The sequence below is a fragment of the Condylura cristata genome, unplaced genomic scaffold, assembly GCF_000260355.1.
Source record: "Condylura cristata isolate star-nosed mole 26May11 unplaced genomic scaffold, ConCri1.0 scaffold00008, whole genome shotgun sequence".
NCBI classification, from domain to species: domain Eukaryota; kingdom Metazoa; phylum Chordata; class Mammalia; order Eulipotyphla; family Talpidae; genus Condylura; species Condylura cristata.
The window spans coordinates 36,228,295-36,291,376 of record NW_004567109.1 but is presented as its reverse complement, the minus strand read 5'-3'; the positions used below and the strand labels follow the sequence as shown (position 1 = coordinate 36,291,376).

At 33.5% G+C, this 63,082-nt stretch overlaps 1 protein-coding gene across 5 annotated transcripts; it reads right to left on the bottom strand.

The window, feature by feature from the left end:
- Positions 1-3,811: 3,811 nt before the first annotated feature.
- Positions 3,812-58,260, bottom strand: ATG4C (autophagy related 4C, cysteine peptidase). Of its 5 annotated transcripts, none has more exons than XM_012721991.1 (12): positions 58,111-58,260; positions 43,651-43,885; positions 43,234-43,377; positions 41,380-41,463; positions 35,856-36,089; positions 33,696-34,026; positions 31,374-31,444; positions 26,839-26,975; positions 20,170-20,248; positions 19,434-19,510; positions 13,347-13,466; positions 4,520-5,075 (listed from the first exon to the last, which is right to left on the bottom strand). In XM_012721991.1, exons 3-12 carry the CDS (start codon positions 43,307-43,309, stop codon positions 4,908-4,910), a joined length of 1,377 nt encoding a protein of 458 aa, XP_012577445.1. In that variant the 5' UTR covers positions 43,310-43,377; positions 43,651-43,885; positions 58,111-58,260; the 3' UTR covers positions 4,520-4,907. The 5 variants fall into 5 exon arrangements, with proteins under 5 accessions (XP_004679128.1, XP_012577445.1, XP_012577443.1 ...); XM_012721989.1 differs by lacking the exon at positions 58,111-58,260 and adding an exon at positions 57,970-58,035; XM_004679071.1 differs by lacking the exons at positions 43,651-43,885; positions 58,111-58,260 and adding an exon at positions 57,970-58,086 and having other exon boundaries at positions 3,812-5,075.
- Positions 58,261-63,082: the final 4,822 nt, after the last annotated feature.

The window sequence follows — 63,082 nt, the reverse complement described above, 5'->3', positions numbered from 1 at the left end:
GGTACATATACACAATGGAATATTACTCAGCAATCAAAAAATATAAACACATGCCTTTTGCAGCAACATGAATGGAGCTGGAAGGGATCATGGTTAGTGAAATATGTCAGAAAGAAAAGGAAAAATACTGGATGGTTTCACTTATAGCAGGAGTATAAAGGACCAGGGGAGAAAAAATAATAATTTATAACTATATACAGAGACATTTTATGAGGATGGAGTGGGGAATGGGATCAAAAATGGGGTTGGGGATAAATGCACTGGGCTATGGTGATAGCACATGGGTAATTTAGTGATGGGAAGCCCATGAGGATTACAACTGAGATGGAAAAGGGCACAAAATGATGTAAAAATAAATTATTATATTATTTAAAATATATCTATGGTGGGGATCTAGGGGTTAAGCCTCAGCATTATCACCACATAGGCCCAACACTGCAGCCTGAGTTTGACCCTTGGCCAGGGAGCTGACCCACATAGCACAGCAGACCTCTCTTGTCTCACCCACTGCTCTCCTCAGCAGTGTATGTCAGTAGATCCACCTGTGTATCTGTCTGTCAAAACCCTGCTTGCTAACTAGAGTTCTGACAGTGGACTGTCCTGGCCTGTTCCATTATATGATCATCCAAGTCCCAGGACTCAAATTCATTGTCTCCGTAATCCCAGACCTAACTCCTCATCTTTGGGTCATTAGCCATGATTTACCTCAAGTGGTCAAAACAATACTGAATAACTTGCTGTGTGTAAATGTTAGCATTTGCACAGCTCCAAGGGGTGCTAGGGACAAGCTACACTATAGGAGTGCCCCCTGAAGTCTGGAACATGGTAGGTAGCCCCATCTTTACTTTCTGCTGCCGTCTTTACTTTCTGCTGTTGGGCAGCAGTATTTACTTTCTTGCCTACATCTGCCTACATCCAATCTTAAATCATCCCAGTAAGCCTTTTTAATCATACATTCTGTGCTGGTTTACTATGGTGCAATCACCTAGATACACTCAAAACTTACTATCTATTCTTACATTCTTTTATTACCAGACTTCCACTGAGTTTTTCTTTTGTTTACCTTTTCTGCTTATAACTTCTTTGAAACCCATGAATTCCCAATTCTTACTAATTTACATTACCTTAGTATAAAGTATGTTATTATGTTGATTACTAATTTAAATCTCAATAGTTAATATGAAAGATAATTTTCTGTGGAATTGTTTTATGCTTCACTCATGGAGGACATCTGGAATCTGGGCTGTTGACCTACAATAAGGGAAGATTGAGTTTCTAAATTTCTGGAGGAATTGGTTGAGTGTAGCACAATCATTTTTTCACCTAATAACAAATATGCATTCTCTCCATTTTTAACATATTTTTTTCTTATTGTGAGAGAATAAGTGAAATTTTATAACTCTAGTTGCAAATGTTTTGGGCCATTGCTTGCCACCAATAATGTCAAGAAAGACTGTAAAAGAAAAAGGAAAATGCTAATTCAAAAATGTGTCTGCAATACTGACTCTAAATACAATATTTTTCAAAGTTTATAGGCAAGAAGAAAGCCTTTATATAACCATGAAAACCACTCAAAATGCTTAAGATTCTAAACTGACTTAAGATTTGAACTGTAAAATGATATAAAATTTATATTTTTAGAATTAATAGGATGTTACCAATTTTTCCTGGTCTGATATTTCACCTTTTCAATTCAGTCTTTCAAGATACTGAGTCTAAATGCTCAATTGAATATAGTACTTTGAAATGTAGTTGACTGTCAATATTAAGGCTATAATAAATACCACACAATAAATATTTATTCTCCTAATTTTTTTGAAAGACATTTGCTCTTTTTATAGAAAATAATCCTTTATCCTTTCCAAGAAACTGTCTCCATCAATGTATTCCAAAGATTTTGTGTCTATTTCACTATTAAATTCTTAGTTTCCTCCTTACTTTACATCTGTCTCAGTAGAAATTCAGATAGCTCTTTTAATATTTTTTCAAGTTTTTTTTTTTCATTATCTTTTCTTCATCTGTTACCTGTTTTTGGAAAATCCTTTATAGTATTTTAATGGTTATATACAAATATATAGTCAATAAGATAGATGTACATTGCAAACAACTGAGGGTGAAAAGCCATGAAAATGAAACTTTTTCCTAATAGCAAAAAACTCAGCAAATAAAAGAAAAACAAAGGTTGGATGAGTATTATTTGACCAAAACATAGTGCTTTCTGGAAAAGAGTAACAGAGAAGTAGAGAGCTCTATAAAAAGAGATTTCTGACCTGATATTTGATAAATTCTACAGACTAGGTAATTTTTGCTATTTTGTTTCTCTAATTGTTCTAAAAACAAAATAGTTTAACACATGTACTTTGAGATGTTTGTTCTTAGACATCATTAAATCCTAAGGTTAACAGAACACAAAACTAAACTCCATTTTTAATCCTCAAAAGTTGCCTTGTCACTAGTATGGATATAATGGGGTTGGTTTAATATAAAAATGGGAAAATGGATACCTTTGGGGAAATTTTTTTGGATATACTTATACTATAAAGAACCTTTTCATTCACGCATTCAGCAAATAATGACTCTCAAAATTGCCTGCTGGTGGTTACTACATTGACAAAAGGGGATTCAAAGTGTCAAATCTTATGAATTAGACAGAAACTAAACCTCTACCATCTAAAAGTCACATCAAGAATTTTAAAAATTCATTTCTGAAATGTTAATGGTAAAATCTAGTATCTTAATATTGATATCCAAAAGGAGGATCCTCTTATCATAATTCTAACAGAAAACCCATCTTCAAATCCTGTCCCTTTTCACCTTCCTTTATTCCAGGCTGAAAGAGATCATCCATAAGCTTTATTGACTGAGTTAACTGGCTATTAGACTCGAAATCTATGTTAAAAACAAAGTCTGAAACCAGAATACACAGGACCTCTATTCTAAATCTAATGATGTCCTGCTTTTGAGACCTTTCCAATAAAAAATTAACACAGCTTTCAGTTGTCCTCAGTTGAAGTTGAATTAACATGCAACATAAATAGTTCAACCTTTCTCTCAATTTTCATGAATGCATGTATTCATTCTTATATGTTACTGAATACTTTTTATGTGCATATTATGCTGATAATTTGAGATTTCTAAACATTTGTTCTCAGGGGGGATGATTGTATTCTAAGATTTGTTTGTTTCACCTGTACAGGTTTCAGTATTTTCAACATACTTCAATGTAAAGGAAGTTTCTGCCTCCTCTCATGTCAGTCCAAGTGTAATTGTGTCTCTCTCCAAAATCTGAAAAGTGATCCCCAAATATGTCAAAATCATAGAAGGCTATCCTATAATGCTAGCCTGTTACATAGTTCACGTAAGAGAAACTTAACAATGAATTCACTTGAAGATACATGTATTCTTGTTATATGTATTTTTCATAGGAATCTGTGAAAATGCAGGTATGTAAGAACCACCAGTTGCAATAATTTAAATGTAAGAACTATAGTATAGAAAATCAGGCTCCTTGTTCATGTAGTGCTCTGACATTCTAGTACTGGGCTTCTACAAATTTATCTAAGGTAAAGAAAAATTTGAGATTTCAAACTATTTCAGTTTAATAAACTACCTTTACCAAGAAATGCCAAACAGATTTCTCTTTTTAGGCACTAACTAAAGCAACCCACATCCTCTGTTTCAGTTTTATAAGCAACTCTAAACCTACCAAATAGACTTTCTGATGGAAGAGATCAATGACTTTAATTTTATGTACTTATAAGTCACCTTTGCACACAAAACATAGAAGCTACAATAACATAATATTGGGCTCTCAGAACAACAATATTATTTTCCTTCATTAGAAATAAGAAGAATTCATTTGAGATCATATTTTTTCCCCAAATGATAGGATTAAAATAATCTCATTAAAACCCAAACAGACATTTTATGTTCTCACATCTTTATTAAAGTATTCATTTTATTAACCTGGCTCAATAATAACACCTGCGCTTTTATATCACAAATTTGCCTCTAAGTAACACACAACACACTTAGGACAAAATATCGATGGCCACGGCTTCTAAACACCACTGCACTGATGTAGACGAGAAGCTAAATCACACAGAGAAGCATCTATTAATACATTCCTTGGTACTTAACTTTAAATTTTAAAACTGCATTATAAGTCAAGGTGCCATAAAATTTCATTTTTGAGATAGGAAATAAACACTACTCCTATCTTATAATTCCCTTATCTGATTTGGTTGGATGTAGCTATTATTAAAAACCTTTAAATTAGTGGGGAAAAAACAATACTTTGTATTCATTCCTCAAAACGGTCCAACTGCAAGCAAAATGAGGAGCCATTATAAAATCATATTGCTAAGTAGTACCTTAACTCACAATTCAGCTTATATAGTTGTATGCTTTTCACACTAACAATTACTATTTAATATATCAAGATACATCCAAAAATACCCTTGGTTGCATTAATATCAGGCTAGGCAGCACTGAAGATTTGTTCTCTGGTTTTCTGGTCATTAGTATTAAAAAAAAAAAAAAAAGGTACCAGGCTATATGTAATTCCAATTTTAGGGCCTATATCACAAAGCCTTCAGAAAACTAGTGGCCTCAATGGAAGGATTTGAAGACTCGAAGGCTTGCAGTTAAGACAGAGTTACCATTAGCAGATCTTAGGGAAATAGGAATGCAGCCAGAATCACCTGACTCTTTATTAGAACAAAATTCATTAAATCATTTCTTTCAGAAAAATATCTTTTACTTGTATATTTTCAAATGTTCTTTTTTTAAAAGAACATATAAAATCAAGGTATTTGTGAAAATAAACCAGTTTCAAGTGTACTTGTTTCTCTTCATCTTTTCCCCTTCAGAAGAGTTCTTCTTGCCAAGAACAAATGTACAGATTTTTAAAGTAAAACAAACTCTTCTGTGCTAAATCTTTTTAATCTTTTCTTCTCATCTTCTGAGAATAGGTCTTCTTCTTTGGTTGTAGTAGATGTAAAATCATAGTCTCTCGAATGACCATTTACAAAAGTAAATAAGGGATATTTCTCCTTAGAAGAAATTTTCAGCATCTGTAACAGAAAGTGTAGAAAGTCCCTTATTAAATGCAATAAAGCACAACAGGGCCACAGGGCAAAATCTAAAGCTTTCGCCCTGAATTTCTCACTAGCTTCTCTCATTTATCCAGTGCTGTTGTTACCTTTTTTCTGGTTAAAAACCAAAAGTTGATCAACATTGTATAGCTTATTTATAGCTAAATAACTGCTCCATTAGGACAACACCATCAAAAATTAGGTACATTATCATTCCAACACTCCTACTCACCAGTAAGTCTTCTGGTCACAGTTTGAAGACTTACTAAAAAGTTAAGATTTATCTTCATTTGGTAGTGATAGAAGTAACAGAATGAAACAAAATGGTATTATAACCATAGTTATATATTGTGGTACCTTAGTATAGAAAAAAGAACTATTAAACTGAATCAAAAGATCTATTCTAATCTCAGCTCTTCAACCCAGCTAGACATGCTCTTGGACAAATCACTGTACCAAAGTATCATCTACAAAACAAGTAGAAGGTATCCAATCGCCTTATTGCAGAGAATTATTAAGGTGATGAAAGCAATAATAAAGTTGTTTTTAAAAATTAAGTTTAGACTTTTCAAAGATTTCTATATTGGAAAAAATATTTTTGCAATAATCTTGTCAATATGAAGAATAGTAGTTTTACATACAGTAATCACTCATTCTTTACATATGTTCTAAAGTTATATAATGTGGAAGCCAAAAAAAAGCAAAACCTACAATTTTTTTGGACACCAACAACCTTTATAACTTCCGTCAGCTGGAATTCATTGACAAGCCAACAATCCATTCTACATTATTTAAATCCTCCTGTTAAACAAGTTCTATTTAAAAGCAACTTTTAAAACAACAAGTTTTGAATGTGGATGTTTTGACAGACATAAACTTTTCTATAGGTAACCAGAACCCATAAAGAGGACTCTGAGGAGTTCTCTATATCTTACAGAGACTGCTGGGAAAAAGTATCAACAATACTCAAACATCATTAATCATGACCAGTTAGGTATAGTTTGTTTTTACAGAATAATTCAGGGGTAAAAACTAAATTCTAGCAAATATCAATATTCAAGAGAAGGACCATCAAATTCTCCCCAGGCCAAACCTTTTCTATTTGTCTCTGCCACCACACCCTAGTTGAGTCTGTAATTATGTGGCCCGTATTCACTGCAGTGGAGCAAAATTTTATGTGAGATTAGAGATTCTAGAATCGGTCTATAATGTGAAAACCAAATGTAGTCAAAGTAAATACAGTCAAAGTTAACTTCAAAAAACTTCTGAATTGTTTAAAGGGTGGTAGCTATAATTCTGTGTATAATCTATTCAAAAACATAAATACAATATAGAGTTCACATGGAAAAATACATTCCTGCTGTTTTATTACAAGAGCTCATGTTTGGACTAGTAAATTAAATATGCACTGATGTTACCGCAACTCTTCCCCTCACTACTCACTCTTAATTCCCTGTGACCCAACATTTACCCCTCATGGTACTAAAAATACTACCTTCTAGTCTTCAAATAAAGTGGTCTTTTATTAGTTCCTATTATCTTGATATTTCTACAGCAATAAAAACTGCTGATTCTTTCTTAAAATAGTCAACTCCCCTTGATTTCTATACTTTGTTTTCCTGTTTCTCCTCTTACTTGCTGGACTCTTTCTTCTCTATCTCCTTCACTGACTCTGGCATTCCAAAATGCAGGGTTTTTACTTTTAGAATATGCATCTTGAGGTAGTGTTGTTTTACAATGTTGCATACATGTTCTAGGGGTACAGGTCACATCCTTCACTAAAGTCCCCAAAAGACTCCATTGTAGTTCTCACTGTCCACTTTCTGCTTTGCTCACACCCTCCCCTCTCCCCTTCTGGTAGCTTCAGTTCTGCCAGCAGATTTCAAGGGTTTGTTTTGGTAAGTTCTATTGTTTTGTTTCTTTATATTCCACTAATGAGTGAAATAATTCAGTATTTGCCTTTCCCCTCCTTATTTTGGTTAGCATTATCCCCTTCAGTTCCATCCATGTCACAAATGGCAAGATTTTATCATTTTTAATAGCTGAGTGATGTTCCACTGTGTAAGCAAACTGCATCTCCTTTATCCACCTACATTAACTGCAGCACTATTTACAATAAATAGCAAAGCTATGGAAACCACCTCAGTGCCCAATGACAAAATGCACATGCTAATAAATTTTTATTCTTCTCTATATATTCTCTCTTAAAAATATTGTCTACTTACAGTGTCAAACATTTCTGTTAGACTTCATTATCATCCAGATCTTACAGATGAGGAAACGGGTGGTGCCAGTGGTTCTGTTACAGCCACTTTACTCTACCTCCAAACACTAACAGGAGGCAAGCTGCAATATCAACTCCAATTGATCAACTTAAAATAAACCTATTTCTTTCCAAAATTAGCTTCTCTCCAGACTTCGCTATTTCTATCATTGATAACATCATTCTTGTTGATTAGTGTTTTATGTTGGCTGAATAATCTAAAAAGGAGTCAGACATGAAAATCCAGGGGGAGGAGAGCAGTGGAGTCAGCTTATAATGTGAAAACCAAAGGTAGTCGGAGTGCAGCTGACAGACTACAGCTAGTCCAGAGGCATATCCGCCAGCACACGAGGCTTGTCCCAAGAAAGGAGGCCAGAGTGGCTCCAGTGGGAAAGACAGCAAGAGTGCTACACATGATTTAGGTTCCACTGTCCCTTCCAACAATCTGTCTCCTATGCTTAAGAGATAACATTCTCTCAGTACTTTTACTCGTGATGTTGTTGTCATCTAACCATCCTTTATACTTTTTTTCTGATTGTTATCAACTCTCAGTCCTTAAAACCCCCACCCAAGTCCCACTGACAAATATCTCAGTCTGCATTGATTACTCCTTTTTCCAAAGTCCTATAGATTTGTCTACTGTAATGTAAGAATTATACACACAAACTCACAAACTATGGATCTCAGCTCCAGTTCAAGACTTGATTGATACTTACAAACTGTGTGACCTTGGACAAGTTATTTAACACAATGTCTCACTTTTCTTAGCTGTAAAATGTCAGTATTGATAACATCTATCTCACAGAGTTGTTGTGAGGATTAAATCAGTTAATATATATGTAAAGTATGTAGAAGACTGCCTGGTATCTAACAGGCTGGCTGTTATTTTTACTGCCATTATTATTATGCCATCAGTCTTCTAGCATTTGCTAATTTATTAATATATTCTTGCAAGTCATTTATCTTCAATATCCACTTCATGTCTTCCCAACTTGGCTGAAGACCCAAAGGTCTTATTAGAAATCAAAATTCAAGAAGGTGATGGAGGTAAGAGCATAAGAAATATGGTGATGGGCTATGGGTTCTCTGGTGGTGGGAAACCCACAGTGACTATACCTGCAGGGAGAAATCATATAATGTCCAAAAATTTGCAATGTAAGAGAAAATTACTACATTTAAAAATCTGAAAGCATTTAAATAAAGAAATCAGAGTTCCTGTTATTAAATCCCATCAGTAAAAAGAGCCTGTGAAAGAAAAATATTACTCTAATTTTACATGGAGAACAGTTACTAGAAGGAAGGGAAATCTAATCATGAACATAAACCGGAAACACCAAAGTGTTTTCAAAAAGACATTTTCCAAAATGATGATGGGTATGGGAAATTGTGTACAACTGAGTAAAATGGGAATATCCACTCTAGAAGAGAAAGCACTTACTTTTTTACTCTATGAGATGGATAAATAAACATTACATGAGGCTAATTCCAACTCAATATAAGAAAAGCCTTTTTAACAATAAAGCTTAGTCCAAAATGAAAAAAGACTTTCAAGGAAAGTAGTTAGTTCTCTGTAAGCCTGAAATAAAGATTCAGTAGTCACTAGCTGTACTATGGATTGATGTATAAATAGCAGATTGTGTAGTATAGTGTTTATGAACACACTTTCATTGTATTTTTTTATTGATGAAAATTATATTACAACATTATACAAGTTTCACATGTGTACTATTGGGATCAACATGACAAATACACACTCTTTAGCAGTCTATGGTATGAATTCCAGCACTACCATTTGTTGTTGTGACCTTTGTGAAAGTAACATTTGAAAGTATAAGATTCTCATTCTGTCAATGGGGATAACTGTACATTTGTGTAGACTTCTCTGAGAGCGCCTCTTTACTTGCACCCCTAAATTCAAGCAGCTACATGGCTTTATTATTCTTTCACAAATTTCCTTCAGAACAGTTCCTTATTTTCTCCTATAGCTCTATCCTATACCATTAGGATATACCTATACCTATTTCATTAGAAATAATGAAAAACAGACTTCTAATAATGATACTAATACAACCAGTTATCCAGGTTAAAAAAGAAAAGAAATGCCAACCAGAGACATACAGAAGCTCTAAATGTGAAACTTACACTTCCAAAAGATGAAGGAGAATGTAGGTCACACTTTATGATTTGGTTACTAAAAATTCCTTTAATACAAAATTCAAATCCCATAAAGAAAAATATTTACTAATTTGACTAAAATTAAAGACACCATTACAGTGAAAATAGTAGATTAAAAGAACAAATATATTTACAAGACGTAGAGCCAACAAGTGGTAGTATCCGAAATTACAACTTTGAGGTGATTTCCTTCCATTCGAATAGCCCAATAGAAAAAAATTGAGAAAGGAAGGGAATAAGAAATTTCAGAAGAGGAACTGAATGGGCCTGTAAGCCTTGAAGAGATGTTCAATCTGACTAGCATCAGGGAAAGACACATTAAAAGCACAGAAAAATACTGTTCATATCCATTAGATTGGCTAAAAATGTCAAAGTCTGGCAAATCATGTACTGTAAAGCACTGGAAATTCTCATACCTTGCTTCATATGATCACTTTGCAGAAATGTGACAACAGTTAGTAAACTGACCCAACAATTCCATCCTAGTAGCTAGTGTAGCTTATATGTTATATACTCTTAAGTGCTGCAGATGCACAGAGAGACATGAACCAAAATGTCCTTCTTACTTGCAATTAAAAAATAAAACAAGTCAGCTGGCCATTAACAAAAGAAAATTTAAAAATAAGTATACGGTTGAGCAGTTTAAATGAATAAGCTACATCAATGTGTTTATAATCTGTTACAAGTGAACAAAAAGGAAGTTGCAAAACAATACGCATATTTATATATAAATGTCATTAGTGAAAAATTTAGCATGCAAACAACATGTGTTGTTTATGAATATACAAGATATATTAATTTAGGGTAGTGGCCACACATCCCAGGGTTATATTACAGTGAGTGGGAGGGAAGACCCTTCCACTATACCTATTTTTTTCTTATGCCCAGTGGTTAGCATATGGATATTTATCGTAACATCTTTTTCTGCAGCCTCAAGTCAAAAATCTAACTTAATAAAATTAACATATTGCTCAAGTACGAAGTTCTTCAGCCTAGTAGCTAACTCTTCACAATATTATTCCAACTCCCTTTTCTTTGTATCAAAGAAATCTTTAATTATTCCAACTCCCTTTCCTCTAGCAGTGTCTCCTAAGCCTTGACCATTTACATACCTCGCTCATTACTGTTTCTCTGTATGCCATCTCTCCCTTTTCATTTCTTGATGATTAATTAATATCTTCCTTTTCATTGTTTTTAACTTAAATAGCTTTGTACAAATCTATAATAAACAGAACTACATGTTGAAAATTTTCCTACCAGGAATATGAATAAGAACATCAGTATTAAAACATGGGTCTTTGTGCCACCTAAAAATATCAAGTATCACACCTTACCTTACAACAGTGGTTCTCAAATTTGGTTAAGAGGTCCTTAAGAGAACTGTTAGAAATGGAGACTCCCAAGCTGTGCCCCTCGAGATTCTGATGTAGGCACTCAAAAACACTGCCCAATATACAGGCTATATATAACTTAAATGCAACCTAATTGCACCTAACAAATTGGACTATTTGCCATTCTCTAGACAAGTTCTACATTTTCCTTTTCCACTGTCTTTACTTTTGTTGTTTCCTGTACTTGAACCATTCCTTCTCCCTAAGCCAACAGAAATTAAGCCTGCTCTTTAAGGTTCATATTAAAAATCACCATCACAATAAAGAACTTTGACTTGGATATGACATCTCTCTCATTTCAACATTCTTCCTTCCCTTATCAATTTGTTTCTATTTCTGTATGGATGCTTATCATATTCAATGTAATATGTCTACTTGTCTCATTTCCCCTCCTGGACTATAAATGTTACTTAGGGCAGAAGCCTTATACATTGTTCAAAAGTAGGAATTGTGGCTCTCAATGTGACAGTTAATCAGAACTTGCTAGACTGAGCACTGCTAAACACTGGATTAATTTAACAACAGCTATTAACAATTTTAAAATCATAGAGCATAAGGCTAACTACAATATGCAGTTACAGAGTATTACAAATGAAACATGAGAACCTAGACTACTTATCTGTATTTTCAAAATGAGAAAACTGAAAATAATGTACTATAGAGAAACAAGTAACTAATTTTGAAATTAAACTGTCAAAAAATAAGTTTAAAATGCCAAATTCAACTGAAGAATGAAGTCTCCTTTACTTATAACCTTCCAAGCAAAAGTAAACGATCAAGTTATTAATTGGCACAGTGAGTTTTTGATACTGCTACAAAAAGCTATTAACTTAAGAATAACACTATTATTAAAGCAAAGTTAATTGACTCTGGAAAAATTCTCTTTACCACCAATGACATTTCAATATGGTTTCTTTTTAATACTGCATATTCCTCTGATGCATCAAAAGCAATAATTTCTAAGTATTTTTTCCAGTGTAAAGAGCAAGATAACAGTATAAAAACCACAAGAACTATCTGTTTTAATCAGAAGAAATCAACACGCAATTTATCTGTGAATCTTATTTTTTCAGTTTGGTAATAATTTATTTCTGTCTCTAGAAGTAGATTACCTTACTATACTAACAAACTTATTTAACCCAATAGAAAATAAAGTGATAAACACAGAAATGGGATTTTTAATGGCAGATGTTCATCAGTATTAGTCTACAGTACAATACCATCTGGATTTGTATATTTTAACATACACATGATAATTGGTAAGACAAAACTAAAATATACAAGTATATATACTAACTTCAAGTAACAAGAGAGCAGGAAAATGGAGAACACATATTTAGCTATGTTCTCTTGACTTCCCAGTTGAAAAGGGAGAGAGAAAAAATGACAACTGTGAGAAATGAAGAATAAGGAAGAGTTCTCACATATCTCATTTTCTCTTCTCCTCATTTATTTTTCTGTCATGTTCCTGTTAAATTTCCCCTTTTAAATGGCAGGTTAAGTAAACTAAGCAAACGTATATGAAACTTTTTAGTTAACTTTTTTATTCTATTTTCACATTGTTGAAATGAAATTTCAACAACTACATCCATTTTCCTGAATAGAATTAACTGGAAGTAAAGCAGTCATAAGGTACTATTCTGAGCTTGCGTTAAAAATCTCCAAAAATGACTATAGTATTGGCTTGCCTTACTTTAAAATGATAATCTTTAACTATTAATACTAATAAAGAGTGCCATCCAGTTATGCTTACTTCCTAAGTAATTTTTTTATTTCTAAAGTACTAGAGAGAGCATAAGACTTATAAATGTTTTAGCAGTATTCAAAGATCAGAAAAATGCAGAAGTTTAAAGATAATGAGAAGGAGTTAAATAAACCTCTTTCAAAATTGTACCAGTAGACTAGATCAGATTAGACAAGCTTATTGGAAGGTAACAATATTGCTCATTTGATAAAGCAGCCAAAAATACCATCTGAGAAATCCAAAAATACCATCTTTTAAAAAAAAAATCAAAGAAGCACTTGAACTAACAAGAAATAATGCACAATTTGGTTTGATCAAATACTTCATTAATTTTTTTCTACCCCCTAAGGTATTGCCCTTTTAAAATCCTCTTCAAATAAAATACCACCTAATTGCTCGCACAAGCTTGCAGTTTGTAAAGGGATTTCTATTTCAACAGTGCCACCTAGTGGAGCAATTAATACTTTCTATTGGTCACTATAGTTCCATTCCTCTCAAAGACTAGAATCCGCAAATTGTTTTATTTTTAATTCGTAATTTTTCTGCTAAAAATTAACATTCAAGGATAATTTTACCAAAATATAATTTGTATATTTTTGTCTTATGAAAGACAATCTCTAATAAAAATTAGAGTACTAACAGATGTTATTACAGTATTATAAATAAAGGTATATTACCTTAGTGATTTCTTCAGAAGCTCTTTTGAAGTCCTGAACATTTCGGCAATAAAATCCTATGGTACAGCTAGGATCCATTTTTCGAAACAACATCTTTTTAGGAGAAGGGCAATGGAATGTCTGTAATTTTAAAAGTCTCTTTAGGATTAATTTAGTTTTATAATGGACTTATACATCTATTAATATTCCTTAATTTTAAATCTGCTATCTACTTATTTTTGAAACTATAAAAATGGTGTTTTCAAAACTATAAAAATGGTGTCTTAGTTTATCCTATGCAGATGATCCTTCCCACTCCCCCAAGCTGTAAAACATGTGAGCCAACAATGTACATATTCAATTCACCGAGTATCCGCCTTATGTGACATTAGTGCCATTCTGCAAAAGAAAGTGTGTCAAATGTGGTATGCATTTCTAACATTTAAATGTCCTACTCAAAAAGAAATGAATAAGCTAGCACAGGTTTAGAATCATTGGCCATTTCTCTAAAAGTGCAATTAACTCTTGTTTTGTTAGAGATTGTTTAATGTTTATAAACCTTTAATTAGCATATCAAGACTTTTTAACAAATACACATTTGTGCAAATGTTGCACGATGACAAGAAAAGAGGTCAAATGTATAGTATTAGCAATTAACATAATTAGTACAGAATTGCAAATTCTTCCAACCCACTCTTCTGTGCTTTAAGTTCTTTACACCCATCAAGACTCCGTGGAAACTATCCTATTGTGGTCCCTGCTGCTCTCCGTAAGAGTCCTTTCCCTTTAGTTCATTTTTCTCAAGTGTTCTCAGAGCCACAGATTTTTCTTTTTTTTTTTTTAGGGCTGGAATAGCTTGAAAGGGGGCAAGAGACTGCTCCACCCTTGCTAATGGGATGTGGTTTAAAATAGTAGTTTGGTAGTTTGATATTTTTAGCAAGTACAAAATTAGAAAAAAAGAGCAGAGTTCAAATCTAATCATCCCAATCTCCTTTCAACACATTCTGGTACTTTATTTAAAAAATATGTTTTAATTACTTGTACATTCAATATCTTGTACTTTATAATTTACTGATGCTATCATGTGTTTTTGTATGTATAAAAAGTTTATGTTCTAAAGGAGAGTCATAAAATATATATTCATACTTGATTATCTGCATAAATAAACTCTAAGGACATACACAAATTAACAAGTTTAAGGGAAAAAGGAGAAAACAGGGCAGATGGGAGATAGGTATGTACAAAATTCTTTGTGATATGTATTATATTTGTGAATTAAACAAGCTCATTTAAGAAAAATCTGGGATGGAATTGCACACATAAATTTTAACTTTTCTAACATTTAATGCCTAAAACTAAGGGATTTTTAACTTGAAAGTATTACAATGTAGAACATAGGCTTTCCTATTTCTGATGTTCATGATAAATCAATCAAAATCACTCTTTTCTCTCCCTATACAATACAGCCTTGTAATCAATTAACATTCCATATTTTCATGAGGATATACAAAATGCTTACATTCAAGTTTTTTTCCCTTATGGAGAATTCATATATTAAATTCAAATCCAATATCACAGCAGTAGATATAAACCAAGCAAAATTATCTTCAAAATTTTAACTTGTACAAAATGCTTTGCTAGCACTTAACTTTAAAGAGTAAGATTCAACCTCACTAAACTGGAACCTCCAGGGTAGTAATCAACACAAGTAGTTCTACTTGGACTTTGTCTAAAATTGCCTCAGCAGTTTTTTTTGTTTTTTTTTTTTTAAGATTTATTTATTTGTGCATACAGAACTGGAGTACAGGCCAGAGGCTCAGCGGCGGTGAGAGGCTTCACCAGAGACAGAGTGGGGAGCAGAACAGGCAGATCGACGAAGTACACTGCTGAGGGGAGCAGCGGGCGGGTCAGGAGAGGTCTGCCACGCCATGTGGTCACCTCCGGGGCAGGCAGGAATAGAACTCATGCGGAAGCGGCTTTAGATTCTCAGTGCTGCGCCACCAGGGAGGGCCGCCTCAGCAGTTTTAATTGTAAAAAGATATTATAAAAATCATATGAAAAGGAATAGAAGAGCTAAGTAAACTTGTTAGTTAGCAATGTAAATAAGTACGTTGGTGTAAAAGGCATGGAGAGCTATAGCTAATTTTTTAAAAATATTCTAGACAAAGTATCTAAAGATAGTCATTTGCCTGTCCTTTCCAAACCAACAAGGAATGTTTTTCAGTTTTCACTAGCTGGAGATAAGGAAAAATAGCCAAAAGTTTATACAAGACCCAACAAAATATTTTTTGACTTATTATGCTAATGCATGAATTTAAATTTCACAAGAACCGATAAGACTAAACCAGAATTGTTTTATTGCTATTTCACAGCATTGCTTTAATTGTCATAGATAATAATGACATACACTAAATTGGTATTCAAGGATATTTTGATAACTACAAAAAATGTTTTAAATTACTCACAAAAACATAAATCTCTAAGCACTGGAAACAAATTGCTACTGTGTGTGCATGAGTACTATCATCTTACAGAGAGGCATTTCATATCATTTAAACTTTAAATTACATTTTGTTCACCCAATAATATTCTGAAGCCAAATCAATTTTAATTTATATTTCAAACTAATTTCTGTTTCTTGCAGAACAAATTAGACTTCCAAATATTTTCCCTAGTGTCACTGGCTGTGTCCACTTTGTGATCATTCTTTAAGTTACACACTTATGGTTTCTTTTTTAATTTAAAGCTTTTGTCAGTAAGAGTAGCAGTTTCTGCTTCACAAACACATTTCAGGTAGCTTCACAAACACATTTTAGGTAATGTTCACTAGATATCATTCTGTAATACTAAAATTTTTTTTCTGAAAAAAAATTATTCAATTCCCAATTAATTTTGTTTTTCAATACATTATTTATTCTTATCTCAGTCGCTATTTATTAGATAATTATTAATGCCAGGAACAGTCCTAGTCTTATATTTGAATAAATTTTATTATCCTAAACATAACAAAGCAGTAATAACACAAATGTCTTTAGGTGAAATTATGTTATTTGGGGGATTTATAGGAGGCTTCCCAAAGACAGAGATAACCTTACTAAAGAGTACCTCCTACTAACTGTAGTTCACATGTGTAATTCATAAAGGGTACATACTCATACAGGGTACATACATCTCTTCTGATTAATTCACTAATCCATTTATCTATTCATATCAACTCATTATAATAGCTTTAATACCACAATTCTTTGAAGTGACTAACAGGTTAAAATAGTCATGACTGGGGCCCTCACTGGTGTCGCAGTGGGTTAAAGCGCAGCACTGAGAATAGAAAGCCACTTCAGCATGAGTTTGATCCCTGCAACCCTGGAGGTGACCACATGGAGCTGCAAACAGCTCCTGACCCACCCGCTACTCCCCTCAGCAGTGTACTTCGTCTATCTTCCTGTTCTGCTCCCCACTCTGTCTCTGGTGAATCCTCTCACTGCCCCTGTAGTACCTCTGGCCTGTACCCCAGTTCTGCATGCACAAAAAAATAAATAAATCCTTAAAAAAAAAGTCATGACTGTATGAACCTTGTAAAAAACCTGAAAGTTGGAATTGAGGGTCCAGGAATTAGAATAGACTAAAATGTCTACTAATAAGGTTTTTCTTATTTATTAGTAGAATATTAAGGAAAAAGGATATTACCTTAACAATAGAATAAAATTTGGTATTTGTTAAGAGTATCAGTTATTCTGAAAATATATCATAAATAACACGGAACAACAGGCTGCTGTAAGAAATCTTAAGTAATTAAATGTGAGTGTGAATATATGAATATATACATGTGTGTACATTTATGTGTATGTATGTGTGTGTATTTATTTACACGCATTTAAAATTTTAAATGTTACACTCTAGAAAAATAGGAATTCAATACAAAAGCTGTAATCTGCTTAATAAGGCCTTTAATCTCAAATATTTTCATTTTGAAAATTTTCATAATTCGATAGTATTCAGCATGCTTATACTTGAAATATCAGGACTGTCAGAAATATATTTAGAGGGAATTGGATGAAAGAGCTAAGATTTTAATTTTTCTATCTATCCATCAAAAAGAAACATTCATCAAAAAAGTTACTGTCAAACATTATTTTAATAATTAAGATATAAGGGTGATTTTATCATTTATACATAGTTTATTACATCACAACTACAAAATTCTGATTGCATATAAACACACAACCAGTACAGCAAAGCAAGGATGGTTAATAATAGAGGGTAGTTAAATGTTAGAGCATATTAAGCTTAAAATATGATAAAAGGTAAAAATGTAATTTTATATCTGTACAAAGATGACAACATTTTTATGTTATACTCTCATAGGAAAAATAGGCTAAATATTCTAAGATAAAAACCTGCATAGAAAAAAAATGAAAAGTCCCACCATCTCAAAAATATCTATAAATATACTTTTTTGGTGCCCCAGTATCATACAAAATAAATGCTTCTGTGCATTTAGCTTAAGAAGTTAAGTTAAATTACCTAATTTCACCAAGTTCTATTTTATAAACTCTCTAGAAACCAATTCTTTTTTATCTCCCTCCTACCCCCCTACTTCAAGCTTTTATTGACTCAGTCATGAGGTGTTGCAACAGTCTCCTAATAATGAGCTGCAGCCTTTCTAATATTGATTGCATAGGCATAATCAGAATATTTATCACCTGGTATCTTTACGGAGTCTCTCAAAATCTCAGATGGGTAGTAACTCTGTACTAACTAAAATAATCAACACCAATAGTCTTCTAATTTGTCTGCTTTAAATAATAAAGAAACACAAACAACTTTCCATCTGAATCTCAAATATCTACTTTTTTAGGCTGTTGATTTGGCACACATTCTGAAAATGGAACTCAGACCAAGAAATCAGTGTCCTAAGACCACAATGCAGCAGAAAGAAAAATGCACTATGATCCCAGAGGCAACAGTGCCTCAATATCAACCTATCACCTAACAGATATTTACTAAGATTTAGATGCAAGATACTTTGAAGAAAGCAGAAAACAAGCCTGACCTCTGGCCTTCTGCTTCAGTTGAAGTACTGTTTTACAAAGGATGCTAGTGTTTTATAATTTCTTTTTATACTATCTTTTGAAACCAGACTTTAAATTTGTTCATCTACTTTTATAACCTACCTCTTAAATGCCACTAGGTATTAATATTAGCTAACAAGCTATAACTAAAATAAAAAAAACTAACCACATTTCCAATTTGTGAAGCTCTTGAAAATTAGTGATCCATGCCACTCAAGTGATTAAAATTATTTTTAAAAATCTATAAAAACATCAATTGGGAAAACAAGATCCAAAACCATATAATAACTATATGGCTCAGTTATGTGCTGTCAAAATTCTCTGAATTAAAATACTGAATTACAGCCCTCCCTGGTAGTGCAAGGGGTTAAAGCGCAGCACTATGAAACCACCTACTGTCACTGCAAAACATGAATTTGATCCCCAGCGAGCTACCCAAATGGTGCAGCAGACCATGCCTGTCTCGCCCTCTGTTCCCTCAGCAGTGTATTTCAGTCAACCCGCCTGTTCTGCTCCCCAGAAAAGAAGAGGTTAAGAAATCAAAGTTAAAACATTAAAAACATTAAAAATACCAACCTCTTGAAAACATAAGTAGAAGCTAACATGTAATCACTATACTTAAAGCTCATAGTCTCCATAAATCACTGTCACTCTAATCCAATTTCATCATCTTTTTTTTTTAAATCCCTACTTTTCTTCTTTCTTAAACATTCCCAGCATTTAAAATTTTCAGTACTGTTCAGCTCTATATTTCAAAATTACTTAGAGTGTTGATCATTTATTTTGGTAGAGTTAAGGAAGTTAACAAGTTAGAGACAAAGATAAATGAAGAAGAAAGTGTATCATAAATTAAAATCCAGACTAATTATTTAGCCTTTGACCACTGTGTTGCTTATAGCTTTATAAATCAGTAAAATATTGATTATTAGCTTGAAATTATAATACCATAAAAGCATAGTTGTTAAGCATATCTCTAAATAATTAAGAGTTTACTTCATATGGTAAAAAAACAGTACCAGCTCTTTATCCATAGTACCTCAAGAGGGAAATCCTTTATGCTGACATCTACAAAAGATTGGCAGTAATGAGGATCCATGTAAATCAAACTGTCATCTACAAGGACAAAACAGAAGACAAGTAATTCAAAAAACACCTTATTATTACACTGCTTACAATCCAATTTCTATGTAGAGTAGCTGAAAAAAATCTGGGAGTAACAGCTTGCCAGACTGATATTCATTGACTGAAACATAGGTTTGCACAGGACAGATTAACTTTTGCATAATGAAATATGCTTGTATAAGCAGAATTTTTATAAAGTGATGAAACTGTCATTTAATTTTTGGTGATAAAATTACTTTCACAAACACACAATTATATTCTACAGTTTGCACATGAAAAATGTATTGTACTACTTTGTCCTGACAGGAAGAACATATTGCTTGTCATTTTATCATCAACTAGCACCACTAAAACTGGTAAAAAGTAAATATGTAAATAGCAACTGCCAGAATATGGCAACAATGTCTTCTGAAGTTTAGTGAAACCAATAAATTATGCCTTGTTTATGCAATAACAGAAATTAAACATACATTTTACAGAATCCAATTATGCTGTGGACCAAATGACAAATGAGTGGCCATGGTAGGACAGATGAATTTATAAAGTACTCATTTTGCTCAGTTAATCATCCTGTTTCCAGATAATATCATATTAACTCTCTGACTTTTAAAAGAAAACAGCGAAAAAATAAATTTTACTAAATCACTAACCTTGAAATCCAGCAAAATAATATGACTGCTTAGGTTTGCCACCAATAATACCCACACAATATTCAAGGCTTAAAATACCCTGCCAAAAACAAAACAAAATTTATGCAGAGTTAGAGATGAAACAAATGGTAATTACTCAAAACAAACCAATTTTGTATTACCAAGATTAGTAATTCCCAAGCTTTTTACCACCAGTTTTATTTTTATTACATTTCCCCCCATGTTCTGATATCCCTTTACAATGATCACTCAACATGAACACGATGAAATTAAATATTCTGATGCATTTATCACTAAACAATTACTATGTGCTAGACACAGAGATAAACATTACCATCTTAAGGCAATAAAATCCCCACCAAAGTCAAAACACTTGACCTTTCATTAGCTGGTACAGCCCTTATCAAGATCACTGTAACATTTTCATTAGGTTTTTTTAACTAAAAATAGTTCTTAGACGTTGTTACTGTTTCTAGTGAAGCTTGAGTGTTAGAATCAAAACTAAAAACCATTTTTTAGTCAACAGGAAAACACCTGACAAATTATTTATGCTATTTCATTTGTACTAAGTAATGAAAACAATTTAATCCAAGAAAAATACCTATTATTGTACTTAAGGCTAATTTTACAAAACATCAAAGATACCTCAACTTCTATTCTAAGCAGAATTCTATTTAAATTGGGCCAAATAATCCTATATCTATTTTTTTTTAATGTCCAGTGCAGTTAGTAAAAACTTGTACAGTGGAATCAATGTTTTGTCGAAAGTTTATGCATTTATTTTAGCATATATTAGAAGACACAGTGATAAAGATATTTAAAACCACAAAAGTGCTAATCTTAAATGATAGACTTTTGAAATTAGATTATATAAGAATAAAGAATGTATGAATAAAGCTTTTCTCCTTTAGCAAGTAAGCAAATCACTATTTTTTTTTCAGACTTAGTTTCTCAAAAATAAAATGTTTCTTGGAGCAGGCGAGAAAATAATAATAACAATGAACAGCTATGTACCAGAGGTGTTTTATGGGGGTGGAGTGGGGAATGAGATCAAAAAGAGTTTGGGAGGGAAATGCACTGGACGATGGTGATGGCACATGGGTGATTTGGCGATGGGAAGCCCACCGGGATTACAACTGAGATGGAAAAAGGCACAAAATTATGTAAAAATAAACTATTATATATATATATTTTAATTTAAAAAAATTAAATGTTTCTAAGAAAATACTGGAAAAAGTAAAAAATTCACAAAACTCACAATTCATCATTATTAATATTTGGGGAATATTTTTCTTGACATCTCTGTATATTACTTAGATTCACTAGATTACAAATACATTTTTAAATATGTGGACATCATACAGTGTATGCTATTGTGACTTCGGTCTCTCATATCATAAGCATCTTTTCCTACCAATAAATATAGAACTTTATAATAATATTTAGTGGACATAAAATATCCTATTTTATGAAGACAATAAAATGTGCTTTAAAGTTCCCTTTATGGATATTTGTTACCAGGTTCTCATTATGACAAACAACCCTCTAAAGAAGATCTTGTATTGTGGGTTGGAAGAATTAATCTTATTAAAATATCCATTTTAAATAATATGTATATTTAACACAATCCTTATCAAAGATGTTTCAATGGAAATATCTTCAAAAAAATGGATTAAACATTACTGAATTTTAGATGGAACCACAAAAGACCCAGATTAGCCAAAGCAATGTTGACAAAAAAGAAGGGGAATGGAGGCTCACTGAAGACTTCAAACTATATTACAAGGCTATAATAATTAAAGTAGTATAGTATTGGAGTAAAAGTTGACACACAGACCAAAATTTAGAACTGAGTGTCCATGAAAAAACCTGTATTTAAATGGACAGTTAGCCTTTAACAAAGGAGCCAGGTGTATACATGCAGAAAGGAAACATCTCTTCAATAAATGGTGCTGGGATGCTGGGACATGCAGAAAAATTAAACCAGACCATTTTCTCATACCATACACAAAAATTAACTCAAAATAGATTGAAAACTTAGATGCAACACTGAAAATCATAAAATGTACATAAGAAAATATAGGCAAGCACTGAGTCCAGTGATGTCTTTGGGTATTCTACTCTAATAGTGAGAAAAACAAAAGCAAAAATAAACAAATGTGGTATGATAACACACTTGAAGGGGTCAATCCTTTAGCTCTAAAACAAATGCAATATTGTAAAACAATGCTAGTTTATTTTTTTAAAAAATGGGTCTACATCAAACTAAAATGATTCTGAATAGCAAAAGAAGTTACCATTAAAACAAAAGGACACCTGGGCCTCCCTAGTGGCAAAGGGGTTCAAGACAATACTATCGAGCTATTGGCAGCCACTGCAGCTGAGTTCGATCCCTGGCCAGCCAGGGAGCTGACCCACAGGGTACAGTAGATCTCTCCTGTCTTGTCCACTGCTCCCCTCAGCAGTGTATTTCAGTAGACTAACTGTTCTTCCCATTCTCTCTGGTGAATCCTCTCACCCCAGCACTTCCAGCTTACACCCTAGTTCTTGTATGCAAAATAAATTAGTCTTTAAAAACTCAAGAACAAAAGACACCTTACTGAATTTGAGAAATTATTTGCATATCACTTATCCAACAAGCAGTTAATATCCAAGATCTATAAAGAACTCTACATCTCAACAAAAAGAAAATAAAAAACCCAATCAAAAAATGAGCAGAAGAGCTAGACACTTCTCCAAAGACATACAGATGGCCAATAGGTACATGAAAAAATGTTCAACATCATTTGATATCAATATCATCAGGGAAATGCAAATAAAAACCACAATGAGACATTCAATCTTATGATTGGCCCATATCAGAAAGACCAGAAGCAACAAACATTGGTATGAAAAAAAAAAAAAGAAACCTCAAACACTGCTGGTGAAAATGTAGACTGGTCTATCCCCTATAGTACAGTATGGAAGTTCCTCTAAATATGAAAAATAGATCTACTGAATGATTCAGCAATTCCACACCTGGTTATCTACCCAAAGAATACAAAAATACTAATTTGAAAGAATGTATATACTTCTTTGTTCACTGAAGCACTATTGAAATAGCCAAGTTATGGAAACAGCCTAAATGCCCAAGGACAAAAAGTGGATTAGAAAACTATGGACTCTATAATAATGAAATACTACTCAGCTGTTAGGAAAAAAAAAAAAGATGACCTCTTGCCACTTGTCACAACATGGATGGAGCTGGAGGTTATTGTGATAAGTGAAATAAGTCAGAAAATAATAATAATAATTAAGCTAGAAAAACAAATACTAGACAGTTTCATTTAAAGGTAGAATATACAGAAACAAAGGTACTCACAAAACTAAAACAAATCCTAGCAAAATATCTGCAGAGCAGAGGCTATCAAGTGGGAGGGGAAGATTTGTACAAAGAAGGAGGGGCCTATGGTCTATGGTAAGAGATGTAAATACATTCCTGGCAGATGTGGTGGTACAGTAACCTATCTGAGGATGTGTGAACCTGTTCCCCAAAACCATAGACAGGGTTGTAAACCAGTGTTACTCAATTACAAAAAATAAATAAATAACAACCTCGTGTATTTTTAGCCTTGTGAAAGTATCAGATATTTTTGGTAAGGAGAATTGCAACTAAAAGAATTAAACACAACAGAAAAGGCAGATAAGGTTAAATTTGAGAGCAAACTCAGCCCTCCCTGGTTGCACAACAAGTTAAAGCACAGCACTGTGAAACTGTCACAGCCACTGCAGCACAGGTTCAATGTCCGGCTAGGGAGGTAAACCACATGGCAAGGCAGACCTCTCCTGGCCGACCTGCTGCTCCCCTCAGCAGTGTGTTTCATTTTATGTGCCTGTTCTGCTCCCTGCTCTGTCTTTGGTGAAGCTTCTCACCCCCAACACCTTTGGTCTACACCCTAGTTCTGTATGCATAAATAAATAAATCTTTAAAAAATATTTTAGAGCTAACTCAATAAGAAATTAAAATGAATTAGATCACAAAAAAAAAACCCTGATAATAATAGTTATTTATCATTAAGGATTCTATTGCTTTCATTCTAAATAAAAATCCTTAACACAATTAGAATGCCTTTTAATTTCAGGCACTCTGAGCAACTGAAAAACTGGAAAAAATATATAGATATATGTGTTTGTGTGTATATATTTTCTTATTATATATGTTATATATAGAGAGAGAGCAAGAATCATGACTGAGTATCTTTAGAAAAAGAATGATTCCAAGAAGTAGAAGAATTTGGTTCTTGACGTGTATTTCCATTGTAACAGACTAGAGCAAATTTTGTAATAATCACTTAGAAGCAAACGCCACCATATAAGAAGCTGAATCTTGAGAAACTTGAAACACTCTTCAATTCCCAAAAAGCTTTCTTAACAGTTATCTAGTGGCAAGAATTTATTGACCTGTATCTATGATACAATAAATAAGACTGAAGTGATCATTCAAAAGGAACGTCCTAATTTGTCTTGTTGAAAAAGAACATATTGGATATTCCTCATTCCAGGACCTTTAAAAAATAAATAAGTAAACCTCCTGTGGTAAAGGCTGATAAAACACCACACCAAATTTCTTTCTCCTCAGAGGATGTCGCAGATGATACCATCTCTGAAATACTGTGGAACTCCCTTGATTAAAACATTTGAAAAATAGAACTCAAGATGAATTTTAGAGTGTGGAATGTACAACTGTTCAGCAAGAAAATATACAGTAGTTATTGAAGAAAAAAGGAGGAAATGGAGGAGAGATAAGGTAAAGGGCGGAGGGTGAAGATGGATGTGAAGAAGAAGAGGAAGTAGAAATGAAAGAGGAAGAGAAATAAGATTTTTTCAAGATTATTAAAAACACTACTTTTTCACTCCAAGGAATGACTCTACAGGCTCTCATTCTGACTACCACCCCGAAGACTTTCTAAGCAAGCTTATCACCTAGAATATAACCTACTTCACTCAGCTATTTCATCCATTTTTACCTGATAACTGAAAAATTATAATGTCTCAATAGTCACTGCTCTCTCATTTTTGGATTAACGTAAATTAGAAGCTCAAAGAAATTTTTTTTTAAGTCTACACTTTAGGGAAAAATATGAAGTTTCTAATCTCTAACCAAGTTGTGATCTGAACTCACTCAAATGGCTTAATTTCTTTCTTCTGTCTTATAAATACAAATTACTTCTAAACTATCATGAGGACAAATGAGACAAATATGAAATCTGAAAGTGCTATACAAGTATGAGAGATAAATGTTTGATGAGTGCTTTCTAGAGCAAGGTACTGAGGTTTAGCTTCACAGCTGAACATGATTCACCTAACCATAATGTAGGTGCCAGCCAGTCACTCCAGTGCATTAGGCAGTCCTGCCATCTGATGAACACTTTCAGTACCACCAAACAGTAAAGCCCTCAGCCAGATGGGCTACGGCCATCTGCAGCCCACGCCACCAGAAGGGTGGCTTCACTAAATGGATCAGTTAAAATTGTCTCAGATCTGATCTTCACATGCTACTATAGAAGCAGAGGGAATTCAGTTCAGATCTGTTTAGAACTTGAGACATGACAACATGCCAGAAATCCCAAAACCCTCAATGAATTTAAATTATAAAATGGTTCATAATTTTCACATTCTACCAATAATGCTACTAAAGAACCACTTTAGAAGTCAAAACCCCATTTTTATCTAGGGAATTTTTATTATTGATCTATTATTGTTAATATTAGTTAACAAGTAAGTCTCCAAAATTTTACTACTCTGAAAAGCCAACAAGCTAGAAGACTTCTACATATCATGTACTGAAAATGGCCACCCTAAACTTTTAGAATCAGCGCAGGCTAGCCTGAGTATGTATGTTCTATCTATAAATAATATATAGCCACTACAATATGGGAGAAATGTTTCATGTGAGGAAAAAATTATTACCAAATAATAAAAGACAAATCTAGACTTCATTTCAAAGTTACTATATGCCATTACACTCCACTCAAAGAGGAATTCCATTATAGGTATTGAAAAATTGAGGAATTTTATTAAAACTCTGAAAATAATATAAATACTATATAATCTCAGTCATAAACTAAGTAGCTCAGTTATTTTTATGACAATTGTTTTGATGACCAAAACAAAATAACATAGATTCTTCTATAAAAAAGAATTATGTGTTTTGAAATAGATCAGGTTTTTAAGTTATTAAAGTGAAGACAGCAAAGTTGTCATCTTTCTATGTAAATAATCATAACTTTTTATTGACCTCATGGTGGCATAGGAATTAAGAGAAAATGCAGCAATAACAGAAAATCAGATTGTTTCAAAAATTAACCAAATAGAACTTAATATGGATTTTACAAATAATCAAAGGTAGACATTTTTTAAAATCCCAAGTAAGGATATATAATTGTAGCCAGATTGTAATTATTGGTCTGTCTATGGATCTTTCATTAATTACAAAGATTAAAAGGCTGTTCAGTTATACTCTCCTAATCACTACCAATCTTGTGATACTGAAATTTGAACCCTCTAAGGTCAAACTTTAAAATCTACTACTACAACTATAACTATTCATTTAACAGAAAGACTGAAAACTTTTTGTATTTTTCGTATTAGTTAACACTGTCTTTAAAATTTTGAGTCCTTATCTCATACCTTTACAAACTCTAAGTAGTCGATGTTGGTTCTTTCTCCACCAAGTCTAACTGGAACTAGAATAATAACCGCTTTGTCATCTGTATTATTAGAGGCCATGGAAGTGCACTGCTTATCGATTACATCAGAACTGTAAACTGAGAAAAACATAATGAATACATATTAAAGTTTATTAAAATGATTTTCAGAATTATTTTTAACCCTTACTCCTCTGCTCCCTCCTCCCATTAGTTAGTCATCTGATCTGACTTCATTATCAAGGGCTTAGCTAGGTAAAAATACTTACCAACCTCATTCATGTATTCAATAGATACCTGATAGGCAGCTTCTATATGGCATTGACTTATCATTGACTTATCATTGAATTATGAGCAAAATGGCAAAAATCATATAGCATATGCTCAATATAGTAAACCAGGCAATAAGTAAGTAAAATAACCAGTACATCAAATGACAGATGCTTTAAAGAGAAACAAAGATAAAAAGATAAGTAAGTAAAGTTGAAAAGGGAAGCAACATAAAATAAGATAGTAGGGAAGGACAGAAGAGGAACTAACATTTGAGTCAAGACTTAAAGAAAGAACCCAATAATACAGATACTTGGGGGAAATCACTCCAAGCAGAAATCAGCCAAATGCAAATACCTTTAGGTAGAAGCATAACTACCATGTTCAGGAACAAAAATCTAGTGAGGCTGGAAGAACATGGGCAAGGGCTACAGGAACAGGAAATGAAGTTTGGAAATAATTATAAATGGAGAAGGACCAAGAGAGATCAGGTGAATTCTTACAAGCCATTGTCAAAACTCCAGTTTTTACTCTGAGTGAGTTAGGAAGCCACTGAAGAGTTTCTTTAAGGAAAAGCATGAGCTGATTCACAATTTACAAGCCCCATTCTTGTGTTGATGATAGATGAGATGGGGAAAGCCAAAAAAGAAACAGTTAAAAGATCATTGTAGGAATCCAGTGAGACATGAGGGTAGCTTGAACAAACGCAATAATTTTGAAAGCAGAGAATGTCATGGGATGGTCATGTGAGGTAGGGAAAATTATCAGTTTGAAGATAACTCTCTACTGTAGTAAATGTAAGATGTGAAAGAAAAGGGAGAGTCATGGTGATTTGAAAAGTTTTGATATAATCAAATGGAGTAAGAGATGGAATTTACAAAGCTAGAGAAGACTTCTGGATAAGAAATATAGAGGGGAGGATTGAGAATTCAATTTTAAACATGCTAACTTTGAGATAACTATGAGACATACAAGTAGAGATGATAAGTAGGCAAATATGTACCAAAAAGTCCAGATTTGGGGAGAAGTTCAGGATGAACCTATACATTTGGGAGTTGACAGTATATAGTGGTTCTGTAAAGCCAGGAAATTGGCTGAATTCAAATCTGTGTACACACACACACAAATGTCTAAAGGCTGCACACAACAACAATTTTAAGGTTCATCAAGATAAGGAAAAAGCAGTAACAGAAACAGCAAAGGAGTGGATAAGTTAATAGTGTTCTAGACAGCGAGTAAACTGAATGTAACAATATGGAGGAAGTAGTCAATTGTGTCAGATGCTATTGATACATTATGTGATATGAGGACTGAGAAGATTTAGCAAGATTTAATCCTTCCTAAGAGCTGTGGAATAAAGGGCATAAGAGTGTAAGTGGAATATTCAAAATAAACAGGAAGATTTAGTGGAAGCAAATTACAGAGGAAACTTTTGTTTTGTTTAACAAAATATTCAAAGCTTCCTTTACACCCACACTCTCTGTCAGTTTAATTAAACATTTCCGTTCTTCCACAGTTGGTTGATTAACAAATTCTGTCATTTACGCTCCAATTTTTCTCTAAATTCCAAATGTAGATTATAGGCTATTAAGTTTCTTCTGCATATCAGCTTCCCAGGCTCCTATAGTCAATCTAAACCAAAGCTACAAAAATGTCACAATAGATTTTCCTACATTTCAATTTCATCATCTCACTTTCTGTAAATGACTCAGAAGTGACTTCCAATTATAAACCTCTAATTTCCTCATTTTTCAAAGTTCAGCATCTTTGACTTTCTTAACTAGAATGCCCTCCAATCAAATGAGTTTCCTTTCATAGATGTCACTTTACTCAAATACTACTATAAGACAAAACAATACCACTGACATGTACAATTTCTCCTTTATCTAATGTCTTATCTTCATTCAACACACATGTACGAAGAGGCTATTTATTGTGGTTTTCCATGAGAGGGAGGGGAAGTATAAAAGAAAACAATATCCTAATTTCAAAGTACAGTCATTTTGGTGTTTTTCTTCAACTTCCAACATAGTTAAGGGCTACGAAGCATTTCAATTCTGAATCAGAGGCTCACTATAGCAGTGACCCCCAACCAAGTGATTTGGATACTTTTCCCCTATCCCTGCTACATGGTGGTACTGCAACCGAGTTACAAATGTGATATTTAATAGGTAACTCCAAAATGTTACAGAGCAACAATAAAAGTGAGGAAAAGAAACATTTTTTGCCTGATGGGAATTGGGAAAGACTTCCCCAAAGGAGTAAACTTGGAGCATGTTCTTAAAGAATTAGTAATCTTTAACAAGAGACACTTGAATAATAAAGGACATTCTAAGAAGAGACACTAGTATGCACAAAGACATGTAATGAAAGCATATAACATTATCAATATGTCCAAGGAATCACTGAAGGTTAACAGTATTCTGGTATACTATTAACTGGTATACTGGTATGGGAGATGGCATTGGGAGGTGATGCTAGACATGTTGTTTCAAATTGTGAAGGACTTTACTTGCCTTATATACTAACATAAATTGTGATTAGAGATAATGGACAATCTTTAAATTAGGAGACACAATTAATTTCTTTTGATTTTATATATTAAGAGAAAAGACAGGGAAATCAAGTTAAAGCCCAAATTAGAGATGAGTCTGATCTAAGTCCAATCACAATCTAAAATGCAGAACCAATTTCAGAAGCATTTTTTAAAGTGTAATTGGTAAGCTTTGACTGGCTGGTCACACAGAAATGATGAGAAAAGAGTCAAGAACGAGTGAGTGAACACAAATGGCCATGATAACTGTACGTGGAGAGGAAACGAAGCAAGAGTAGGGCAGAGGAAAGTAAGTTCACTTTAACCATGCTGAATTTGAAGTGTCTGTAGAAAATCTGGAAGAGATACTTGAAGGACAGCAGATAATATAAGTTACCTACAGTAGCACAAGTAGCAATTGAAATTTTTTTTTAAAGTCCTCCTTCACAGTGAGTGCCTAGTCCTAACTACAACAATGGAAAGAGATGCAATTACAAAGCAAAAAAATACAGAATGAGAGGAGAAAGTGAGTGGAGTATAGAGCCTTTGAAAACAGACAGAAAAAATTGATAAACACTTGCTTCACCTAATTTCTAACTAGCAATCTATCAAAACTCTAACATAAAGTCCCCCATTAGGATTCTTAAAATACCAATGTTAGAATTTTAAGAACTACTTCAAATTACACAAGCCATTGATATAATGAGGCACTTTGTGCTATTTAATTAAGTAAAAATGTTATACCAAAAGACCAAAGCTAACTGCTATCAATAAAAGTACAAAGGCAAATTCATAAATTTATTTAAGCATACTCTTTAGCTTAAGTTTAACTGTTAACAAAGCACATTTGATTTTCAAGACTTCCTCCTATGTGGAGAAAAAAAAAAGTACCTGAAAAATTCATAGTCACCTGAAAATTTACAACTTTTACTTCCATATAGCTGTAATAGTGGCTATCAGTCTCTCTTTAAAAACTAATTAACCTTAACAAAAGTCAAACAAAATGCATGTGTGCTTAGTAGCCATTCTTTCCACACTAAAAACAATTAACTGGGTAAAGTCTCTTATAATAAACATGGCTGAGATCAACTTAACTTCCTTAAAACATTAATGTACTTTATCCTATTAATAGCATTTCTTTAAAAAATACTAGCAGTATAAGGTGATTTATTTTCTAGGGACTTTTATTTTATTAAGAAACTAAGGCCTCTATTTCACCCCCAACAAAATTTCAAAATTATTATTGGCAATGGTCATTAAACAAAAAAACCAAAGTAAAATTATGGACAATGGCTATACTGTTATAGATGATCAGCTGAGGGACTAGTGAAAACCACATAAACGGAGAATTTTCCTTCCTTGACACATTATCCACTGATGAGATAGTACCTGAGACACATTAGTCTGAGTATATTCACCTATTTTAAATATTCCCATCTATCTGTTTCAAACTACTCATTTGAAATATAGGAAAATCTTTAAAATTTATTTTAACATTGCAGTTAATAATTCATAGTATATCAAGGAACATTTAATAAGATCCTACTATTTATAGAGCACTATGTAGGAATAAAAATGGTCCCTACTTTCATAATCATAAATGATTAATTTTGGTTTATTTGGGATAAACTTTACATCCTATTGGGATAAGCTGAATACACAGAAAAAGTGTGACCAAATAAACAGAAAAAAATTAAATTATATATATTCCTTACCTGTACAATCTTGTGCAACATAAATAGTTATTCCTTGTAAATCAGGGTGTCTTGCTTCTTCAACAGCTTTTCTAAGAAAATAACAAGTATCATCCTTCAAATTCCTACCTAACATCTCTATTTAGTAATTAGAGATTTATTAACTTAAGGGGAAAGGCAATTTCCTGACTTCTCTATTTAGCCCATACTGTCTGCTTTTAAAACTGTAATGTGAATTGTATCAGAAATCAGGTAAAAATGGACTATGGTGGAGGACTATAGTTGTCTGCTGTGGTGGGTGTGGTGTGGCAACAGACATCTGAAGAAGTGGCACACTACTCTGAATCATGTACAGCGTGTAAATCAAAGTTATCTCAGCTTTTAAAACAAGCAAAGAAATAGTGCTTCAATGAACACTGCAGAGTAGAAAGAAAAAAACTAAACCAGATCAAGTTTTTCAAAGTCGAATACTAACATTAAATTACTCAAGGAACATTAAAATATCAAGTACAAATATGTCCAGAAATTCTTGGGTACAAAGCTATAAACCCCACCCCCTAAAAAGGACTTCTCTCAAGCACTTAGCTGGCTTTATTTGACATATTCTTACAAGTGGTTTTACATATGTTTCAAGGTTTGTTCCATATTAAATTACTAATTAGCATTAAATTCCATATGGTTGTTCTCTGGCACATTTAAAGTTTTTTTTTCCTTTCTTTCAACAATAGCATGATTTTTTCCCCTTCATTCAAAAACCTTTATTACTTGAACAAGTAAATTTCCAAATTTCAAGCCCTAGAATTCAGTAAGTAAAACTATGCATTTGAGTATAATGAGTATATCAAAGATGCACATGATATGAAAAAAAATCAAATTAATGGTTTAAAATATGCAAATTGTGGAATTATAAATAGCCTTATTTACCTATATCTTTATAATTTTTCAACTTAACATGCTTTATTATGCATATTTGTATCTGTTAATATAGAAGAAAGATTGACAACTATGACCTCTAGGCTGTTTTTGTTTAATCTACAAATAAGAATGGTTTGTACAGCTTTAAAAGGTTGCAAGAAAACAGAAAACAAATGGGCAATAAAGTCCATAAAAAGGCCACAAAGTGTAAGGCATTTACTATAAGGCCTTTTACAGAAAAATATTTTGATTCCGAATCTTAAAGAACAAATCTTAAAGAACACAACTGTGTTTTATACTTTTACAAATGTCATATCAAGTTGAACCTGATATTATTATGAACACTTCTTTTATAACTTTAGGCAAATACTTTTTCAATTGGAAGCACCTAGTCAAAAAAATATAGAGGTGTTTTAATATGCAAAAGACAGCAATAATTTCAAACTCATGCTTGATTTTAAAGTGGAATGAAGTTATAAAATTAAAATAGCAATGATTCTGGTTACAGTAATAAGATAATTTTTTTTAAAAAACTTAGTAGTATTCAAACAAATCACACAAAATCTGAGATATAGTCAAATTTAACTTTTGACTTTTTTCTAACTATTCTGACTGGAATAGACCTTTGACTTTTATTACAGCATAATTATAAAATTAATAGCCCCAAATCTACAACACACAAAAATTTGATGTGTGCATAGAAATGCTGACATCATCAAAATTTCATTATACTATCAGTACATTAAAGGCCCAGGTTGGGCCCTCCCTAGTGGCACAACGGGTTAAAACAGAGTACTATGAAGCTGTTTGAAGCCCCTGCAGTACAAGTTCGATCCCCAGCCTGGGAGATGACCCAGATGGCATGGCAGACCTCTCCTGACCTGTTCGCTGCTCCCCTCAGCAGTGTATTTCAGAGCATCTGCCCTTTCTGCTTTCCACTCTATCTCTGGTGAATTCTCTCACCCCCTCACCTCTGGCCTATATCCCAGTTCTTATATGAATAAAATAAATAAATCTTTAAAATAAATAAATAGATAAAAATAAAGCCCCAGATTATACTATCTAAAAACAAAACAAAACTTCATGTTATGCATATTCCAAGATTAAAAGAGTTGTTCGTTTTTAGAATATTTCAAATACGTAAGCTAAGGAAAATTTGGTTAGAAAGTGACCTTGGACATCTGTATTTGTGAACAACAATAGAAAAATTGTCAGTAGATAAATGTAACTAGTACAATATGTATTAATTTCACTATTAGTAAGTGAAAGCTCCTTCAGCTACACTTAAAATTTCTAATCATGTATGTGCCCTGTGCACTGCAGGGGTGCAGTCAAATATTCTACCACTTAGCTATACCTCCAAAATCAGTGTCTCTGAACTTGAAGACCTCTGTGATAAGAGGAAAGACAATGGTAAAACAATGTTACCTTAAAATGTGTGCAACCACAGCTGGTCCATACCAATCTCCAGCTTTTTTCCCAGATTTCTTCCCATATTCTATTAGTTGATGTAAGCCAAAGACAGCCAGTGGGGAGTCACCAAACCAGGAGATAATTTTCCTGTGATAAATTTCATTTCGCATTTCATGATCATCAGAACATCTCCCAAGTGTTTCCTTCTGAGAAATTTTGGGGGTTTTGAATTCTCTTTCCCCTGAAAGCGATGCTTCAAATGATGCGGTAAATTTTTTTACAGTGTGGGAAGTCCATGAATCAGAGTCTGAATTTTCAATGTTCAGAGCATCAGGCCAGGTCCAAGCTATAGTAGTTCCAAAGCAAGGTGTTCAGATCTTTTAAATTGTTACACTTTCACAGTTCTACTAAAGTAAATACATTTAAAGTCATGTGGGTTACTAAACTAAAATAATAAACTCAACAATAGGCAAATTTACAGAGACAAAAAACAGATTAATGGTTTACTACTGGGGAGATACAGTAATTGGGAGTGACTACTAATTGGGTATGAGGTTTACTTTTGGGGATGATGCAATGTCCTAAAATTAGTTTCCGGTAATGACTGCAGAACTCTGGGAGTACATTAAAAAAAGTGGATCTGTTTTTTAAATACATAAATGTATGATATGTAGATTATATAGCTGCTCCAAAAAAAAAAGGTATAAGCAGAGAAAACATGCCATTGGTGTTTATTTTGAATGGTAATATTTTTCTCTGCATTCTTCTATAGTTCCCAAAACTGCCAATAAGAATGTATTATATATTACCATGAAAATAATACCAAATGAAAGAGAAAAAAAAATAGTAAACTCAGGTACAAATGAAATATTCTGGACTGCAGATTTCTTTCTTTTATTTGACATTTTCTGAGATGGAATAAAAACTTCTGTAGTCCATTACTAGTACTGCTTATCAGGCATCCAGTCTTGACTACCCAAAGGCACAATAAACATATTCACTAACATTCACAGTATTCATGAGAGAATAACTTCAGAAAGTAGACTGGGTATGTGTTAAAATAGAAGCCTGATCATGAAAGTTTTAAATTTCTTTTCACAATGTTTTTTTCTTATATACTCCTTTCAAAATAACTTAATCACTGTTTAGGGAATAATATTAATTCTTTAGTAAATGACAAAATAATAAATGAAGTCAATAAAGGTCAAAGATTCCAAGAAAATCAAATATACTCACTATTTCAATTATTTATATAACAAGACAGTCCCCAATCATATAATTTTAATAAAATGAATTACAGACTCAGAGACTTCATCAAGACTATGAAAAATATTCTATTTCTTGCCTGTAATTTCATAAATAAATAAATAAACCTCAGGGGGAAAAAGTAAATCATCTCAGAAAAGTCTAAAACTCTTTCTTTGCATTATCCATACCATTCTTGAATAAAGTCTCAAAATATTGTCAATAACCCTTGCAAAATGTTACTAAATATTTGCCAAGCATTGCAGAGAAACTGTCTAACACCTCAAAACTATACTAATGACTAGTCATAGTAGCCTAAAATGGTAAACTAAACATATCCTTAAAATGTACACATTATAATAGCAATGGTAAGAAAGATGACACCTTAGGAAAAAATTTATATATGTAAGTTAGGTAACAATGGTAATCTTGAGAGTCTAAAAGTTAATCATGAAGACCTTGTTAAGAAAACATTTAATCATATTATTAAAAACAAAAGTAGGTTTAAAGCATTATTGGTATATATAAAGAAAAATTTTAAATCCAGTGTAAAATCTTAAGATTTAAATAATGTAAAGATATTAACTGCTCAAAGTATCTGCTATTTACCTGCTCAATGAAACTGAAAATAATCTAGAGCATTCAATCAAAAGGAAAGAAATAGTAACAACAAAAAATCAAAGACTACTAAAAATTGAACTCATTTAATTTATAGTGGTAGCCAAGAATAACAGGTATTTTCAACATTTATTTTTGAAAGAGTAATGATTAAAATTTAAATGTAATACCTGGCTCAGTCAAAAAAGATGTAATATACTAGATTAGTTACAATTTTAAAAGATATCAGGGAGTGAACAAATTAATCCTGGGGAATTCTATACAGTTTGCAACTTAAAGAACAAATTTTTGAAAAAGAAAGACTTGATTTACCTCTACCAAGAAAATGTAGTATGAGTCCTTGAGCCAACAGCATCTGACCAGTTCTTAATGTACAGCCCCAACCACAGTCTGTTGTCAAAGCTGAGCCTTCTATTTGAGGAAATTCTTCCCTGTAAGTCAGCCATATTCTTGAAATAAAATCTTTACGAAATTCTTCCACATTTCCTGCAATTACATGATCTTCTATCGTACATCCCGATCTTGCAGGTAACAGTTTATTTTCATCTACAAATAAAAGTATAAACTATACTATAAATATATGTAAAGAAATGTCAATGATAGTATTACATTCTCATACTGTGCCTAAAATAGGGAGTATGTCATAATCTTTCTAATCTACTTACTACTTAAATGAAGATAAATATTATTCTGCCTAATCACTGTTAAGAATATCAAAGGAGAATGCATACTGAAATGTTTTATACATTCTAGCACTAATATAAAGTATTAGCATTAATACTGTTATTATTAGTAATAAGATCTTACATTCCAAATGCAGTCAACTCTTACAAAAAGGTTAAAGAAATATATTTTTCTTTTTGCTTCATTTGGCTTAGGATAGGTATTACTGCTCTCTGAAATAAGACTTGCAAATAAAAATATCTTAGTATGTCAATATGTAAAAATGCACATAAATCATTTAAGCTAGTTTTGAAAATATAAACATAATGCGCACATTATGTTTGGTGTTATGAGTATTTAAACTCAAATTACAAAAAAAAAAGCTACACAGATTAAGGTAATAAAACTTTTAAAATATATAGCTCACCTTTTTTGTTGAAATATAATTTTTTAATCACTGCCACAACATATAGATTTTAAAGACTTTTCCAAAATGATTAGCACAAATTCCTACATAAAAACTATAATCACAACCCAACAATTTGCAAAACAGTAAGTGTTCAAAATGACTTAACATTTCTTAACTCTCAGAGAGAAAATTTAAGTCTTTATAATCTCAGCATTCAGTGCCTAGCACACATAGCTACTAATAAATGTTGGTTTGGGTGGGTGACGAGGTGGATAGATTAAGTATGCCTACACTTTCAATTCAAAGGAGTTCAATTTCCAATGTTCTTTTATAGAATGTTAAAGTAGTTTTATTATTCTTCATAAATCCTCTACCTTCCAGTCCACTCTGAAGAAAATTACAATCAACCAAAGTTAATATATATTTAGCTTAGTGGAGCTAAATTGCAGCATACAGTTTCAATGAAAACAAATGCCAAGTCCCTATTATCAATTAATTTCTCTCAATATTAGAATTTGAAGTTAAATATAAATGAAAAATGCCCAGAAATTAAACATGGTACTATAAATATGTCCAAAATTTCCATTTTAGAGACATCTCAATGTTTGGAATTAATACAGTGCATAACTCTCACACCTCATCCTGCATCTTGCCAAGCATATAGTTCCTAATCTCCCACCTTAAAGAATTTATCAATTTCCTTTATCCTCCCAAGATCAGGTCTCCTCTTAATATTCTTTCTAATGATTACTAGAAAATTGCTAGTCCTAAATGAACTTTGTTGTCATTTATAACACTGCCCTTATATTCCACTTTCCATTGTGTCACAATCTTAATTATTTATACTTATGTTTTCCATCTAGTTTCAAGTACACCGGAGTAAAAGGAAGATGCATCCCTGAATCATAAGCAACATATATATATGTATACACACACACATACATATATGTGTTCTTTATATATGTGTGTGTGTATACATATATATATAGAAAGAAAAGAATGATATCAGATTTCTCTATGGAAGCAGAACAAGCAAAATATTAGTGAGGCAACATCTTTCAGCCAGTTAAAAAAAAAAAATCACAAACCCAGAATTCTATACCCAGCAAATGTCTTTCAAAAATGAAAGCAGAATAAAATCTATTTCAGAGATACAAAGCATGAAGGCTGTATCACCAGCACACCTTCACTATAAGAAGTCCTTAAGGATGTAAATACATACACAAAAGAATGAAGCACGTTAGAAATAATAATAACCACATGGGCAAAATGTGTAATTTTTTCTTATTACTAAATCTCTTTAAATGACATTTGACTATTTAAGCAAAAAGTAATAATGATATATTGTGCAGTAAACACCATACAAGTAAGTAAAATGTATGACACCAGTAGCATAAAAACAGAGAATGGGGGGGCCCTCCCTGGTGGCGCAGGGTTAAAGCACAGCACTGAGAAGCTAAAGCTGCTTCCGCATAAGTTCAATTCCCGCCTGCCCCGGAGGTGACCACATGGCGCGGCAGACCTCTCCCGATCCGCCCGCTGCTCCCCTCAGCAGTGTACTTCGTCGATCTGCCTGTTCTGCTCCCCACTCTGTCTCTGGTGAAGCCTCTCACCGCCCCTGAGCCTCTGGCCTGTACCCCAGTTCTGTATGCACAAATAAATAAATCTTTAAAAAAAAAAAAAAAAAACAGAGAATGGGGAAGTAAAATATACTAATGTGAGTTTATCAAACTCTGTGGGAATTAGCATATCATTTAAAGGTAGACTGCAGTATTAAAATAACCACTAAATCAAGTTAGAGTAAGCCAACGAAGGGATAAACTGGAATCATAGAAATATTCAATCCAAAATAAGATCGAATAGGGTAGATGACACAAGTAGAAGGCAAGTATGATAAAATTTAAACCTAACAAAATCAGTAATTATATGTAAATAATCTAAAATTTTAATTAAAAGGCAGATTGTCAACTTGGATGAAAAAGCAAAACCCAGTGACCTAAATCCTATGGCAAACACACTTCAAATATAAAAGCACAAATAGAATAAATGTAAACAATTAAAAAAAGTAAAGATATACTGCATAACCAGAAGTACATGAAAGTTGGAGTGGCTACATTAATATCAGATAAAGTAATTTTAGGGCAAATCACCAGGAATAAAGATATTCAGAATTACAAAGGGGAGAATTCATTAATTGATCACAGCTCTTCCAAATCTGTATGTACCTAGTAATAGAGCAATGAAACAATGACTGACAAATTAGAAAGAAAAATAGACAAACACACGTTATAATTCAATATACCTCACACAATGATTGATAGAAACTAGTAGGACATAATGAGAGGACTTGATACTTCAACCCACTTGACCTAGTTACACTTAAAGAACACATATTATGTGCTTTTTTCAAGCACACAGAGAACATTTACCAGGTTACCATATTTAGAACATAAAGCAAATTTCATAAACTTCAAAGATATTACAGTCATGAAAGTATTTTCTCTGGCCATAATGGAATAAAATTAAAAATCAATAAAGAACAAACTCTGGAAAATGCCCAACTCTTTTTCACTGAATCTTTAAATAACTAATTTTTTCTTGCATTCTTTTTTTAGTAAATGGCAAATGCCACATCTCAAAAGATCCTAAATTATTTTTCCACATTTAGACATAATGTTGGCAAGATGTGGAGCAACGCATCCTGAAAACAGTAGACAACACAAAAACCAAGAGCACACATAGTATGATCCCTTGATATCTTTCTTTCATGTCCTTCCTTACATCCTACAAAATGTTCCCTAGGAAAACATTCATCTGTAGGCTGGTTTCAGTTCAGAAAAAAAAAAAAAAAAAAAAACTTGTATTATTTTCTAGTCTCTATGTTACTGCTTCTACTTCTTAAGAATTGTTGTCCCTTTTCTCCATGAACTATTTTTGTCTCTAGAATAGACTGACTGTTTACTGATGCTCTTTAACCCAAAAATTAGAAAGGAAAAAGTCTTATCTCTGCTTAGTTTATATGAAATGTTTTTGGCCCGTAAAGTAGAAATGGTATTCTGGTATTCTAGAAAACATCCCAAATTATAGGTTATAGCGTATTTTTTTATAAAATAATTTTTTTCCTTAATGATCCCTGGTTCCATTGTGTCCTGAAACAAAAAATGAAGAAAACCTTAGAAAAATCCTAACCAGCTAGGAATGTTGTTATCCTGTAGAAAGGTGAAGCTTACTAAAAGATAAAATTCCAGCTGCATCTCTTAAAAATAGCTCAGAGATATTCTGTATTTTTCTTTAACTTTGGAATTTGAAGATAATTCTAAGAAGAACCATTTGGATTTTATATTAAAAAGCCTTGACATAACAGTGTACATACAGCCTTACTTCTTACACTGGAAAGAACAAATTACATCATTGGAAGAGAAACATTTGTAGTTCGGAAAACACAGCAAGATAAATTTAAAATCTTAAAAGATCAGAATGGATTTAGCATAGCTAACATAATTTTATGTTTGTAAACATGCCCTAACATAACTAAAAATTAAATAGCAGGATATCAAGTATAAAAATCTTATTTTATCATTATTAATTCATTGTAGATGATTCAGAGGGTAGTAAAATAATATCATTGTGACTGAAAGTCACTACTTTCTAAGTACTTAGAACTGTTAGCTATCAGAACATCAGATATCAGAATGCCTTTAGGATGAGAGAATTGAATCAACTGAACAAAACTATCCATCAGAATGAGAGATACTAGCTAACACAGCTTTACTAAAATCCTTAGCAGAATGATGGAATGACCAGAAATTTTCTACATAAAAGAAAAAAAAAAGCCTAGAACTATCAGGGAGAAAAAGAGGAAATAAAGGGAATCCAGGTCTGAAAAATGAATTATCAGTATTCACACAAAATGGAAAATCCTAAAGATCTATTATTAGAAACAAAAGATGAATATAGAAAGGTAGCCAGTTGCAAAATCAACATACAAAATCCGTAACTGTTTTCATATAACCCCCCTAAAAAAAACCAGAAGATGTAAAAAAGTTAAGAAAATAACTATAATTGCTTCAAAAATAATATATACTTTGAAATTGACCTAACTGAAGTAAAGGACCTATAAAATAAGAGCTACAATATGATTGAGGACTTAAAAGAACAACGTAAGAACACTGAAGCCTATCCCACTGTTCACTGATGGAGAGATTCAATATAATCAGAATTACTATCCTTCCTAAAAATATATATAAAGTTGACACACTGCTCATCAAAATATCAGCAACAGTTTTAAAGACATTGAAAAAATATATTGAAACTTATATGGATCCACAAAAGGCTTCAAGTTGCAAAAACAATCCTGAGAACAAAGGAAAGAAACAGTTATAATGTTACCTGACTTGAATCTTTAAAATAGTATTAAAAACAATATGGCATTGGCAAAGAAATAGATACATAGATGAATCAAATAGACTCAAAGCCCAACTATAAACCCAGCTACACATCAGTACCTAACCTATTGACAAAGCAGTTATGACTATTCTGTGGAGTGGGAGGATGGATAGAACATGGATCGTGGATGTCAAGGGACAGATTTGGCCAAACTAGAGCCATCCCTACTGAGAGTCCCTGTTGGTATATGAAAATGTCCTCTTATTGTTTAAGCTATTTTGAAATGAACTTCTTAACAACATTTGCATCCACTAGCATTCTTTCTAAATTCTTTCTAAATTCTTTCTAATTTAAAGGGGTTACAAATTTAGCACTTACCTTCATATTTAAAATGGTAACATTTTCCAAGCAATAATACAGGGGAATTTCTACTAAAATACGTCTTTGTTTTCAACACCCAACCTAAATGGAAAAAAAAAATTAGTTTTGTAGTTACAGGGCTTCAGATTAATAGTCTACCAGTATTTCTTTAGCTTCAAATCAGCAATTCTCAAGTACAGATATGTATTTTTTGCAAGGTAACAAAATATTTGGACAATGAACTGAATATACAGGTAATAAATGCTGCTTTCAGATAAATATTTTTAGTGACATTCTATCCACTTAAATTGCATCAAAAAATTAACCTTAATTGTAATTTGTTTTCAAATAGATCAGATGTTTTATGTATAAAATTAAAAGGTATAAATTCTCTTCCAATGTCCCTGACACCAACATTTTTTCCCAAAAACAATATTACCAATTTCATGTACTTCTTTACATCTTATGAATTATTTTAATGAAAATTCTCCCAAAAGTAATATAATACAAATAAAGTACAAATAAGTTAAAAATATGTATTTTACAATAAAGACAGCACAGTATCTGGATTTGGTTGTGAGAAAGAATGGAAAATCGAATACACAAACTTTTAAGATTTGTTCATTTTACTTTAACTTCCCCTCAATTACAAAAAAACTGTTTAAAGATTTGAACAGAATTTCAGTTATCTATATTCAATAAACCATGCCTAATCTTGAAACTTTTTTTCTTATATCACACAGTTCTGTGGGTTGACTGGACTCAACTGAATAGTTTTCCTACTACTAACATCAAACTCAATAGTGAAAAACTGCATCTATTTCCCCTAAGATTAGGAAAAAACAGAGATACCTATTCTGACCCCTTGTTCAACATAGGTTTAGAAGTGCTGTTCAAAGCAATTAGGCAACAAATATATAAAAGGGACCCAAACTGGATAAGAAGTAAAATCATCACTATTTGTATATGCCATAAGGTATACATAGAAATCCAAAGGACTTCAAAAAACTACTAAAAATAATCAATGATTACAGTGAAGTGGCAGGATACAAAATCATTATACTAAAATTTATTGCATTTCTATACACATTAATTAGAACAAAGAAATTAAGAAAAGAATATCTTTTACAATCATATCTAATGTGGTAAAATATCTGAGAGTAAACTAAACAGAGGAAACAAAGGACCTATACACTAAAAACTGTAAAGCATTGTTAAAAGAAATAGCAATAGAAGACACAAAGAAATAGAAAGATACCCAGTCTTAATAAATTGGAAGAATATACATTGTGGCCATATTGTATAATTGGCCATATTACCAAAAGCATTTTACAAATTTAGTTCAATCCCTTTGAATATCCTAATGTCACTTTCAAGGAAATAGAACAAATAATTCTGAAATTTGTACAGAATCACGAAAGAACAATCAAAACAATCCTGAAAGAAGAAAAATGAAGGTATCATGCTCTCTGACTTCATACTCTACTACAACGTGGTAGTAATCAAAACAGTATAACACTAGAGCAAAAACAGACAAACAAAACAATGGAATAAAATTGAAAGCCCAGAAATAAATCACACATGTATGGACAGTTAATCTATGAAAAAGGAGCCAAGACTGTACAATGGAGAATGGAAAGTATCGACAAGAAAGGGCATTTTGAGGAGGGGCTACATAGTATGTTTGAGTTTCCAAGCAATGTTTACCATGACTTGACATTTTCTTTGGAAACTAGTCTTATCTACATTCCTTACAGAAACATTTCACTCACAAGGAAACACAAGTAATTCTGTCATTAACTTAATAAACGTGATGATACATGTCTTCTAATAGCTTTTTAGATTCATGTAATTTTAAAATCATATACTTACTATATTTCATATTGTTCCAAGCAGAAATAAATTTAGTTTTTAACTTGTCAACTTCATCTGTTCCTGTGGCCTCCATATTCAAATTTTAAGTAAAAAGCCATCACTTGGTTGCATTCATCTGAAAATTTTAGTCTTTAGTATTAACTTCAAAGAAAAAAAAAGGAAGTAATAAGTACATACTATATGGTGCCATACCTGCTAAAGTTACTTAAGTGATTAGATACAACTTGAGCTAAAATTATCAAACCAATTTCTCATTTGGCTGAACAGAATATATCCTATAACTATTTTAATTACAAAAAAAGCACCTAATTATTCACTAAGTATAATAAATAATTTAGAAACAGTTCATCTTTGGTGCTTATGAGACTATCCAATTTTTTTTTATTGTAATGAGGGAAGGTAATTTGAAATTACCTTTTCTCTCTTACTGTTTTTGTGAGTTCTTAGTTACATTTTAAGCTCTTTTCAAAACAAAACCCTACAATTCCCCCAGGTTCAAATATGCCCTGGGCATGATCCATTGCTTTCTTGTACAAATGCTTGGTTTTCATTCACCATCATTGAATCCAAGATACAAGATTTGACAAAGCAGGACTCCCTCCATAGCATTAGTCCTTTGCTCTTTTCTGAGGAGGTAGCAGAGGACGATCTAGAAAAGACACGGAAACTCTTTCTTAGAATCAGACTGTGATAAGAAGTGCCTGCATGAACATTAGTGTTTTCCCTCACCCTTCTCCAGTTTCTGAAAAGAAGGCAGAAAATAACTTCTTTGAAGACTTGAATAACAATTCCAAAAAACAAAAATATATGCTCTCAAGGCTTTGTAATTTAAATAGTCTGGGCATAATCTTCCTGGATAGGTGGGAAAGTCCATACTCTTGAGGAAGCCCATTTTATTCTTGGTAACATGCTCGGCCATAGTATGATGAGAGGTAGGAAGTGCACACATAACTCTGAGGTCACCTGGAAATATTTCCTAGGGAAGGCAATTTCCTGACTGACTTCTTGTAAGTAAGTGACACCAAATTTCCCCAAGTGCCCCTCAATCACTGTGCTGCCTGTCAGTCTTATTCTTAACCTCGACTTGTCCATATTTCAAGATGAGTTCCTAACAAATTTCAGATTTGGAAATTCTCATGTCATGTAACATTCCATTATGGTAGTACAGTGGCTTTTTTTTTCTGACAAAGACACCACTGGAAATCTTTATCAGGTGGAGTCTTGCAGTGTTCCTTTACATCAGTAAACTCACCCAGTTAGTCCTTTACAACAAAAGCCAAAGAATGTTTATCTGACATTTTCAAGCCATGACATTTCCTGACTAGTATCCTAAGGTACATTTGGTTATGTTGTTACCACCAGGGATCATGCAGGAACCACTATATTCATTTAAATCTGAGTTCATCCCCTTTCCTCTTTCCTTTTCCAAAACTATCTGCTTTGCCTGGATGGTTATGAGGAACTAATAAACCTTCCTCTTTTTCAGATTTTCTAGAACCAAAGGGATCTTTTTTCTTTGCTCTTGCTCCACCATCTTTCCAACACTGCAGCTGCTCTGACTTGAAATCTTAAAAAAATAACTATCTTCAGAATGAAGGCTTCCATTTAAACTGATTGTTTCTACTTTCATATGAAATCTAATAGCTGTTTCATTTTTTAATTAGAAACAATTCGTACATTTTCTTCCTATTTCAATACTGCAGCATTAAAAAATAGAATAGCTTACATTTACAAAGGAAAAATATTTTCTTATTTTAAAAGAAGAATGAATGTAGTTCGTAAGTGTTTGTTTTAAACTAACTAGAGGGAAATTGAGATGTGTAATATAATCTAAAAGAGGAACAAATTATAACTGAAAATCTTTAAGCTTATTTGCAATAATTCACAGACAGTTTGCTTTTCAAAAAAATAATGTTGCACAGAACATTACCCTTTTAGGGTTATAAATATCTACTCAAAAGTACTGATACATTCACTTCTCGAACAATAGGCATCCCATTTTACAATATGTATTAAAAGCTACTAATGATATGTTACAGTTGAAGCAGGAAAGCTCATGAACTGTTAAGAAGATCTGATTAATGTGACCAGAGAACAAAAAGTTAAAAAAAAAAAGGGAACAAGATGCACCATAGGGTTAGACAGGGGTCAGAATGCAAAGGGCCTTACAGACCATGTTAAGAATTTTGTTCTTTACCCTCTCAGCAACTGGTCTCAAACAGGAATGACAGAATCAGATTTGAGAGCTTATTTGACTTCAAAAGCAGTACAGAGAATAGACTAAAAGAGAGAAGAGTAGATGTTGAGAATTTACTGTTGTATGGGACCAAGGAATAGACACTAGTGTTAGGACTGAAGCAGTAGAGATGGAGAGAAAGGGAATATGAGGAAATGTGTCAAAAATTCAGTGTCTTCGTGATAAAAATACACGTGGAGTGTGAGAAAGAGGAATATATCAAAGATATACCTTGGTCGCCAATTTGTGAAATTAAATAGATGGTGCAATCACAAGAAAATTAGGAAAGGGGAAGATTAGAAGGAGATTGTTAATTTGATATATGTGGTGATGGAGATGCCTCTGAGCATGAAGAGAATTACTCATTTATTTAATTATTTCATGAATTATTTTCAGACATTGTTAAAGACAGTACTGATACAGTTTAGAACAAAGTGAGATAAATACTTGTCTTCAAGGAGCTAACACTCTTCATACATTCTAGAGAGGCCAACTGGGTAATTGTATATAGAGATCTGGAAGTCAAAAGTGAAGTATGGGCTAGAGCTGTTAATATGACAACTGCTGATGTAAAATGAGAATTAGAGCTATAAACATTTATGTCAAGAACTTGGCCTTGTTCATATTTGCACTTCCAGCTTTGAGGATGACATACAAGATCCTTCATAAAATGATATCTGCCACTTAATCAGTTCCTCTCTCGTCACTCCCTCATAATATACTGAAGCCATTTTTTTAATCTTTTCTTAATAATATAATAGTTTATTTTTACATCATTTTGTGCCTTTTTCCATCTCAGCTGTAATCCCCGTGGGCTTCTCATCACCAAATCACCTGTATGCCATCACCATAGTCCAGTTCCAGTGTACTTCCCTCCCCCCACCATTCTTGAACCCATTCCACCCCCACAAAATGTCTCTGGATATACTGAAGCCATTTTTAATATAACTTCCTAAAGGTGGCATGCTATCGGCCATGACATGCTCTGTGCCTTTACATGTACTATTTCCTTCTACCAAGAATGCCTTCCTGTTCAACCTCACTTTTTGATTTCACTAGTTCCTAAGACCAAACTTAAGTTTCACTTCTTCTGATAGCACTGTAAGATTATTTCTACCTTTCTCCAAGCCTCAAACTAGCCAGGTGTCCTCTCTTAACTTTCATAAGATCCTGGCTTCCTGTATCATAGCATTCATCACACTGTACTGCAATTACTTGCTTGTTACCTGTATCCTATTAAATGGTAATTTTTCCACATTCTTTATATTTTTTTCCTTATCACCATCCCTTATATCTCCTAGATCCTTTCTCCCATCCCTGCCTTACCTCAGCATCCTCACAGTGTATTTTGTATTTTACTTTATCCTATTATCCCTCATATAAAGGTCCCCTTTTACTCAATTTAAATTTGGGCTTTCAACAGTGAACTTCATATAATACAGACATATGTTCATTTTCAATGATGAACATCTGAAACTTATATAACACTATAATGCATTCATGTTTCAATAAAATGAATAAATACCACACACAACTGTTCATAGTAGTTGTAGCCATAATTACCAAATCTTGGACACAGCCAAGATGTCCTTTAGAGAGTAAACAGATAAATAAACTGTGGTACATCCAGACAATGGAGTATTATTCAACAATAAGAAGAAATGAACTATCAAGCCATGAAAAGATACCAAGAAAAATTCAGATGCATATTACTAAGCGAAAGAAGCCAAACTGTAAAGTCATGTACTGTATGATTCCAACTATATAACATATGGAAAAGCAAAACCTTGGAGACAGTAAAATGTCGGTCATTTCTAGGGGCTGGAGGTGGAAGGTAATGGGTGAGTAGGCAGAGGGCTTTTAGGGCAGTGAAAATTCTCTAATGGTGAATACCACCAAGAGTGGAGCAGCATCAAGAGTGAATCGTGGATTTTTGGCTAAAACCAGTATGTCAGTGTAGGTTCATCATTGTAACAAACATAGCATTATGGTGCAAGATGTTTATAGTGAGGGAAGTTGTGCATGTTGTAGGGGCAGAAAGTATATGGACATTTTATAAAATTCCCACTCCATTCTGTTTTAATCTTAAAATTGTTCTAAAAAGTAAAATGCACTAATTATTTTTTAAATACCCAGGAGATAACAGTATGAACATGTTTATGTGTGTGTGTATATATGTATGTATTTTATATGTATATACACACACATACAGGCTCTGGTATGCATAAAACCATATAGAGAAGTTCTTAATATTAGCAGTAGAAATCTCTAAGGTGAAATGTCACTTTTACCTTCTTCTTTGTAGTTCTCTTTATTTAAATTGTTTATACTGATCCACCTTTAAAATAAAATTATTCAAAAATAAACTGCTCAAATGAAAAATTTAATATACAGAATACTAATGTGCCAGGTTATGTTAAATTCTAAATAAACAACTAAAACTACTAAGAAATCTACAGAGAAGTTATATTATTACAAAATTCCTAAACAGTCTGTAAGAAAGATATAAATGCTGAGACAAAGTGACTTTTCCTTTTTTCCTTTTAAGAACTTTGTTCTTGTGATTCTTAAAGACTGATCAGATTCAGAAATTTAGTCTTGTAGAAAACTTCCTCATGTAACTCCCCAGGGCAGCTTTGGCTAAATGAAACTAATTGAAAGATAGCCCTTGTTAAGTCATATTTTTTGTTTCTCCTAAAAATAAGTGTAGTGAAGGTTTACTCCTAAACTTTATTGATATTTGAAAGAGGGAAAAGAAAAAACTAATTTTTGAGTTAATTCAGTCTATTAAGGTATTTTCTTTATATACCTTAGTATGTAAGGTATATAAGCCAAGGAAAAACAAGACAAACACATCTTTTTGTTTTAATTACAAATGAAGAAATCACATGTAAGTAGTAGTTTCACTGTAAATTATACACTACCCTCATCACAAATTTCCTTTCCAAAGCTTTTCTGATTTCTAAAAATATTTTATAACAGATTAAAGTTCATTTTTCTGTAAATTATGAAGTAAATGATGATTTACCCATTATCCTACATATTTCAACCTCCTGTGGTATAAAATACCTCGTTTGACTGCCCCCAGGATCTAGATGACATGCCAAAATTCTTGTTTATTTTTGTGGTCTGGAAAACCATCAAAATGACATACCTCACAATTTCCAAGTATGTTTTAGAAGGAATTTCTGGTTTATTTCTTAAGACATTAGAGAAATTATAGTTCTTTTTCAAGTAGATTCTCTTTACTAATGTATTCATTTCTATATTTCTATTTATTGTTTACATCCTAGCAAATCCATTTTTAATTAAACAATAACATTAAAGAGTATCTCAGTAAACTAGATTTATCTAGTAAAATAGATAAAGCTACCAGGTTTACTCCTAAACTATATTGATATTGATGTGAACAGCCGAGCAAAGATTAAGCAGATTTTTTGGAAAGCAAAATTACAACATATGAAAATCATCGATTGAGACTCAGATGTCGTTTTTAGAGTCACTTTTCTAACCATAACCACGCATTAAGACAGTCAATAAATTATAAACTGAAAAATGTAAAGGGTACTCAAACCAGTGTCCATGAAGGACAGGTGAAGGTAATCAGCCTCTCCCATCTGGCAAAAGATAGAATATTTTATCCACTGAGGATTTAAAGCCAAGTAAAAGCTCCTGACAGACAGAACTTTAGGGACTGACTCTACAATATATAACTCATTCTCATAATGATAAAAACACTGTGTATGCTTAGGCATCTTCCCCAAATGGTACTCTGCAGCACAATGAAATACAGATGTTGATTTAAAATTGTTGGTGTGTTTTTAGCTATACTTTCAAATAAAATGAACTAAAGTCTGCTGTAAGTATTTTGTCTACTATAACATTTTCTACCTACTTGATATTCAGAAACAAATATCAAATCTATCTGACCGTGAATGTTTCATAATAGGTTGGTCTGTCATCTCTGTTCTCTATTTCTCCATCTTAGTTTTTTGCTTATAGAAACATCAATCATTGTTTCCAATTCTATTTCTTCTCTTCTCTGATTCTTCATATACTTCTCTATCTTCATACACTTAATTGCAATCTAACAGTGTTTAATTTCTCTACCTAACATGCTTATCAAAAAAAAAAAGTAGAAAATATGTAGAAAGGTATTCCAAGGTATTTACTTGGAATGTGCCTCTTTGGAACGAAGTATTAGGCAAAGTAGCAAGCAGTAAGAGGTAAGGCAAAAAGGTTCAGGAAAGGAAAAGCAACATAACAAGGGCAGGATGCACATTCGGAAATTGAGTGCGGAGTAAAGAATAGGTAGCAAAAAAGTACTTTTGTGTTAAGGACACATAGCATTCTTAGAATTCCTCAAGCGTACAGTCTATAATTTAAAAGGCTAAACGAATGCACAGCTACTTTATAAAGATGGGAAAAAATTATTTAAGCGCTCTCTTAAATCTAAAAAGTCAAAACTGAAGAAGCTGATCATTGAGCAGACACTCATTTACCCTCAGACATGGCTCGTGCCAAACTTGTATAAGTAAAACCATCACTGAATGGTATATGTTCACAAATTGTGATGGCATCATCACAACTAACCCAAGTAGGATACAAAGAATGCAAATGACTTCAACCATTTACCTTAAGACTATAATAAGAATTATCTTTGATTTTATCACTAAGAAGTACATAATATTTTCTATAGGTTGATTATTTTTTTAAGATTTATTTTTTACTTATTTATGCATGCAACAACTGGAATGTAGGCAAGAGGTGTGAGTGTGAAAAGATTCACCAAAGGCAGAATGGGGTGAAGAAAAGGTGGATCTACTGAAATGCGCTACTGAGTGCAGCAGTAGGTGAGACAGGAGAGGTCTGCTGCACCGTATGGGTCAGCTCTTTGGCTGGGGATGGAACTCATGTTGGTAGTTTAATAGTGGCTGCCGATTCTTTAATGGTGCTCAGACTTTAATCCCTGCACCACCAGGGAGGCACTGATAAAATAATTTTTATTTATGTCAGAATTTTAGTAACTTTTGATGTGTCCAAGGGAACTATAAATATCTGGAGGCCTCATACTTTAAAATACAACATTGCAAGCTGCTAACTCTCTATATAAAAAGCTACATATTAAGTCAAATCATTTAATCAACAAAATTAACTTAATCTCTCCAAGAACTGAAGAATATCAGAATCTCAGAATTGAAAGGGAACTTAAAAAGCATCTGGTAAGGAGTAAATAGTAATATGAACAATAGTTCTTGACCATTTTCCCACACAGTACACTGCCATCAGTGATCTTTCCAAACCTATACTGCCTGGGATGGAAAGTAGGAGTAAAAGAAAATGCATAGGACCCTCCCTGGTGGGGCAACAGGTTAGGAAGCAGCACTGCAAGCAAGCTGCCACTTCAGTGCAAGTTGCATTCTCCCCCCAAAGGTGACCCACATGGTGTGGCAGACCTCTCCTGACCCACCCACTGCTCCCCTCAGCAGTGTACTTCTTCAATCTGCCTGTTCTGCTCCCCACTCTGTCTCTGTTGAATCCTTTCACTGCCCCTGCACCTCTGACTTGTTCCCCAGTTCTGTATGAATAAATAGACTTTTTTTAATAAAGAAAAGAAAATGCATAAATTCAAAGGATTAAGGGGGGAAAGTCACTCCTGTCTCTAGGAAAATGACCTGCCCGCTAGTTCAGACCCAGTAATTGTCAACCAGCCATATACTAACAGCTCTCTTCTACACATACTCTTCAAGTGTGTGCATTCACCCTCTGAGTAAATACTTCTAGAACAGGAGCTCAATATTTAATAAGCATTGTACTGAGTTAGAAATACAGCTGCAAATTTAAGGGCTTAATATTATTTTATACTTTTTATTCTCTACTAAAATAACTGTTTTTAGAATATCCATATAATTACATGATACCACTACTTATAAACTACCCCTGCCTGAAAGATATTGCAACCAAAAGTCTTTGCCTTTATAATTTCCACTAACAGGTGGTATTGGTTGTGTCCTCTGAAACGAATCCCTTTTCCATTTGACAGTTCATCAGATATTTAAACACACACCTGCCAGACAAATAAAGACTTTCCACTCCCTCACTTCTTCCACATTAAATATTTCTGATTCCTTCAACTAGTCGGAAAATGTTATATGAGTGATAATAAGGGCTTCAGTCAAAGCACTTGTAAGGAGATTAAAAAAAAATAAGGCTATAGCAGCAACAAACTGATAGGGCAGAATTAGCAACATCATACAGATATAATAATACTTATATGGCCACACACAGAAGAGAAAGTAAAGTGACTTAGGTTTCCATCTGATGTCTAGGAGGAAAATGATGCCTTTAGCAGAAAGGTTACTCAGAGAAGGCTGCTAAGAGGAAGATGAAGAATTCACTTTGAGACATAGTGACTTGTCGTTTGTAGCAAATAAATATGGATAAATCTGGCCAAAATCCATTTCATTAGTTACCTTTGCCAAGAAAAAGGTACATTCATATTACTGACTAGTAATTACATGTCATTTAAACACACAGTTTCACATGTATTCATTCATCCAGTATTTGAGTGGCTACTTCTTAAGGCACTGTGAGGTACAATGAGCCTAGAAACCCAGTTCCTGTACTCATTAACATTATACTCTAATAAGTGCACTGGACTGTGGTGATGGCACATGGGTGAACTGGTGATGGAGGCCTATGGGGATTACAACTGAGCTGGAAAAATGCACAAAATGAAGAATGATGTAAAACAAATGTTTATGGTGTAAAAAATATTAAAAAATAAAATAAAACTAAGAGAAAAAAATAGATCACAGTTCCCTTCTCCCTCCCCTCCCAACCATCTGACTTCTTCCTCAGTAACACCTGGGCCTTCACTTTCCCTGCGCTGCCCTTCCCTGCACCGCTCCACTCTACTCTCACATGACATGGTTTGAACAACCTCCTAACCACTGCTAAGCCCAACATTTTAAATAAAGCAAGTTGGCCCACCATCCATGGTCACAGCACATACACTGGGGGGTGAGAGCCCCTGGGCAACATGCCTGGGCCACAGGCACCTGACAAGAGGCCTGCGACACAGGTGCCTATTCTCAGGCAGTTCCTGGTCAACCATAATTGTCCTCAACATTAATTCTATTTCTCAGCATTCTTTTAGCTCAACTAGCTCATATCAGATGCCCACTAAGTGCCAAGACACCAGCCCTACCAAAAAAAAAAAAGTTACACTCTAATAATACCTTTATAACTAACCATAGTTTTATCTCACAATAGAAATATAGTATTAAAATTATTAAGAGAAATATTTTTCCGTTTCCCATAAGAAAGTTTATGCATCCAGATACCACAGTTACACAGTCACAAGTGGTATTCTTTAAATACAAAGAACAAGAACATAAGTATAACGTAAATCTTTCCATTGTTGATGTAAATACAGGAAAACACTAACCACATTTTATTAAAATGAGTTAAAGTACTCTCAACAATTATTTCTATTGTTAAGATTAATGCTTGAATTGTTATCATGAATCAAAAGGAGGACACTGTTTAAAACATTCACAAACAATTGTTTTGGCACAGAAATGGAACTGTTTGATATTTTTGTCATCATTTCTAATTTTAGATAATATAACATTTTGAAAACAGAGTTACAGCTTTAAAGTTTTAAAAAGATAAAAGCTGCATATTTCCTATTTGATATAACTGCTCTAGTTTCTTATAACTATAAATTATGATAAAACTTTATACTATTACATCTACTTCATAGCTTTACAGGTATTGTACAGCGTCTAATAAAAAGTAGCTTAGTAGGAACCATTATATTATTTTTTCAAAAGTAGCTTAGTAGGAACTTAACTGTATTTTATACTGATTACAAAAATATCCCAGTAACTCTGGACACCTACCTTGACTTTACATCTTTAGTGGGATATATTTGAAGGACATGAAATAGCAAATAAGTCATTTCTAGTATATCTGTTGTCAGACAGGGAATATCAACACAGTAATTTCAAAACTATTGTATGTGTGTTACTAGACAGATTAGATGAGTAAAAGTAATTTCTACCACATATGATGTGGTTGAAAATCAGAATTCTCCATGCTGTCAGGAGATAAAAATTTGAATTGAAAGTAGCATATGAATCCATGATTTTTTAAAAAAAAAAAGTATGTGTGTGTCCATTTAAAGAGACTAAGATATTGTATTAATAATATTCATATTCAATAGCCAATCCTGGTTTCTAAGTACTATTTCCAGTGAAAATAAACCAGGACTCACTGGTAATCCAATGGCTCACTCTAGATCTTATATAGAGAATATGCAAAGTAAGTCTGGAACATTTTACTATACAAGAAAGTAAGGATGTGCCCAAATACCAATGTGGACATATAGAAAGCTTGAAGAGATGGACCAAAGCTGTGATAATTTAATTACCAAAAGAATAATGGTCACAGATAATAACACACCAGATTTTTTTTTTTTAAGCATCTTTGGGTACAAAGTGATAATAAAATAAAAGGAGAGGGGAAGAATTATTCAATTCTTCTTTAGAGAGATAGCTAACAGAAATATCCAGAAGACTTTAGAGAATTGGAAAGCCACTATTTAGCAACCATCAATAAAATGATTCATTTACACAGCCATCATCAATGTGTCCAAAAACCACTAATAAAAAAAAAGTAAGAAAACAGGACATCCAGTGACTTCAAGATATTACTCCTCCAGATTAAGTACAAAAAATAAAGCTACTTTTCAGAATACAGAAATCTGGCTAACCTAAGTGATTGATATTATCAGTAATGGGATACCCTATTATTGTATCACTCCTGGTATGATGAAATAAGTTTAGTCTCCTGTGTAATAGTCTTGAAAACACTATTTACCTGAAACTAACTATAAGGAAACAATCAAATAAAATTCTTTTGTGAAACAATCTACAAAACAATTGGCCTGGACTTAAAAAAACAAAGGGAAAAAAAGAGAAGAAGAGAGGGCGGGAAGGAGGAAGGGAGAGAGGGAGGGAGGGGAATGAGGCAGGAGGAAAGAAAGAAAAAAAGAAAAGGACTACTGTAAATAAAAGAAAGCATAACTAAAAGCACATAAAAGTTCAGAGAAATTTGACTAAAAATAAAGTAATTACAAATCAATCTACAATTAATTTCCTATTATTGCTACTCTGAGGAGAATTATATGAAAAATAACATGTGCTGACTTATCTAGAATATAGTAAATAAGCAAAATTAATTCATTTGATATGATTTGGATTTCTCCAAGTGTGATACCAAATTTTTCTCCAGATGAGATTTATTAATTATAAGTAAATATAAAATTACAATGTTGTCACAAAAATTCAGATGCTCAGATCCATATCATTATAATAACAGCAAATTCATACTCTGTCAGAAATTTTGTTAACATAAGCACATATTGGATCTCATTTAATCCTCACAATTTTATAAGGCACTGGTATTACCCACATTTATAGACACAAAAATTAAAAATGGTTTTTAAGTCCTACAAATAAATAGCAAATACACCCTGAATCCAGGCAGTCTGATCAAAGCCCATGCCCCTTACGCTAAGTCTACATGCAGTTACTGTTTACTATGAAATGTATAATTTAAACAATAAATTGGTTGTATTGAGTCACCTCTATCAAAAGTTACACAGAGATATTTCAGATAAATCAAAAGTATGACTTTTTTGCTAGCACATTTTTCATATATATATATATATATATATCAAGTGAATGAAATACCCAATTTGCTTCCAAAACTTAAGTGAAAATAAAGATTATATATAACTATGTTATAATTTAGAAACGTGGCTGAGAATGTTATATAAAAAATACTGAATAAATCTGAACATATTTCCAAATGTTTTTATCTTAGACCAGCATCCCTGCTCACTAAAGAGCTTCCTCTCCCTCATTCCTCAGACCCAATCTATCACTCAGTTTCACTTCCTAAACACCGCTAAAATCCACCCACTTCTATTTTCACTACCATCTTGTCTAAAATATTATCATCTCTAATTTGATCTTTTACATCCATACTTTTATCCCCTTTGTAATCAGTTTTTCCTCTTTGTAACATCAAGGTCCTTTTTTATAGCACTAAAAATAGCTGCAACTTTAAATTTCTTTGATAGACTATTTGATTTACGTCTGCTTCCCCTGTTATTCAGTAGTTCCATGAGGGTAGAAACCATATATATTCACCACTATACTTGTGACCTTAAAGAGTGTCCAGTTAATAAATAAATGCTAAGTGACTGAATGCATGTCAAAGGTTAAAAACTTATTAATAGTACAAAACAAAGTGGTTATAATGCTAACAATCATAGAAAGTACCCTGTTTCATCATTTCTAAATCACACATATTGATATTTTAACTCTGAAATTGAATATAGCTTACATCAACAATCTTTGTCTAACTGGTATTTTTTTCATAGTACTTCATAAGATATTGATCCATATTGCAATTTAATGAAATAGGCAAATCTACATACCTTCTAGTCCACTACATTCAAACCTGGTCATCTACCCGCCCCCCTTTGGTCACCACTCTACTCCCAAGTTCAATTATTAAAAGAGCCCACTGGTTCTTCACTAACAACTGACAAATACACTTCATTCCTCCATTACCACTATGGTTACAGTTATCTACTCAACTCCTCCTTGCCTCCAATCTGAGGTCTTGACATAGCATCATTCATTTAAATATTGGCTTCAAATTCAACCAACACTGTATACCTACTATATGCAAGAAAGTGAATATATAAAGCAATCGAGTCACTACCTATAATCAATTATCTACCTGCTGTTTCCTTTCTCTGAACAGTAGAAGTTTTCAATAAATTCCTACTGAATGAATAAAATCTCAGGAAAAATATAAAATATTTCAGTAATGTCTAACCTTTTATTGTTTATCTATGATAAATGTAAAGAATTCCATGAGTGAATTAATTCTGTTTCATCATGCATTTAGCCCCAAACCTTAAGTATGACTGAAACCATTTCAGATTAATTAGGAGTAATCCCCACGTAGCTATTATTTTACTGACATATATAGGTTATATTTGATTGCTAATTTTACTGTAGACTCTCTATAGCGCAACAATCAGAATAGAAACTGCAAGCTTACTTAAGTTACAAGGTCTCCAAGAATCTGTAAACACAAAATTTCTGTCTATGAAACATCAGTGAGTACTATAGAATGCTGTTGTTACCAGATCTATCTAAGTACATAGAAGTGCCTCCAAAACAATTAAAACAAAATTTTCAATATTTACATTCCAGTCTACATAAAAGAACACCTGTTAAATGGTTTTCAAACTCTTTTTAATAAACTGTACAACCTCTTGTATTGCCTACTCTTGCCAAAATCAGTTGCCAAAATTTTACAGCAAATGAACTGGTAATTAATTCAACATAGCACTAGATTATTGGATTAATTAGAAATTCTTCTTTGTTACTTTGCAAATTGGAACATACATAGATTTCACATTTCAAAGCCTTTCCAATCTCTGGTAACTTCAACAACTCACAATTAGAAATCACAAGCTAACAAGGAAGAAAGAGGATTTCCTGTGTCTATCTACTATGAACTAACAAAGTCATTGCAAAATTTTCACTAAGGACATATGATCTGAGTAGGAATAAAAGGGAGGAAATACAACTTAAGTAAATGGAATACAAAGAACTGTAGGGCGAGGTATTCTCTACCTGTAAGATAGCATACATAGGCACTACAAAACATAAATGTAAACCAGAGAAATCTTAATAGAAACTCAATATTCAGACACGCTGAAGACTGAGATCTCTCGTAGTCAGTCATTATATTTAATGACATATTCAAACCTCCAACCTAATATACTCTTAGATATGGATGGAGATGGAGGAGTTGAGGGTAAGCGAAAACCGAATAAAGTCATCGCACAATGTTAATGTCTGGAAAGATAAGCATTTAGATATTCAGCCAAGTGCCTTAAGATCTAAAGTAGTAACACAGACCAAAAAGAAGGAATGGGGTTAGGAATGAGAAGATTCAGATCTCAGGGATCCTACTTGGGGACGGTGGGGGATACGGGGGCGGGGGGAAGCCTTATTCTTTCTAACGGAGAGAAATAGGGAAAGAATTAAACAGATGTGATAGCTTAGGGAACGTCTCTGAACCACCTAAGAAAAGCCAAAAGAAGAGAAACAGCTGCCCGCAGGAAGGCTTACGGTTTATCATCTCTGGAGCCCAGGACCGGGCGAAGAGTCAAAAGTCAAATGACACTAGGAAGGCGAGAAAAGGGAGGCGCTAAAACCCTCACAGAGTCCAAAGAGCTGACCATACGGTCTCGTCTAAGGGCAGGAACCCCCAGAAACAAGATCATTTGGGGATCAGAGACACTAAGCCTCAACCTTCTCTTGACTCCGCTAGCATCCAGTTGACCCTTCCCCGAAACAGAACTGGAGTAGTTTAAACGATGTGCAGGAGCCACCAACCCGGGAAATGATCCAGCTCTAGCAGCAACCGCCACAAAAGCAGCCCGCACACACAGACACTCCAACCTCAGCGCCGCAGCCACAGGCACTGAGAACTCCCGGCCACCGTAATAAGAGGAATGACAACCCCGTGAAACTCACTAAATCAGTACTTCCGGGGCACTCAAGACTCGTTTGGCTGTAACCATTGTATCCCTTACAGGCGCCCGCCTACTCCGGTTACTTCATCCATCCCTTTTTCTGAGCCGTTCGCCATCCCAAACGGTTAACTCGCTAATACTCGAGCGCGGAGCCAAGGTAAAATCCATCTATAAAGGGGTGTCTCCGTTAGACAAACCGCTTTATGCCTACCGTGACTTCCTGTTGTGTATGAAACTTCAACTCCCAGCATGCTATTAAACACTCCCTCTTCTCAAGCTCAGAAACTACAAGATCCAGCATGCAATGCCCCCTCCTTTTAGCTAGCACACACAGCTCCAGTTGGGATTTCAGAAGACTCTAATACCTTTATAGTGATAATACACCTTCCTACCAAGCTCCACTTTGGTTAAAATACTAGTATTCCCTTCTATCCTGTTGTCAAGGTTACTCCAAATTAAGCTGTACTTAGGACTACAGAAGATAAATACTTAGAAAATACCAAGTAGTGTGTTTTTTCATTTTCCACATTCAGATTATTTTCAAGGATTGAAACACAAGACAGTACGCAAACTTTTTTTTTTTATGAATCGAAATGTGTGTCCTTACTTCTACAGGGTGTTGAGAGAAATACTAAATGACAGCACAATGTAACCCTGTACTATTTTCTAGCACTGCAAAATTGCTTTGGAACAAAGATTGCCAGAAATGCTCCTGGATTGAATGGAAAATTTTCATAAAAGCTTAAAGTGAAAAATTAGCAGTCTGTACTACAGAACTTTGAAACCACATGGAGAAGGAAAGCTTTCAGAATGCAGAGTTAAAAAAAAAGTTCACAATTAAACTTGACACTGTGGATGTTCATTTCAGGACTTGGGATTACAAGAATTAACAGTTCATTTTTGATGCTGTGACTTACTAGGTTATGAGAAACAAAACTTGGATTCTGAAAGAAACTGTGTGGTATCTATGCAAAATAAAATTGTGTGTACACCACAAACACTGGTTTTCTGTGAATTTACAGTAAACAATTTTTAATTGACTAGTAAAACAGAGTAGAATGTTTTTCATTTTTCACAACTCCACATAGACATCATCAAGGGAGATTATGTACTGCAATACAGACATGGCATCAGCTACCATACAAGCTGCTTTCCAACTACAGTGTGCTAAATTATGCAGCACCAGCAAGTAAATATTTAAAATCTATGATCATGGATACGATCTGCTGTTTTCCATACTCATGCAGCAGAACAATATGAACACAGTGAGAGAAAACATTTACATTGGAATTATTTAGAGTTAATGATAATTCTGTTATCTGCTGTTCATATGTGTTAGTAGTAAATAAATACATAATCCTACATCCACTTACTAGGAATGTTATTAAAGAAGCTTTTAAAATATACTAAATATTTCTAAAGCAGTTTCAATGACCAGTTGTGGAAATGAATATGAAAGATAGCTAACTAGTATGTAATTTATGTAGTAAACTTTAGATTTTTTAAAACGTTTCTTGCCCTACTTTACTCAACAGTCCTCTCCTCTAAATGTGTGTTTGATTTTTCTATTTTGCCAACTGCTAAAACACAGGAGGTAAAAATGGAAAAGTTGTTCATTTCAGTTCCATAAATATATGATGCAAGCTGCTATGGGCAGAGCAATCCGACTTGGCACTGTCTATCTATGAAGCACAGGTAGTTTTGAAAATTAGGAAATATTAAAACACAAATGAAATGAAGATATGAAAGAGTTTTAAAAATGAAAAACAAAGTAAAATATCTGTAACATCAGCTCTAAAAAAGAATCACATACTTTTGGTTAATTGGAACTCTATTATAGGAAGTAAACCTTCTAAAAGGCAGGAGTTCTCCTCAAAATCTCTATCCCTCTGTGTTCTATCCAAAGAATACTTTATATAGAATAAATGTCTCTTCATACTCTTTGTGGGAGTCGACAGTGATGATAGAGACCCTAAACTCCTTTCTGGTACTATGTAGATTTAACATAAGCTATTCTAAAATCTAAGCATTTTTTATTAACATTTCAGATTTCATGTAAAATGGTTATTAAAAACAGAATATTCAATTAATCAGAATGCAATATTCAAAAATTATTTAAGACAACAATTGTGTGTATACAGACATATTGTTATAGGGCACCTCAATTCAGAGAGAGGCACTCCTGAAGTCCCAAAACCTGCCTGCTCTAAGTGGGTTCTGCCATCCGCCGCAACAAGACAAAACATATAAAGCTTTAATGAAAAGTGACTTTAATACAGTGAATATACAATACGGAGCACAAAGAAAGTAACTTCTAAATCAAACACCTGAAGTTAACCATCCCCTCGTGGGCAAAAGTCAATCCAAAAGGGATTGGCCCAAAGCAAGGCCTGAAAGCCTGCCACAAGACTAAAGCACCTTCTGGCCGGGACCCATGGAAAAGGGTCAGAAATGGCCAGACAAGTCTGGGAGGAAAAGAGCAAAATCAAAATCAATATAAACACTGCCATAGTCACCTTCCTACAGGTATCTCACCCACGTCTGCCTTAACCAGTCCAGGGTCAGGAAACAAGCCCGGTTTCTTCATCACATGTTTGCTGCTCCATGTGGCTTCCTTAGGTCTCCTTCTCCATCTGTCTTCCTTCTCTCTTCTTCTCTCTCCTTTTTCTCTGCTCAGTTCCACCCTCCTTCTGGGTGGGGCAGGGAACCTGTAACTTCCCTTCTCCTAGGGACCACCCAGTTACAATATAATAATGTTTATTGTAAATGTAAAGCCCTTTCTTAAATGTCATCATATACTGGGCATACACTTTGAAAACATACCCACCATTCCAGTAATGTTAACTGTATTACACCTTAAATTTCTGTTAGTAAATTTTAATTTTTCATTTCTTTTAAGTACACTTCATATCCCAGTCCCAAGGAAGGTTAAAGTTCTGTTAAATAAGCAAAAATCATGCCATAAATGCCTCATTTGAAAAATGTTTTGAGATAATTGAACTCAACGCTCATGAGACAAATACCTAATAGATCACTAAAGATTATAAATCACTAAAGATTAAAAAATTGTTCTTGGTGAAACCTTTCCACCTTTCCAAGTGACCTTATTTTATACCCTTTTCTCATCTGCAGTCTCTCTTATCTCTCCTATCAATTATGTCTTTTATTTCAGTCTGCAAACGTGCAGAATCTCAACAATGTTAAAAGCAACTTCAGTGAATTCAAATTCCCTCCTAAATTCAATATCATTCCATCCTCCTTTTCTTTTCATTATCACACTTAAGCAAGTGCTACTAAGTAAACCTTAACCTTGAAGTATAGCACAGGACCTACTCACAACTATGATTTTTCAACACCCATAGCACTGCACTAAATCCTGGGAATATGAAAAGAATTTGGATAAAAACTTAGAGCCCAATAATAAAACTTAAAGCCTTTACGACATTAGTAAGGGCAAGCTATGGAGAGAACAAGAGGAGTCAGCTACTCTCACACTGAAAGATTCTTCAGGACAAATTCCTGAGATAAGTTGAACAACAAAAATAAGAATTAACTAGCTGCAGGTGGTGCAGAGGTTAAAGACACAGCGCTATCAAGCTATAGCCAGCCACTGCAGCAAGAGTTCAGTCCCCTGACAGGGGACCCATATCGTGCTGCAAACCTCTCCTTTGTCACCCCCAGACCCCCTCAGCAATGTATTTCAGTAGACCTGCCTGTTCTGCATCCCACCCTCTCTCTTGTGAATCCTCTCCGCCCCCCACCTTTGGCCTACAACCTAGTTCTTGTATGCATAAATAAACAAATCTTAAAAAAAAAAAAAAAAAGAACTAGCTGCAAAAGAGAGAGATCTAACCAATTTAGAATAACCAATAAGTTGAGTATACATGGAACATGAGTGAGGGAATGGTACAACATAAGGCATTGAAAGTGGGGCTTCATAAAAATGGAACCCTTCATAAAAGGGTCTTGTAAGCTATAGAATCTTGGACATTAACCTGGATATAAAGGGAAGCATCTGGGGGCTATGTAACTGGGTTGCATATTAAGCTGCTAGTTCGGTGATTTGGAAAACAACTAAAACTGGAATGACCAGTTAGGAAATTGTTTGCATAATTCAGGATACCTTCAAAAATGGGAGCTTTGAAGTAGTGACAAGGGAAGAACAAAAATTTGCTCAGTGATATTAGGAGAAGAGAATCCAGAGGTAGTGTGAGTCAGACAAGGAATCAAGGAAGAATCCTGGGTTTCTGATAATTTTCCACCCACTGAGTCGGGAAAGAGCAAGAGTTATCAGGTGGCCATGCCCAAGAGTTAGTTAGATGTGGAGCTGAAGGGGACGATTTAACTTTGGGAGTCATCAACTGTAGATGGCATTTGAAACTGAGAGGAACTGAGACCAGGAGAACTTGGAGAACAGGAAAGGCTGAGACAGCGCCAAAGAAAATAGAAGTGTTTTACTGAAATGTTGCTGAGCTAGCCTAGAGTAAGATCCAATTACAGGACAATTAGGGAACAGAAAAATAACCATCACAAAAATTTCAGACCACCTCGTTCCTAACTAATGGTCGGTCTCACACATTGGGCAACAGGAAGTCTGACAGTGTGTAGACAGTGTATAGTTATAGACAGGCTGGAGCAAACAGGCACCCTCCCTTCGGGCCCCTCCTGCTGTCAGGAATTCTTTCCGCTTGCTTCAATAAATCCGCACTCACTTGCTTTCATGTTTGGTGTAAAGGTTGTTACTTTTCAACCAGCATGCACACCCAGACCCAGAGCATCCACTCCCCTAACAAAAACCATGGACAGGAATAAGATTTTGATGAGCTAAATAGGGATTGAGCTAGTAGTCAGGAAACCAAAAGATGACAGAGACGAAGCAGGGTGGAGAATGGTATTTGCAAATATTGTGAAATCCTCCTGAGGAACAGAATTTTTACACAAAAGCAGGGGAGTACTGGCTTAGACATAGAACT

Bases quoted from the DNA above. Each gene is read 5' to 3' on its own strand.
- ATG4C (XM_012721991.1), bottom strand. From the start codon at position 43,309: ATGGAGGCCACAGGAACAGATGAAGTTGACAAGTTAAAAACTAAATTT. The intron at 41,464-43,233 runs GTAAGTATATGA...TTTTCCATTTAG, and splicing joins TTGGAACAATATGAAATATA to GTTGGGTGTTGAAAACAAAG. The intron at 36,090-41,379 runs GTAAGTGCTAAA...TTTTATTTGTAG, and splicing joins TTACCATTTTAAATATGAAG to ATGAAAATAAACTGTTACCT.